This window comes from Hermetia illucens, chromosome 1, assembly GCF_905115235.1.
Source record: "Hermetia illucens chromosome 1, iHerIll2.2.curated.20191125, whole genome shotgun sequence".
Taxonomy (NCBI): domain Eukaryota; kingdom Metazoa; phylum Arthropoda; class Insecta; order Diptera; family Stratiomyidae; genus Hermetia; species Hermetia illucens.
This window is the reverse complement of record NC_051849.1, coordinates 78149056-78211759: the sequence shown is the minus strand read 5'-3', so window position 1 is coordinate 78211759 and position 62704 is coordinate 78149056. Positions and strand designations below refer to the sequence as shown.

At 39.5% G+C, this 62704-nt stretch overlaps 3 protein-coding genes and 1 long non-coding RNA gene across 6 annotated transcripts; 2 read left to right on the top strand and 2 right to left on the bottom strand.

The window, feature by feature from the left end:
• Positions 1-8127: 8127 nt before the first annotated feature.
• Positions 8128-8870, bottom strand: LOC119660207 (28S ribosomal protein S28, mitochondrial). The gene is made up of 3 exons (XM_038068681.1): positions 8580-8870; positions 8393-8514; positions 8128-8331 (listed from the first exon to the last, which is right to left on the bottom strand). Exons 1-3 carry the CDS (start codon positions 8814-8816, stop codon positions 8184-8186), a joined length of 507 nt encoding a protein of 168 aa, XP_037924609.1. The 5' UTR covers positions 8817-8870; the 3' UTR covers positions 8128-8183.
• A 75-nt stretch (positions 8871-8945) lies between these two features.
• Positions 8946-16920, top strand: LOC119659748 (regulator of nonsense transcripts 3B). 2 transcript variants are annotated; one of them, XM_038068045.1, is made up of 6 exons: positions 8946-9183; positions 9272-9683; positions 14704-14882; positions 15294-15950; positions 16468-16473; positions 16548-16920. In XM_038068045.1, the coding sequence occupies exons 1-6, from the start codon at positions 9085-9087 to the stop codon at positions 16863-16865; spliced, it is 1671 nt and encodes a 556-aa protein (XP_037923973.1). In that variant the 5' UTR covers positions 8946-9084; the 3' UTR covers positions 16866-16920. The 2 variants fall into 2 exon arrangements, with proteins under 2 accessions (XP_037923973.1, XP_037924055.1); XM_038068127.1 differs by lacking the exon at positions 16468-16473.
• A 79-nt stretch (positions 16921-16999) lies between these two features.
• Positions 17000-57255, bottom strand: LOC119659887 (leucine-rich repeat and immunoglobulin-like domain-containing nogo receptor-interacting protein 1). Of its 2 annotated transcripts, none has more exons than XM_038068243.1 (9): positions 56813-57255; positions 56594-56749; positions 34497-34686; positions 24607-24750; positions 24410-24529; positions 17971-18061; positions 17722-17913; positions 17440-17583; positions 17000-17357 (listed from the first exon to the last, which is right to left on the bottom strand). In XM_038068243.1, exons 3-9 carry the CDS (start codon positions 34683-34685, stop codon positions 17254-17256), a joined length of 984 nt encoding a protein of 327 aa, XP_037924171.1. In that variant the 5' UTR covers position 34686; positions 56594-56749; positions 56813-57255; the 3' UTR covers positions 17000-17253. The 2 variants fall into 2 exon arrangements, with proteins under 2 accessions (XP_037924171.1, XP_037924252.1); XM_038068324.1 differs by having other exon boundaries at positions 57048-57255.
• Positions 23694-30191, top strand: LOC119660290. Its single transcript, XR_005250420.1, has 3 exons — positions 23694-24497; positions 29483-29584; positions 29653-30191. It is a non-coding gene; the product is annotated as an uncharacterized LOC119660290 (long non-coding RNA).
• Positions 57256-62704: the final 5449 nt, after the last annotated feature.

Here is a 62704-nt window from a genome sequence, read left to right as displayed (position 1 = left end):
CCTAGTTCCGAACGGCATTACCTCAGTAAAGCCTGGCAAGCCGCTTTCACTCCCAATTACTGAATTCATTCAATTTAACGAGTTTTGTACTCGACGAGTTATATGTTTTAGTAAAACAGAGGTTTTACGAAAAATATGAACAAATTAATTTAAAAAAACCTAAATATATTTTCTAGTTTTAGTTTTTTTTAATGGTTCATTTTTGCTCCACGTTGAAAAAAAATATAGGTATAAACCGACTTTGTCCAGAGTCCCTTGAATTTTTGATGGCGTTTATTCTTCCGGGAACACTTTCTGAAAGTGTGTGGCAGTAGCTTACTGGAATTCGTTGCGATTGTTCTTGTACTCTCTCGCAGAGAATGGCTAAAGAAGACGAAGATGAACTGTATTCTCTGTAAAGGGCTATTTTGAGGTAGTCCCAGAGATTTTCCATTGGGTGAAAGTCTGGGTTTTGAGCAGGCTTTTACAGCCACTCTTGCACTTTCTTGGCCATGTGTTTTGGGAGATATAGTGTTGAATCGTAACTCTCGCAAGAGACATTGGCATCAACTGCATGGAATTCAGCAATTCTTTTTACAGTATATTTTTATACTGATACTGGTCTATTTTGCCTTCTATAAGGCGTAATATTCCAACACCGAACGCAGAAATACATCATTATGACATTATTGAGTAACCTCCGTGCTTTATAGTTTGTTTGGCGCCGCATGACTTCAAGCACTCACCTTTCTGTTACCAAACCTTAGACCTTCGTCGGTGCAGTAAAAGTTGATTTTAGTTTCGTCAGACCACAAAACCGACTTCTTCTTCAGACCAGTTTGAGTACTAACTAGCGTAGCGCAACCTCGCTGTTATATTTTTCTTTGAAAGGGCCAGTTTTTAAGGTTTTATTTAAAACCGAACCTTATTAAAATCGGTTTGCTGTCTTTCTGTTTGTCTATCACACGCATTTTTCTCGGAAACGGTTACACCTTTTGACACCAAATTTGGTGGGAAGGTGGAAACTATGAACGTTCAACATGAAATTTAAAGAGGAGGTCTCCATGCATGTCAAATAGGGGGAAAGGATTAAATTTTTTTCCCCAAATATAAACATATAGTCAATTAGAAATTTTCAAAACTGGTCTCAATTTTGACATTGAATTTACAAGGAGAGGACGGTGGCTGGAAATGGAGCCTTTCTTTCCTCAGCTCACTCTCAGAAGCTACCCAACCGAAGAATCTCAAAATAATCAGCGAGCCTAGGCTCCGAAATACCCTTCATAGTGATATCTGTTCAAATAAAGTTAATAATAGGATATTACTATAATTTTTAGTAATTGACTGTAGAACCCCCTTAAGTCCATCCTAGAATCATAAAAGTTTGCAATAATATAGAGCATATTCTTACCAAGTTTGGTGGAAAACGTACTATTACTTACAAAGTTATAATAGGTCAAAGTTATCGCTTCAGTTCAAATCTAAGGCTTTGAGTGTCAATAGCACCCAATAGTGGATATTCTAACATAATACGTATATGCGTATACATTACGTACTAGGTACTAATGGGAAAAATGTTTTTATAAAAGAAATACAAAAAACCTTTCATACCTGCAGCATTTAGCTTCTGATTTCCCGACTTGTTCTTTTTTTCTATGCCTTCCATACTCATGCGCTTTAAGGAACGGCAAGCTTTGTAGTTGCTTATTGTTTTGCCCGTAAGTCTGCAAATATCCTCGACGGCTGCCTGAAATATTGAAAAGAGCATTCTTGGAATGCACACACATAGAAAACAGAAAATTGTCAAAAAGTTGCAACCACAGTTAGATACTAGACCGGTACCACACTCCCCCTTGCCCCTCAAGAGGGAAATCAATGCGAGTACGCACGATTTCAAATTGTTTTGCCCTTGAGCATGAGCGAGATGTAACGAAAATCGAATAAGCTGTGTTTGACATACCGCTCGGATTTGCCAATGTATTGGTGAGATCGGCAAGTTTTTGTTTATGTATAAGTGAATACACGAAACAACTTTATGCTATATGGGTGAGCACGGCATTAGTACCAGAATAGCAAAAGCTCACCGATCTCTCTCTTACCAATACGATTTGACGAAGGTTATGCCTTTTCCTTGTTTAGCGTCTCTGATGTGTACAGATAAGCTTCTGCAGCACATTCGCAAGTCGGGTCATTTCAGTGTGGGTACTGCCTATAGTAGAGCTACTGTGGTTGCAACTTTGTAAATATTGACTCAATTTTGCACTTAACTGTAGATTTACGCGCACTCCTCATCTACTGTTCTGGACCAAATGCCCTTGTGGCGACTCACTCAAAGGGCACTCACTGTCCATGATACAAAAGCACATTGCCATTAGTGGGAAAGAAGTACTCTACAAAGTCCCACCATCTTATTTCGCTTAAGTCCAGAATGTCCTATTTATATCATGGCAAAGAAATTTGTTGGGTGACTGGATGTCGGGTACCAATTGACTTGGTTGTGAATGAGTATTTGAGTCAGATTAGGGTAATAGTCATGCTGACCACATTGTCTCCTACAGTGGGCTGTATTCCTGTAGCGAAATGCTCTAACTCACTGCAAGGCCCTGATCCAATTGAATTGTCACGCCAACCATTATAATTATTAAACTGTCTTACTGAAATCAGTCAGCCAATCTGGAGGGCTTCCAGGTCATAACTACCCTGAGTCACCATTTCAGCACTTTCCATATAATGCCTAAAAGGTATATGACATAATAAGAAAACGGTTCGCTGGGAGGTGTATTTGCTTCCTCTACCGTATTATAAGGAAAGATCTCCTCTATATTGCATTTTTCCCACAACTCAGTCTGGTAATTACCGCGAGCTTGAAGATCCTATTAAATTCGACCCAGAAACTTACAGGTTTCCTCCAGACTCGTTCTGCAGCTAGAAGAAAATTAGTTATTGCTATGGGGATAATCCTCATTAAAGTGTTGAGTGAGTTATGGACCAGCGGAGTGCTAAAAAACGTCAACCCTAACCGATCCGGATATTTCTTTTCCGTACCTATTCGTACCTCCTTCGTGGTAGTACAGTGGTTTGAATTCGAGGAAATATTTGATAGTCTTGTTTTCAACTCAAGTGAACGGAGTGCTGGTAACTTTAACTCTTGGGCTCTCCAGCGCAGTAGACTATTAGAAGCTTTTGCACAGTTGGATATAGTTCTGGCCAACGAAGGTGTTGTTGGTTGTAGACCAGAACTTTGCTGGTCTTGCACTGACGTGTTGTATGACCTATCACCTCAGCGAGAGCTACACCCACAGTGATCACCAGGCAATCAATCTACTTGGAACTGTGGGGGAGTCACAGAGCAGGAAATTAGCATCCCCGAAACCGAGCTTAAAAAGGAAAGACCTAAACCAAACTACTAAATTAGGCGCTTCTACAAAAAGCTCTCCATATAGCACAATACATCGCTAAAGCATGTGAAGCGCATCCCCCAGTAGAAGACTCAACTATAGGTGGAATGTCGATCTGGCTTTCGATCAACCTGCCACCGAGCTACACAAATGGTTTAGAGGATGTTAGGTAAGATCGATTAGAGACAAAAAGGGTATGCATAAACGGTAGAGCGCCCATAAAATCTTTACGAGACAATCCAGAGTCCGTTCATCCCCATAAATCACGTGCCCTAACCGCTTGTTGAAAATCATCTACAGACTATTCCTCCAGCAAGAGAGGAGCATTGATAGATTCCAGCGATTTCTGGATGTGGCGACGCAGTTACCAGAAACGAGCTGTTGAAAATCTGCGGTAGAATAAGAGACACTGATATGCATTGCACATAAATATCGAATAAGTATCGAATTAACAGGATATTCTTCATTTTCATTACTCATTTACGTCGACAGAAAGCGTAATCGGCTTTGTGAGTTTAGGGATGAAAGGGAAACAAATAATAAAGCAAATAGACCAAAGTCTGCGAAAAATGTAAGACCTTTAAGGAAATTTTGTGTATAATCGACGAATCTCACTACAACCATGGGTTTAATAAGTCGAATCCGTAAAAATATGGACTATCTTCCAACCACAAATAAAGGAGGTTGGTTAAAAACTGTTTCTGAAGGCAATGAATCAATTCAGACTTAATTATGACCATATCAACTGAAAAAATCGTCGAACTTCACGAGGCCTTTTTTTCATCTGTTAACCTTGTCCCATGGGCGATCAATCAGTTAAAGAGCAAGCATCAGTAATGTTTTCGAGCAAAAAATCCTCGGGCGAAATCAGTTGAGAATGAGAGGAAACAATATTCATTTAATTTATACAGTTCAACTTTTGACATCATTTTAAGTGGGCAGAACCTATCTCGTTAACATTTTGGGCCCCCATGTACCATAGCAAAACCACAAATATACATACAAATAAATATTTATAAATATATTTACATTTGAAAAATAAATAAATTCGTAAATAAATAAATAAAATAGCTAGTAACTGGTTTAAAATGATTTAAAAGCAGCAGCAACAACATAGCCTGCAAAAACATTCATGAAATATATACAACTGCTAAAAAAATAATAGCAATCAGTGTTAGACGGCAATTCAAATGATTGTGAGTCTGACTAGGCATTCAACTTTTATTACTTTTTTTATTTTTAAATAAAACAATCCAGTAATTGTATTCAAAAGAAAAATAAACACAATTTCTTTTTTTGTTTTAAAAAAAATCGAACAAAGTGTCACCAGTAGGGAAAACGAGGGCTCCAAAAAAAATAGGAGTTCATACTTTTTTTTGAAAAAACTTAAACATTAATACATTTAAGTAAAAAAAAACATAAATTATGCTTAATACTTAGTTGCAAGACCTTTATTTTTAATAACGGCCTTATACCGATCAGCCATTGAGTTAACAGGTCATTGATAAGGGACTACGGGGAAAGCACACTACAATATTTGTATCGGGCGCCAAAACCTGTTGTCGTTGTAAGATTTTGCAATACTAACGGTATTCTTGACATCAGCACATAAATTCCCAATAGGATTGAGGTCTAGCGATTGCGTTGGCACTTCTTCAAAGACCCCTTCCTCAAAGACCCATTTTATCAGCCTTTCGTCATTGATGTAAGGCAGCATGATGTGTTCCAGTATATAGACATAAACATGTTGGTCAACGTTGATTTTATCCAATATATTGGGCGTACACCATAGAATGAAAAGCAAGTCCACACTATAATGCTTGAACCGCCGTGCTTAACTGTTTTTACAGTATATTTGGGGTCAAGACGGAAGGAGGTGGGCGTCTTACATAGCTACGAGACCTTTTGTGAGCATACAAAACTATTTTGGACCGATCTCCCAACTTAAGTGGGTTTTGGCGAACTGTAACCGTGCCATTACATGCCTTTTACTGAGCAGAGCAAATTTTCTAGTTCTTCGAGCTTTCAAATTATTCTCTCTTAATCCCCAGCGAACAATTAGAACTATAGCGGGCACATCACATTCGTCTTTTAGTTGGGTTGAATTCCTCTTGCTGCAACGGGATAACCGCCTGGTACTTTTTCCTTCCCTAATTATGTTTTTTTAGCATTCCTCTTTTTTTGGGCATGTAGTGATTTCCACGTCCCACTGTTGTAATAATAACAATATTTTTTGACTCAAAACTAATCAAAATCGTTTTATTGATTACTTTTTCTTTGAAAATATATTTTGTGGACGAAATATAAATTTAAACCGCATAAAACCCTTAGCACTCTATTATTTCCTTCGTCTGAGAAAACAAACTTAACCATTTAAATTACCATTTCCTAGAAACCGTTTGATTGATTGCTAACACTTTTCAGCTGTGTACAAAGTAGATAATCAATATACATTCCGTATAATTGGAAACAAAAATAAATACTTAGTAGTAAAACTATTGCAACTAAAATTATGGTCAAGTCCACACTGCTATTTCTTTGCGCAACTGTACATATATACTATATATTAATTCTTTATAATTGATGATCTGTAATGAGTATCGACCAAACCTTTGATTCTTGGACTTTTACCAAACTTAGACAAAGCGAATACCGATCCAAAATGTTCAGATATTTTTTCGCTGTGCCTTGTCATATGTTCGTTAAATCGCCGTATCTTTCTGTTCGACACACATTACTTTCGGAAGGAAATAGAAGAAATTCCCACAAATAAATTTGTTTTCAACGTCGCAATCGAAATCCCCAATATTATACAATTTACTAGAAAACTCAGGAACGTAAAACTTTCTCCGGCGTTTAATAATAGTTAATATCGGCATTTTTTTTCTTACTAAGAAAAGAACTCGATAACACATCATCAAACACACAAAAACGAATATCATCAGGTTTCATTAATTTAATAAATATAACAGTTTTAATTCGAAAACTACTCAAAACTATTCAACATTAATTCTAACTTTAAATCACATGCAACCACTTACATTGGCTTGCTACAACTTATGAATTCGAGATGAACCCTCGGCAACTAAATTAATTTTTCAGTGGAACACCATCAGGTAGATTTTAAAATGCCTTTTAAGGAATGTCTACCCTAAAGGGGTCATTTTCTGTTCCCGTTCTGCTGTTGCTCTGTCAAACTGCTGTTAAGAAGCAACATTTTGAGCTGTGTTGCGAATTATACAGTAATTTCCTCTGCAATTATTCTGTCAGGCTATTTTCTTTGATTAAGTAGGCGACGCAATGCTTCCTTTGCTCCCAATGACATCACGCCACTGGGCGAATCAGATACAATAGTCGCTGAACCCTTTATACAGAGAGTCGGAAACCCTAACTTACATTAGAAAGCTGATCTGATCTGATCTTTAATGGGCAGGTCAAGCGACCCAAATAGGTGGCAAGAGAATTTTTAGCAGGCCACTCACGATAGCACCCAAATTGAAAACAAGTCGGGAAACCGGAAGCTGGACGCTTCAGTTACGAAAGGTTTTGTGCATTTCTTAGTACGTAGCATGTAATATATGCATATACAATATTATGTGAGTATATCCACTTTCGGATGATATTGACATTTATAGCCTTGAATTTGCAAAGAAGCGACAACTTTGACGTATTATAACTTTGTTAGCAATAGTGCGATTTCCACCAAACTTGGTAACATCATGCTCTATGTTACACCCTATATTTTTGCGAAATTTCGTCGTCCTAGCATGAACTTAAGGGGGGTTTTGCAGCGAATTACTAAAAATTATAGTAATATACTATTATTAACTTTATTTGTGCAGATATCAGTGTGGAAGGTATTTCGGAGCCCAGGCACCATATAGTGGCAGCCCCTTGATTTTTTTCAGATTTTTCGGTTGGGTAGTTTCTGAGAATGGCCCCCGTAAAGGAATGGTCACTTTCAACCCCCCGCACTCCCCACCTTTCCAACAAATGTCAAAACTAAGCCTGTTTTCGAAAAGTACTAACCGAGACCTTTAATTTGATACCCCACATGACTATATTTGATGAAAAAAAAAATTACACCCCCCTTCTGCATGTATGGGGACCCCCCCTTAAATTCAACGTAAAAGGATGTAACTCACTGTATGCGTGAGCGTTCACAGTTCCCACCTTTCTACCAAATTTGGTGTCAATCGCTGTAACCGTTTCCGAGAAAAATGCGTGTGACGGACAGACAGAGAGACAGACAGACAGACGGACAGACAGACAGACAGACAGACAGACAGACGGTAAACCGATTTTAATAAGGTTTTGTGTTTACACAAAACCTTAAAAAAGCAAAGTTGTGCTATGGCCCAGAAAATCAAAAGGCCTTCCACGTTTTAGAATTTGTGATTTCGAACGAAGTATTAATAAAAATTACCCAATTTTCATTTACTTACATTGAACCCATATACTCTACTCTTTTTAAACTGTTATGCAAATACCATGAATCTTACTAGCCCCTTCAACATATCCAAAAATTAGAATTAGAACTTCAAAACTCTGTCACTGGTGTTTTGTATGTTTTTCTACATTTTTATTTTGTATTCCACCTACGTTCTGTCTCTACGTTATTATAAAAAAAGGAAGGAACTCTTTAACACATCACAATTTTTCCAGATTAAATTCTATTGCAATTGCTTGAAAATCACAGAACGGTCCAACCGTTTTGAAAATATTTGCTTTGACATTGAGAGACCAGATCCTATTCTTATAATTTTTTTATTAAAGAAAAACAAAATCTAACAAGCATCTTTGAAATTACACTTTCTTAGGACGACTTCCAATTAACCCCAATAACTGGCAATCAGCTTCTAATATTGTCAAGTCCTTTGATGAGCCCAAGAATTTTGTAGACAGCTCCAAATCTTTCACCCGCAGCCTCACTCTAGCACCTCGGACGTAATCACTATAAAATTCGATCAATATTAGGTATAATGTTGCCATTATATTTGAATAGAAAGAATTACCTTCCGTTCTTCGCAGGACGCGGGCACACGCAATGGAACTTCCAGCCAAAGTCAATGTAAAGATCGTCCTCCACAACATGGAATATCCTACCAGTCACCACCTTACCCTCAGGGTCTCCAAGCTAGGAAGTGGACATACGAATCAGCCAATATCCAATAATGGTAACCAGCCAATAACTCAACTTACATCAATAAACTTCGAGTTCCTCAGCAAGGAGGCGAATGTTTGTTCTTCTTTCGGTTCAGGCACTTCAGGTGCTGTGTATTTTTCGAATGCCTTCGCGAATCCTCCTTTGGGAGTCGCTTCATCGTTTTCTGTGGTCACATTCGCGCAATAAGTTCGCAGCGCCTGGTAACTGGGTGCAGTCAAATTTCTAATATTTTGTTTTAGAAAACTTTTACTCAAAATATTGCAGACACTCATTTTTACCACTATAACCTTAATTCGGCGGGCTAGAGTGACAGTTCAGCAAATCAATTCCCTTTCAATTGTTCAGTTGGGGAAATTAGTTGATTGCTGTTGAACGAGATTGTTTTCAATCAATATAAAAAACAAACAACAAATGAGACGTCAATAAACAGCTGCTTAGCAAAACTGTCATAAATGTCATTTGGGAAATAAGCGGAACCGCTTTGTAGCAAATTTTCACTTGATTTGCGTATTTTCTATAAACTTGCAATATCGAGCAACCATGACGGAGGAGACTAGTGAAAAGTTGAAGAATTCCGAAAAGTCCTCGAAATCACGCGATAAATCTCACAAATGGGACAAAGTGAAAGTCCTGAAAAAGGTTTGTATTTTGTGTCATTTTTCAGAAATGTTTTCACTCGGGGAAATCTAGGACACTGTTTTATTTAGGCTGAAAATGTTTATTTCAGGTGGTTATTCGACGTTTGCCGCCCAGTATGACAGAGGAAACCTTCTTGAAGCAGATCGAGCCGTTGCCCGATCACGAGAACTACTACTTCGTCCCGGCTGATTGGTCTCTGGGCCAGGATGCGACCGCCCGGGCTTACATTAACTTCCTAAATCAGGACGATATATTCCTTTTCAAAGACCGCTTCGACGGTTACGTGTTTGTTGACAATAAAGGCGCAGAATATCCTGCAATTGTAGAGTTTGCTCCATTCCAAGGACTGCCACGTAATAAAAGTCGGAAGAAGGATCCGAAAGTGAATTCAATTGAAACGGATCCGCATTACATCAGTTTCTTGGAAACTTTGAATAAGGAGGAAAGCGAAGGGTCCAAGGCAGAGTTCAAATTGGAGTATTCTTTCCAGCTTAAAGATGGTAAGCGCAATTTCAATGAATAACGACTATACATTTGCATTATGTGGTTATGTAGGAAGTTTCCTGTGGGGTTTTGCACCAGTGGAATATAGAATATATGTAATCTCTGCTCTTCCAATCTTCGTTATTGTTATCAATATGGAATTTCGCATATTAGGGTCAGCAGTAATATTCAATACAAGAACTTTGGTTATGTAAAAAAATGGTATTTGTGCATGGATATTCTCAAAAAATCGCAGTACGTCAACGGAGCCCAAATATTGATCTTTCACAATATTCATCGGGGATCATAATACAATCACTGCATCATCGATTTTCTTGAATTACATCCCATCTTCAGCTAAGCCAGTGACCATTGTGACGGCGTCGACGGTTGATCTAGCCACACCAATGCCGAATTGTCTGTTTGATAGGCATCCCAGTCTCCTTACATTATTCAGCAGGTGTAAGGAAGATGGTTCACCTGAGGGCTCACCAGGTTTAGGTAATAAAACTAGCCTTATCCGCTTCCATGTCTCAGCAAAGACCTCATCCCCAAGCATGCTTCAAACAATTATACAAAAATGTCGTCTCGACTTAACAGCCAGCTTAATGGCTCTGTTTAGTATACGGTTGTGGCTCGGTATTTTGTTGTCTCTCAGCCTATTGCAAATCTCCAGTACCTTAGGAACTAGACCTCTCAATTATTTTCTCAGACCGACCAATTGTTCTCCTCATTCGTAAACAACAAGCCTGCATCCGCTTGGCTTGTTGTTCAAATCAAGGACGATTGCCTGGTGATTAATACGGGTATAGTGTTCACTGATTTTCCAGGGCATATAGTGAGCAAGTGGAGGCTAACAAGTCAGATTGACAAATGAACCGGATCCCTCTTTCCGATGAGTATCAACCTGACCATTATTAGCCAATCGGATGTCTAACTGCGAGAACCTCCAAGAGACAACGCCCTCTTGCATTCGTCTTCACCATTCTGTGGCCCATGCATTGAAGTCACCGACGATGACTTTTGGTTTCCGTCCTTTTGCCTACAGGACCAATCTGTCAACGAACGTCAGGCTTGGAGGAGCGTAGTAACTATGGACGTATATGTCCTATATTTTTGACTTCTATAAACTTCGCTCATTATAGCCACTTGCACCTCCAATTTGTAGGTGGTTTGCGAGAGCAGGTCTTGAACGACACTACAGTAATTGAGGTCGGTTTGGATCAACCTCTCTTTCTCGCTGCATTTAGTGCCTTTTTTAACGAAATGCACTTAGCGCTTCCTGGAGGATCCCCGCGGTCAAGATCCTTCTTTTCATCGGACATCACCACACTTGAAGCATCTCTTCAAAGAGTATTGCTGTCTAAGGCGGCAAACTACCCATCCAATAAGGACCTTCCCGATATCGGTATTCCTAAAAGCTGTCTGGCTTCCTGACCTACGCCATCGCTCCATCTCAAGCAGGTTCGGTTTTGTCTTCTTTTTCAATCATAGATATTGCCCTTATAGACTTTCCAAGCTGGAGTATCCTCATCCATTAAGTAACCCGCCCATCGCAGCCTGTTGAGCCAGATTTTATCCACAACCAGAAGGTCGTGGTATCGCTCATAGATTTCGTGGTTATATAGGGTACAGAATGTAGGTGGCCACAAATTCTTCTCTCGAACACGGCCAAGGACCCAGGTCTCCGAGGAATACATGAGGACTGGCAAGATCATACTCTTGTACAGTAAGAGCTCTGATCCTATGGTGATACGTTTTGAGCGAAACAGTTTTTGTATGCCGAAATAGGCTTTGTTGGCTGCCAACAACCGTGCGCGAATTTCATCGTCGTAGCTGTTATCGGTTGTGATTTTCGATCCTAGATAGGAGAGATTATCAACGGTCTCAAAGTGGTAGTCTCCTATCTTTATTCTTCCCGTTTGACCAGTGCAGTTTGATGTTGTTGGTTAGTTGGTTTTCGGTGCTGGATCTGGATTAAGGCAGTTTGTACGTCTCGGGTCGTTCTTCCCATCATGATCGTCAGCATAGGTCAGTAGTTGGGTAGGCTTACAGAGGATAGTGCCTCTCGCATTTACCTCAGGATCACGGATCATTTTTTCCAGGGCCAGATTAAAAAGGATGCATGATAGGGCGTCCCCCTGTCTTAGACCGTTGTTGATGTTGCATGGTCTCGAGAGTGATTTTACTACTTTTATGTGCGAGCCTAGTCAGTTTTATCAATTTCGTCGGGATACAGAATTCTCTCATGACCGTGTACAGTATTACTCTGGCTATCCTATCATAGGCGGCCTTGATTCGTTGTCCCACATTTCGAGCATAAGTTGATGAAACGCTGTTTAATTGGTCGCCTCAACATTTAACCAATTCGGCTGTAATTCCATCGATTGCATGGACTGTTTCTTCTATATTTGGTGGTGGCATTATTTGTCCGTAATCTTCAGTTGGCGGGACCTTCAACTTGCCGATGTTTTGGTTGTTGAGCACACATCAAAATACTCAACCCATCGCTCCAATATGCCCATTCTGTCGGAAATCAGATTTCCATCTCTGTCTCGGCAAGATGAACATCGAAGTGGATAAGGCTTCATCCTGCTGACTTGTTGATAAAACTTCCACGCCTAGTGCGATTGTTCCCTGTACTTTTCGAGTTCACAGACCTGTTGATTCTTTCAGGCTTCCTTTTTCCGTCTGTGAAGTCACTTCTCCGTTCGACGGACTTCGTGATAATTCTTCGCGTGGCCCCGCGTTGTTTGAGAACGCAATATTACTCGTTTCATTGGTAGTTTGCACTCATCGCCAAACCAGCAGTTCCGACTTTTTTTGCGACTGGGACCAAGTATGTTTGTGGCCGTATCAATGATAACGATCTTCAGGTGGTTGTGACGATCATTCGTTGAGGCTTCATCTCCAGGACCTCTGCTGACTGCAGTTATTACAGCATCCATTTCCCTCTTATAGGTATCGCGGAGGGCTGTGCTATGGATGGTATCAGTGTTAACTCTCGCCTAATTGTCAGAAGGGATTCTAGGTAGTTTATATCGTGTTATCAGTCCACTCCGAGGCTCCTGTTGTGGCTTCGTAACTTCGGTTTTCCGTGTACGGTTGTCAGCCATACCTCCAACCTGGAGGACCAGTTGCCAATTTGTCCCGTTTTAAGCGCGGGAGACTCGCCTTCATCCTTTTCCGTCTGCAGCTTTCCATTAAGAAAGAACTCCTGGCGGTCACCACGTGGAGCTGAAGATAGTTTTTGGTCGTAGGACTTTTACTGTTGGTTCAGAAGGCATTTCCCAGGTTTTATGCTCCATCGTGGGTACCAATCCACGTTTCGCCCTGAGACGTATACTACGTAAACTATATACTACCCTTTGACCACCTTACCGCCTTGGATATTGGGGGAAATCTCATTACCGTTGAGCTTCTTCTAAACGGATCCGGCTTTCGATCCTAAAGAGCCTCTCCTAATCTCTTACGCTCGGATGCCGTTGGTGTCGCTACGGTTTTTAACTTTTAAGATTTTTCCATCCGCATATTGTTACAATCCGATATTCCTTCATATTCTTCCAAACAGAATAGATATTATCCTCACCCTAAACAAACGAACTGCCTATTACCGAATACTGTAGATACACATGAACGTACATAAATTGGTCGTACCCATATTTCCGATTTACTTCATGCACAAAAGCATACATATGGACATATATAGTTCGTATATTGAATACCGCTAATTTAATGTTCAAATATATCTATCTGGATTAGACACAACCCGCAAACTTCATTAACATGTAATGTAATGTAACTAGAGTAATTGATATTGATATACAAATAACTAAAAAACTAAAACAAAATATTTCTTTGCGACCCCCTCCTTCCTATCAGCTCACTTTGTTGTGGTATTGACGAATTGTAATGTAATGATGACGTCATGCACGTTGTAGAAAGCATGAAATTCACAAAAAAATTGCAAAGTTTCATCCTTTATAACTTTGTTTTTTTTTTTTTTTTCAAAAAATACTAATTAAGCCTTTTTATCTGATATCCCACATGGCAATATTTGGTGAAAAAATGTTACACCGCCCTTTCACAAGTATGGGGAGCTCCCTCAAACTCAATAGAAAATGGTGCCACTGGCTATATGTAACGGGACTCACGGACCACACCTTACCAAATTTCTTGACAATTGATTCAGCTGTTTTCGAGTAAATTGGGTGTGACAGATAGACAGGCATTGAATCGATTTTAATAAGGTTTTGTGTTTCCACAAAACATTAAAAATGATTTCGTTGCGTTCTAGCGAAAAATCCCAGACATCAATTCCGTCCAAAAGATTGTTTTACGTCAATTCGTGTATTACTCATACATGGACCTTCTCCTTGATTACAAAATGTTCCTGTTGGGTAATGGAATAAGTTCTTGCATGTCAGCTAGACACAAGGATTTCCATGATTTCACCGACATTTGTAGCAATTGAGCTGCCAGAAAATCCCCATCTTTTACGCCCATATTACCAGAAGGGAAGCGTTGTATCGCTTTGCTGTTGCATTTAATACAGTATCGGTTCGATAATCTGCACATCTTATTTTGCTTCGTATTTTGAATCATGCCCGTAGTTCTAGTGGTATTCAAGAATGTGTCGATTTTTTTTCTTTCTTCACCTCCAATTTGGAACGCTGCAACAATCAATTGGTTTCACCAAACACAAACTGACAAAGAAGTTTTATTGAAGCTTAATCTCGTCTGTCAATTACCATCAATTATGGCCTGAAGCAAATACAATGGACCACTAGAGTCTGAGTGCGTAGTGCTGAAGCGAAAACATCTAGCGTTCAAGACATCTAACCTCATTCGATATTTGAAAAATATAGCGCTCTCTATGAAAAGACCGTTTAGTAGAAAATAGCTCTTTTATCAATGTTCATACCAAAAAAATCTGCGCCCAAAAGTCTTGTTTATTTGAGAGGCATTGTCAAAGTCTTATTGTAATAATATCCTTGCTTCTATACCCCTTGTTTAAATAGTTTTCCTTTTCTTCAGATAAAAAAATTACGTCTACTCCGCTCCTTCAGTACTTGGCTAACAAGAAGCAAGAACGTCGGGATGAACGTAAACGCAAATTGGAGGAAAAACGCCGCCTACGTGAAGAAGAACGTCAACGCAAGAAAAACTTAGTTTCGAAAAATATTCCACAAGCAATTACAGAAGAGGAGGCTAAGGTTAGTTTCTAATTTAAATTTAATCATTTCATTAAGAAGAATCATCCCTTGTTTTCATTACCCATTACATTTTGAATAATTTGAAAACCTGAATACATTGTCAGCAAATTGTGGGAGGATCTCCACAGTCAAGACGTACATTCAAAAAGTATTCCTGGAAAAATAGAAATTATCAAAACATTCCAAGAAATGTATAAAATCGACACCTTAATTAATTATGAAACTTGAAGAATTGCCTTCGTTTTCATTGTATTTAAGTTGTTAATACGGTTTACTATATTAAATAAATTGATGAATTTATTTAAACGGCTCCTTATCATTTTTTCTATATGCGCGAAAAAGCAGCTTGAAACTAATCACATTTTATCAAATTGTGGGCCTTATTTCCAATGTTTGCTTCTTCATTTGCAGGAAGAAGAAAAACCTAAAGAAAAATCGACTGAAAAAAAACGCGATCGCGAAAGGACAGAAGAACGCAAAGAAGCCCGCAATCGTCGTCGAGACCAAAAGCGTAAAGAAGAACGAGAAAAAAATCGTAATAAGAGTCAAGACAATCGATCTGAAAATAATCCAAACAAGTCAGAAAAGGCACGAGACGAAGATGACAAAAAGAAAAAAGATATCAAGAAGTACAGTCTTTCACGACGTGAAAAGCAGCGTTCTCGCGATGGCTCAAACACCGACCGCAAACCAAAAGATTCTAGTGCCTCGCAGCCTGGTACACCCAGCATCCAAAATGTTACTCCAAGTACAGACAAGCTCAGTACCAATGATGGGATAAGCGAAAGCGTTAAGGAATTCATCAAGAGTGTGGCATCTTGTAAGGAGTTCATACCTCGTAATCGTGAAATTCCGATAAACTCAACCTTGGAGGGGAATAAAAGTGTTGATACTGAAGACGGCTTGGCTGAAGTTCGGAGCAAATTAGAGCAGTTAAGGACATCAAGTCAAAGTGAAGTTGGCGAAACGAAGGAATCACTGGAAAAGGTTAACGACAAGAACGATGGAAATTCTGGAAGCGCCGAAAAAGAAAAAGAAGAAAAAAATCCACGGAGAATTCGTAACAAGGTAAATATAACAGACTTTCTTTGAATGATTAACTCATTATTACTCAACAAGTCGACCAAAGACAAGTTTCAAATGTTGTTTGGAAAGACCATGAATCAAAAACCGACGAACGGAGAATAACGTTAGGAATTGACTTTCTACTAATATCATTCTGAAGAATTTATCTAAAAGAAAATTTTAGTAACATTTTGTAATTATGTATATATTTCAAGAAATATCAAATGCGTGAGAAATAATGGGACTTCCGGCGTTCTCCTCATTTTCAATATTTATTAACGGAAAATTTAAGAAAAAAATAGAAATTCTGAAGAAGAATAAATTCAATTGCTAATCACTTTTCTAACTTCTTTTGCGGATATGGGGAAAAATTAAACAAAGTGTAACTTTACATTTGGCCCATTTTTCTTTGATTTTTGGAGGTGGGAATTTTTTTAAGTTGACAGCAAATTGAAATACTTACATATTTTCGTTATTTCATTTTCGGTTTCGATGGTTGTTCATTCATTATTTTACAAAGAAAATTGTGAGTACTTAATCACGTTTATTAGTAATTCGCTAATAATTGCCCCATTATTCTCTTCTACTTTGCGATTACAGGATCGTCCATCGATTGAAATCTACCAGCCGAGAAAGATGCGCATACCATCTCTGACGGGCAAAGATACAAGTGGGCGTTCCAGCACTGAGTTAAAAGATTACAGAAGTAACCCAACTTCGGATTGTGAGAGCATTAAAATGGAAAGGGATGAAAAAGCCAATGCCAAAAGAAAAGTTAGTCGATACTCGGAACGTCGTTCCGATCGTGCAAAGGGCAGAATGTCGAAAGACAGAGAAAGTAAAGATGTTGATGTCCCTCAAACAAAACAGGCAGAGCCTGCCGAGGAAAAAGGGGTTGATGTAAAAAGTGAATCGTAATTTTTCTTGATTTTGATTTGCATTTACGTTGTTAATAAAATCGTTTATATTTTACCGTACGTCTTATTTTTTATGGAACTCTTAACTTTGTAATCACTATGGTGTCCTAAGCTGGAGCAAAAGAAAATATGCAATAACAATAACACAAAATTATTTATTCATTCATGCACAATTCATTGATTCATTAAAATTCAAATGCTTCTTTTTGAATCAACCAAACAGAATCCAATTCACAATGTTCTAATAAAAAACGCAACCACATTCAACCTTTCTTATCCTGACCTACATTACTATTAATGCGTATCTATATACACACATTTACAAGGTATATCGAACAATAAATACTACATATGTATTTTTGGCAGAAGAGTTTAAGGCACTTTTTGTTTCAGTTGGCATTTCGTAGTAACTCTCGATTCGGCCCCTCCTGGTTTACACGTCGTTGAGCACGTCTAGCGTTCGACCTTCTCTTCTGATACCAGCATAATCCACCTGAGAAAATCGGAAGTACTTGGTTACTTAATGGACAATTTGAAGTAAAAGCGATGGGAAAAAATAAAATTCGGATACATACATATTAACAACACTAATGAAGCTCCTATACAAGCGAAAATAATAATCCAGCTATTCTGGGACTCTTTATTCAGAGTTACAGATTTGCAGTCATCGTAATCTTTGGTGTCTATGGCAAATGCAACCGGATCGCAGGCTTTTCTGTCTATAATGGAAAAGATCATCTAATAATTTTACAGGAAGACAGTGTTGACTATTTATTCATATGCTGGCTTTATTTTTCCTCCAATTGCGAATAATCTTCAGAAGAAAATATCACAGGAATTTTAACTAAATTACTTACCCACAATATCACAGTCTATTCTGTCAGTAACAATAACTTTTAAACTCTCTAAATACTCAACAATGGCCAAACAATTACAAGGATCCATGGTGGTTTTGCGCAAATCAAGACTTTTTATATGGCACATTGGAACGAAATCCTGCGCTACAGCAGCTTGCAGTGGATTCATGGAAGCATTCAAATGTAGGATATCTTAAATAGAAGAAAGTTAGATTACTGTAAATTTGAAAGTGACATTGCAATACATACAAGGCAATATTCCGAGCCGAGGTATTTTTTGAAGGCCACAGTTTGCAACATTCAAATACTCCAGTGGAGCCCGGATGGGCTTTTCCAAGGTCTGAAATCATGAAAATCAAAATATAAAAATTAATAAATAAGTTTAAGGTTCTTTGGATTCCTAAAAATGAGGTAAAATGGAGTTAAAGATTGCCGCTTAAGATATCAATAAAAACCACCCATAATATCGGGAGTTACAATGTTTGTCGGGATAAAATTTGGTTGAATTTGTTCGAGACACCATACATTTGTGATAAGATTAGAGAACTCTGTAAGGGAACTGAAAATTTGAAACAAGTTTTATGAAGAGAATTAAGCCAATACATCAGTTTGGTGCCGGAGTATTTTATATTTCGTTGAACAAGAATTCCTCACCTGCAACACGCAAAAAGTAGTCGGACCGTAAGGTTGTTATCAAGTACTGAAACGGATCGCTTGTTTGAACTCCATAGGGGATCAACTTGTAGGAAAATTAACAAAATCATCAGAGTGCTCGTGCTGCGAAACCTTGATGGTAAAAAAAAGTAGAAGTATATGTATCTGTGCCATTGTTACTGTCATGGCACGATGACCGCTGCACAGCCTGAACCTAATAATGTGAATAGCGCATTGAATTGAAGTGTATGAAGCCCTATGAGGGCCTATGAAAACTAGAGCTAGCAGGGAAGACTTTGGTTTTGCCATTCAAGCGTGTCCTTAGACATTTGAAGCAGCTAGGATGTTTTACGTCCATACATATATGTAAAAAATTTCACATCTTCTGGGTCTTATTTAAAGAAAAATGATGAACTTCGACAAAAATTAATTTTGGGTATGTGAAATGTGGACAAAATAAAGTCTTTCTTTTTCTATTTTATTTAAAGAAAAGATTCCGTTGTTCTATAGTTCTCATCGCCCATCTCAACGCACCATGTATAACCCATGTAAAGTTTTATGTACAATGCGAGAAGCACTGAAGTACCGAAAGGACCTCCCCACACAGTCCCGAACTTAGCTAGCACAGAGACGCGTATCCATGGGACCCTTCAGTGAAACACGTAAGTGCTGGCGGCCCTGCATGGTTCATCTAAAATGCAAAATGCATTATTGTAGCAGTACTTTATATTAGCTTTCAAATGGCATGTAAAAATGATGGGCTTAATTATGGAAAATTTAGGAATATTAAGCATTAAACGAGAGGAAAAATTCACTTAAATATGATAGTTCTAATGTTTTGGTTCATTAATTTTCCATTGTTCGCAATTAAACTACCATATTTATATCAAGAATCATATTAGTATGTGCTATTCCAAAGAATAGTACATTTTACATGAGCAGCACCTTTCAGCAAAAGTAACGCAAAGGTGGCATTGAAACTGCATCTACCCTTATTTCAAACTATACGTTTCCATTATTTTAATCTGGGACACCCCCGATCGACTTCTTGTTCTCACTGGTTGTTTTACACCTTTTTGTTTAAATCAATTTTTTTTCTTAATAAAAGCTTAAGGTATCTATTGAGAAAATATAGGTAGTCTTTACCTTTTCGGCCGAAGCCTTCTGGCACCCCCGAATAAAATGGTTTCTCATTGGCTATCTTATTCTGTGGAATATATTAATTTTTTCTCTAATAGTATATCAAGCACATTGAAAATTCCTTTTTAAATGAAAGCTTGAATTACCGACTGTTGAGAAAACATAGGCTGACCTACCTCCGATTGAACTTTTTTCACTGGTTATATTTCTCTACTGTATTGAATTATTTTCTCAGTGGACTATGTCAGTGCAGTTTTTTTATATAAAAGCTTGAGGAATGTACCACTGTGGAAAAAAGGCTGCCTCTACTTTTTCGCCTATAACACACCCTATTGAAATTTTTTGTACTACTTATCTTCGTCGTCATCGAGGCTCTACAATCCATTTTGGGCCTTAGCCTTCAGAATATCCTTCCTCCAAATATCTTGATCTATCCATCGCATCCTCCAATTTCGAAATCTGAGTAGTGATGCTGTGTATTCGTCAATAGAATCCGCCCAGCGCTTCTGGGGGTTCCTCACTGGCCTTGGTTCTTTTGTTGTCCCATCGAATACCATTGCAGTTTCCGAAGTTTCATTATTTTAGAGACTTCAAATTTTTGATACAAATCATGATTGCATCTGATTCGCCAGTGATCGTCCTCCCGTCTAGCTCCAATTATTCTCCTCAAGACCCTCTTCCCAAAAGTATTGACCAATGTTTCGGAAATTTGTGTTAAGGTCCATGTTTCACATCCGTAGGATAGGACAGGTCTTGTTATCATTTTTATATGCTAACAGCTCTACTTTCCTGTGTATGTCGCTGGCTTTTAAAATCGGCAGGATCGAGTAGAAGAGTCTTTTTGCGATCTGAATTCGGCGTTTCATTTTGTCCACTTCATTTCCATCTTTTTTCAGTTGTGCACTTAAGTATATAGAGTTGTCTAAATTTTCCTTGTACTCGTCAATCGTTATATTTTGTCTCGTGGGAATTATTTTTCTCCTTTGTGTTATAATTTTCGTCTTCCTTAATTTGTAGACCAACTACATTTGCTGTTTTTTTAGGTTAATAAAAATGTCCTTTGCTGATATGAAAAACAGCGTCATGGTGTTTATATCGTCCGCATCTGCGATAATTTGGCAAGACTTATAGAGCAGTTTGTCTTTTGTGTCGACAGGCCACTTTCGTATAACCTGCTCCGATTGAACAGTATAGCTCATGTCCTTGCTTTAACTCGACGTTTGTCTCAAACGCATCTGTCAAGCTATTATTGATTCTGACCGCGCTGTTAAGTAAGACATGTCATCCTGGTAAGGCTTACCAGTTTTGCCGGAATTCCCAAATCAACCATTACTTTACAAGCAGTAGATTTCGGTCAATACTGTTGCTTGGAGTCCACAAATATTTGATGTTGAATTCCTAGCATTTTTCTAGAACCCGTGAATAGCTGCTCAATTGTCGATCTTTCAGTCTGAAAACCTCCTTGGCATTTATCAATCATCTTGTCGGTATACAATCTAATTCTTTTCTCCAATATTTTTTGTGAAGATTTAATAATATTTAATAATAATACAAAGTAATGAGATGCCTCTCTAATTATCGAATGTCAATTTGTCACCTTTATTTTGGATAGGGCTTATCACACTTTTTGACCGCTCTTGCGAAATCAATTTTTGGTTTCACATGGAGAGAACTAAATTATGAATAGCATTCATGGTCCATGGACCGCCTGATTTGATGAGTTCAACGGGGATGTTATTTATAGCCGGCACCTTGTTTATTTTTGCTGTCTGTCACACGCGCTTTTCTTAGAAATCGTTACACCTATTGACATGAAATTTGATCGAAAGATGGTAACTGTGAAAGCCCACGCATGCAGTGATCACTTACATCATTCAAGGTCGACTTTAAAAGGTGGGGTTGAACTTTTCCGGCATTGAATATTCTTTTAATTTTCAGTTTTTTAGTTCTTTAAGATTTAGTAGCTGTAAATGCTTTTTACTATGTCGGAGTCGCAGTTTGCCCCTCGCTGTGATTGATATTATGTCATTGATGCTGGATAACCATCCATTGCTGATGAGAGTGAGATCAGTTTGAAGGTAACGGCATCTGGAGACGTTCATGTTCTTTTGTGAAGTGAGTATGGGAAACATGCCTATTTTATAATTAAATTTCTGCGTTGGCCATGGTGACTTGATATATCATGGAAACTGTACCCCTTCCGTCATCCGTCATCTTTTTCTTCAGTTGGGGCGTTTATTAGACAAGCCATATATTTAACTTTACTTTGGTGCGACGTACACACTATTTTTCATTATATAGGTTTGAATTCGATAATTTTTTTTTAATGAATGATGACAGCGATACCACTCTCACGTTCCCTGATAGCTGCCCCAGTTTTTAAGACTGCGTGCGACCTCATGTCGGCAATCTCGCAATCACTCCAATTCGTACTTGCTAGCCAGTTGGAGTCGGTCTTTAACAGTACCAGACTTATTTATTAATCTAACGTAGTCAAGTATTCGTTTGCGCAATTGTTTCTGTGGTATCGATCCTGTTCGAGGCAATTCATTGTCTCTGCACTTGCTATTTGGTTTTTTAGTAGATGACATGCCTATCGCTCTTGACCCTCAACTAGGAGAATCCGGTCCATTCCTTGGATGATGTGAAACAAAAAATTCAAAACGTTTTAACAGGTGACTATCGTAGCCTCCTTACCTCAATTATTTTTTTATGTAAACAAAACAACATTATGGACAGTTGAAGAAAAAATCAGCAAAACGTAATGACAAAATGAATTGGCGGTGGTCAAAAGACCCTTCCTAAGTGACCACAGACGATCAAGAGGGTAGAGATATTCTAAAAACCTAAAAATATTGCAAAATTGGCCGCTCCATCGAAGTGGGCCGTCCTTTAAAGAAGGGGCATCCTCCAATATAATGGCCTGAGGATGTCAGAGCAGGAAGGGAACCTCGAAGGCACCTCACCATACATCTGAGGCAGGAGAAATATCGATCCACAGTGGACCCTTCTTTTCAATAGCGGCACTCGGGTCCGGAGTTTTACGCCTTCACGTGTGTAGTCGAGCCGTTACTTTTTCTTTTATTTTCATTTTCAGGTTTACATCGCGTGATGATATTTCGACAGATCGTGTCTGCGGCCACTTAGGAAGGTTCTTTGACCACAGCCAATAAATTTTTGTCATTACATAGATCTGTGTGTTTTGCTTCATTTGAGGTGTCAAGGCGGAAGGAGAGCGGAAGATGTTATTCGGCAAATACCATCGATCGCGCGACAACTCGCAAAAATCATTATAAATTATGAAAGTAAATTGGGAACTTCATGAAATTTTAACAAAGTACTTATAAATGTCAACAATTTCGAAAAATATATAGTAAACAAGTCGGGAAACCGGAAGCTGGACGCTTCAGGTATGAAAGGTTTTGTGCATTTCTTAGTACGTAGCACGTAATATATGCATATACAATATTATGTGAGAATATCCACTTTCGGATGATATTGACATTTATAGCCTTGAATTTACAAAGAAGCGACAACTTTGACGTATTATAACTTTGTTAGTAATAGTGCGATTTCCACCAAACTTGGTAACATCATGCTCTATGTTACACCCTATATTGTTGCGAAATTTCGTGGTCCTAGCATGAACTTAAGGGGGGTTTTGCAGCGAATTACTAAAAATTATAGTAATATACTATTATTAACTTTATTTGTGCAGATATCAGTGTGGAAGGTATTTCGGAGCCCAGGCATCATATAGTGGCAGCCCACTGATTTTTTTCAGATTTTTCGGTTGGGTAGTTTCTGAGAATGGCCCCCGTAAAGGAATGGTCACTTTCAACCCCCCGCACTCCCCACCTTTCCAACAAATGTCAAAACTAAGACCGTTTTCGAAAAGTACTAACTGAGACCTTTAATTTGATACCCCATATGACTATATTTGATGAAAAAAAAAATTACACCCCTCTTTTGCATGTATGGGGACCCCCCCCCCCTTAAATTCGACGTAAGAGGATGTAACTCACTGTATGCGTGAGCGTTCACAGTTCCCACCTTTTTACCAAATTTGGTGTCAATTGCTGTAACCGTTTCCGAGAAAAATGCGTGTGACGGACAGACAGACAGACAGACGGTAAACCGATTTTAATAAGGTTTTGTGTTTACACAAAACCTTAAAAAGACGATTATTTAAAAGTGCTAGGGTGGGAAAGCTCCTCAATGATCTATTCGATAAAGTAAGGTAACCAGTGAAAAAAGAACCTAAATCGAGAGGGCTACAGGGTTGTCGGTGACCACGTACAATCTTGTTTTATGCGACGAAATGTATGTAATTTGACATAAGACCAATCTATATATTCGATGACTCAAGATCATACCCAGATTATAACCAGCGGTGACATTATGTAAATATATGACATATGGCCGAAATTAACTTAAATAAATGGTGATTGGCTTAAGATCTTTGATATTACTATTCATACACAAAATTTTATCTATGTATTTTATCCATCAGATCTCTAAACAAACAGCCAGCACTCGGAATATAACATTCCGAGGGCCCAGAACCCACATGCCTTTACACTGAATTTCAGCAAGCGACGGCCAATATCACAGCCAGTTTAGCCCCTCGACAGAAATGAGTACAACAAAAAATATTTGTATTAAAAAAAGTCTTTGAAGTTTTATGGTTCATCTCAAAGCCTCACTAAATCTAAAGGAAATGAAGATAACATAAAGTAGTTTGCACCTCTAGCACCGTTGATCCGGATAATCGTTAGTCTCTCAGTTTACTTGGGGCATGTGTAATAAAAGAGTTTTATTTTAGAAAAATTTGAAAAATGAAAATTTAAAAATAAATCTAAATATTTTTATAAATTGAAAAAGCAATTGTTACCTCAAGTGTTTCATCCAAATCGTACAAATCATTACTATCCACATATAAGTTCCGAAGCGACGGCAGCTGGAATAGCTCACTTGGAATTGTAAGTAATGCATTGTTGGCCAAATCAATTTCCTAGAGACAACAAAGAAACAAATACTAAATTATTTTATAACTCAAACCGACTTAATTGAACTTATTGTAATCAATACCTCCAATGCTGTTAAGTGTGAAAATGTTCCCGGCTGAATGAATTGTATCATGTTATCGTATAGCAAAAGATACCGAATACTCGCATACCTTTGAAACGACGTAACATTCAGTTTCTTTATTCGATTGAAACTTAGATCCAGAATCTGTAGATTAAAATTACATATGTCAGCTGTTAGTGTTATAAAGCAAATTGTGCATGGACGACTAACATAATATTTATCTTAAAACACTAGAAATTATGCACAAGGTGAGCTCCACCATTTTAGTCGTTCGGGGGTGTCATAGGAAATGAAACCCTATATGTTGAAAACTCTGTGCGGGCATCTACATATATATGTATGTATCTATTTGTAACGCTGGATTTCCTCACCACAAATCGTTGAACTTGTCACTTAGTTTGGCATGAGTATGGAGACTGTGACCATGTACTCATTAGAAAGACGGTATTCGATTGTTTACAATATATTATACTTATACATGTTTTGTAGTGTATCATCCTGGCATTATTATGATAGAACACATGAAGCCGGTGATGAAAACGAAATAGGGTTCCTCAGAAATGATCTAGCCCAAAAATCTGGAAAACTACGATTATAAATAATTTTCAATGAAGTGATCGCCCAAATGGGTCTTAACCTACATCTATTGCCTTAATTAGCTCGGTCTAGCGATCACACCATCCCTCAATGGATTAATATTATTGGTTCGTCACAGAAGATATATAACTTAATATACCAACTACTCTGCTAGTCTGATCCTTCACTGGTTGATTTCAACACCGGCCGGTCAAACCTGTTTTACAGCCGCATAGTAGCGAAGCTTGTACGATGGTTTAGTAAATGTGAATTTTTTTTAACCTGAGGAACCTGTTAGTCCGATTTTTTTCTCACTGTAAATCGTCGCTGGATTTCATCCTTTTTGTTCCAACTCTTTATAAAGAGTTCAAGGTATAGGAAAGTATCCGCATTTACGAGATTCCACTGTCTCATATCATACTTTCTTTGTTTGGCTTCTTTTACCTAGTCCCGATCATAAGTTTCGTTTTTGTTCTCATAAAAGATGAGTAGCTACAGATAGAAAGCGTTAACAGTCCAGGAAAAAGAATGAATCGACCGCAAGATAACTAATATGAAGACGCATATAATTTTCAAAACTGGAAAGCTATCAAGAAAACGGAATTTTGAAATCGCCTCCATAATGGAGAAGGAATTCAGACCAAATATCACCAACTTCAACCCAACAAATGAACGAATGTGTGGGGTTCTCATCAAAGCCAAATTTCTTAACTGGTAAATGCCCATAACCCAACTGAAGAGAAAAACAGCTTAAAAATAGTCTGGAAAGGATTTGCCACCAAATTGGATCAGCATCCCCAGTTACTAAGCTTCGACTGACTACTGGACTTAGGCTCCTTTGTTGTCCAGTTGAATGGTGACCCCACACTGAACCCAAATTAATACTTCGTGAATTTTTGTTTATCTATTTGCAAGGGCATCTCGATTATTTTTAATTTTTTTTCGGTATGACTGATGATGTGCTTAGCAACATGAGTGAGAACCATATCAAGTACTCTTTCTTGTCTCCGGGGTGCCAATAAAATTATTAGATTACCATGCAGTCCCCCGTGATTGTCTTCAAAGATAGTGAAAGTATCTGCAGGGGAGGCATTGATGATTTCATCATCTGTAACCACTTTTTTTTTTTTATGGATGGAGGTGGAAATCTTAGAAAGACGCGCCCACTAAAACCACCCCCACTCTTCCACCCCTCCCCGCGGGACCACCGTGAAATATTACTTCGCGGGGGAGGCTCTGGTTCGCTATACCAGCTCGTCCATGTCACGTCTCCGTCGCGCCGCCTTCCGAGCTCGATCCAACTCCAGGAGTTTTGTCTGCACCACGGCTACTGCCTCATCTACCGCCATCCAGTTTTCCTCCGACTTCAGCATCTTTTTCACCAGGTTCGAGGGCTCGATGTCCGTCCCTAAGATGCTGTTCAACCTCCTTTTCTGCTGAAGAAATCTGGGACAATGAAACATAACGTGCTCCGGGTCCTCGGGTGTAGCACCGCATTCAGGACAGTTGGGAGACTTGTCCAACTCGAAGCGATGCAAGTACTTCCTATAGCCACCGTGTCCCGTAAGGAACTGTGTCAGGTGGTAATTCAATTCTCCGTGCTTTCGGTTGACCCATTTCTCGATACACGGGATCAATGTATGGGTCCACCGGCCCTTGTCGGAGTTATCCCATCGTTGTTGCCACTTGCCACACAACTCCCTCCTGATGGTTTTCCGGGAATCCGCATTTACCTCGGCTGGATTTGCCTTCCGTTTCTCGTAGAGCCAGTGTGCCTCGCTCGCTAGAAGATCTATAGGGATCATTCCTGCGATGACACACACTGCCTCCGTCGACGCCGTCCTAAATGCGCTGCACACCCTTAGCGCGATTGGCCGGTATGCCGAACTTATGTTCCTCCGGTTGACAGCGTGGTTCAACGCTCCCGCCCAGACAGGGGCCGCGTATAGCAGGATCGACCTCACCACTCCCGCGATGAGTAGCCTGCGACTATACTTCGGCCCTCCCACGTTAGGCATCATCCTTGCAAGGGATGAGCTGGCATTTGCTGCCTTCTCTCGCGCATAATCCAAGTGTCCCTTGAAACTCAGCTTGGCATCGATCATCACCCCCAGGTATTTGACAACCGATTTTGAGACGACCTCACAATTACCAACCCGGATGGTAACCGTGTTGTTCTTCCTACGGTTGGTAATGAGGACCGCCTACGTCTTTTCGTCCGCCAGGTCCAGCTTGGCCATTCGTAACCACGACTTGATGATATGAATGGCTTCATTTGCATAAAGCTCCACGTCCTCGGGATGCTTTGCAATTGCAACTACCGCCAAGTCGTCCGCAAAACCAATCAGCGTTGTCTCCTGCGGCACGCGAAGGCCAAGCACTCCGTCGTACATTATGTTCCACAGCAGTGGTCCCAATACAAAACCTTGAGGCACACCTGCTGTCACAATGTACTCCTTCGGCCCGTCGTCCGTCTCGTACCAGAGAAGTCTGTCCGAAAAGTAAATCTCGATGAGCCGAGCCAAGTAGCTAGGAACACCCAGTTTGGCCAAAGCGCCCTTAATCCAGCCCCAGTTGGCTGAGTTAAAAGCATTTTTGACGTCCGGGGTCACCAGAGCATAGCATTTGCCCATGGCCATTGCATTTCGAGCCAATTCCACGACCTTTGCTACTGCATCGACCGTAGAACGGGCTCGCCGAAACCCATATTGCCACTCCGAAAGACCACTCGCAAGCTCGATGAACGGGAGCAGCCTGTTGTATATCACCCTCTCCAACATCTTCCCCATGGTGTCTAAGAGACAAATAGGGCGATATGAAGAGGGCACGCCGGGTGGTTTTCGGGGCTTCGGTAGCAAGACCAGCTTCTGCCTCTTCCACTGGGCGGGAAACACTCCTTCCGCCATGCACGATTCGAATGTGCTTGCGAACCACCTTGGTCTGGCCTTGACCGCCACCTTCAGAGCCCTGTTCGGAATTCCGTCCAATCCCGGAGCCTTGCTGTCCCCAATACGTCTGCAGATTTCCCAAAGTTCCTCTTCGGTAACATTAGGGATCGAGAAGACGTCCTGCTGAGCTGCCAGTTGGGGTTCTCTTTCGTCCTGCTCCTGCTGCGGGAAAAGAGTTGTAATTATTTGCAACAAGAGCCGTGGGCATGTCACTTTGAGGTGATTTTTGCCCGCGGATCTACTTCATTACAACTTGGTACGCTGTACCCCACGGATTCGTATTAGCCTCTATGCAGAGCTTCCGGTAGCATTCCCGCTTGCTTCTCCGAATGGCCTTCTTAAGGTTGCTTCGCAGATCCCTGTATTCCTCCTCACGCTCCTGGTGCTCCGGCCTTCCCCTTGTCCTGTGGGAAAGTCTCCTCGCTCGGAGACAAGAGGGTCTCAAGGCAGCGATCTTCTTGTTCCACCAGTAGTTTGGTCTTTTGCCGTGGTGCAAACGTCGTCGTGGCATCGTAGCGTCGCATGCTTCGGTTACACGCTGAGACAGCTGTGTGACCCTTTCCACCGCTGTTCCATCCGGATCATGGGCTCCTTCCAATGCGCCCAGGAATGTCTCCTCGTCGAAAGCTCCGATAGACCAGCCAACCGCCTTAGCCTTTCCACATCCAGAGCGTCGTTGACTGCTTCCCCGGTTCCCAATGCGGAGGAAGATGGCCTGGTGGTCACTGTGGGTATAGTGACCACTCACTTGCCAAGCCATCTCCCTCACCAGTGAAGTGGTAACAAATGTCAGGCCAACGATCGAACCCAACCCTCTTCCTCGAAAGGTGGGCACGCATCCAACGTTGGCCAGCACGATGTCCAGCCCTATTTTCTACTACATAGCATACACCGTGTATCTCCGGTGCAATCTTTGATGAGGTGGCCCTCTTCCCCACACTTCCTGCAACTCCTCGACCTATCATGCTGGCTAGTGCATTTTGCGGCGGCATCTGTAACCATTAATATACGCCATGCAACTATATGCCGGCTAACTCATACATACATACATACATATATACAGTATACATATACATACATATATACAGTAGTAGATGCAACTATCTCCTACATTAGACTCGCACAAGTGTTTTTATTGGGGGGAAAGATGATGATGATGTATAAAACTTAGCGTCCACCTAGCCACATAATTCTTACCTTATAACTGGAATAAATATCCTTTTGCACAGCGTAAGTAAGACACCCGTTCCACCACAAGAATCTTTGTTTTGACCGAAACAATCTAAATCCGTTTTATTTTCTTTACCAGCAAATGTTGTTGCTGACGACTAAATTCATAAAATTCTCCGCAGGGAAAACGATGACTAATGATTTTTTGATTGCGTTACGAATGATATTTTGCCAACTTGGAGGAATAAGAGGAACGAACGGATTTTTTTTAACCAGACATGCAGGTAGGTTGGAAAGTTCGTAGGCTAATACAAAAATGGCGCTACTAGTATTACATCCATATGATTTTTAGTTAACCCTAACTTCCAAAACCAAGTGTACAAATTTGTCAGCTGTCGGACTATAAGTTTGTAAGATAGAGCATTTTGAGGGAAGCAACTTTTGTTACCTTGGAGAACATAGATAAAAAGGAATTTCGTGTGTTAATAAAGCATTGCTTTTTGGAGAAAAAAATACCGTTGAAGCCAAAGCTTGGCTTGATAAACATTATTCGGACTTTGCACCAGCAAAATCAACCGTTGAGAAGTGGTTTGCTAAGTTTAGACGAAGTGAAATGAGCACGGAGAGTGACGCATGCAATGGACGCCCCAAAAAGGCTCTCATCGGCAAAAACATCAAAAACGTCTACAAAATAATTTTGGATGATCGCAAATTGAAGTTGATCGAGATAGCTAAGGCTCTAAAGATATTATATCAAAGGAACGTCTTGGATATATGATGATACATGAATGTGTGGGTATGCGAAAGCGCTGTTCAAAGTGGGTACCACGCGAGCTCACAAACTACCAAAAACAATGAGTTGACGATTCTGAGCAGTATTTGAAGCTATCCCTCTAAAAAAACCCGAATTTATGCGTCAATATGTAACAAGGGACGAAACATGGCTCCATTATTTCACACCAGAATCAAAATGATAGTCATCTGAGTGGACTGCACCAACCAACTCCAAAGCGTGCAAAGACGCAACAGTCGGCTGGCAAAGCTATGGTATCAGTATTTTGGGATCCGCATCGTATAATATGCATCGATTATCTTGAGAAGGGAAAACCATCAACAACGACTGTTACACAGTGTTATTTGAGCGGTTGAAGGATGAAATCGCGGAAAAACTACAATAATCCAATTGGATCAGAGCCTTGAAGTGTGTTACAGCACTTCATTTAAGGCCGTAACGATACACAGGATTACAATACCCAATAGGAGGCATTGTGGTCAGCATCGCGCTCGCCTGAAATTATTACCCTGATTCAGGTATTCATTCACAGTCATCTAGTATCCGACGCCAAATCACGATACAAATCCCACTGCCACCAGTGAGATTTGAACCGTGACCTTCCGTATGACAGCCTGAGTGTTAGAGACCACTCAGCTATCCGGATAAATTAATGAAAACGATGACAAATTTGCATGAATTGGGCTCAGCATGCACCGTATTTTCCAGATTTGACCGCCAGAAATTTTTTCTTGTTCTCAGACCTCAAGAGAATGCTCACTGGAAAGAAATTTAGCGCAGATGAATAGGTAACCGCCGACACTCAGGTGTATTTTGATGCTAAAGACAAATCGTACTATAAAAGTGGTATGGAAAAATTGTATGACTGCTATAATCGTGATATCGCCCTCCAAGGTAACTACATTGAATAATAAAATCAAATTTTATCTAAAAAATTTGTTTCTAGGTTAGCCTATGAACTATCTATTACCATTTGTTTATACTAAATTTGTAAAAACCGTTGCTCAATCATGTTTCGAATTACTGTGCCTTTTACTTTTAATAGGAATTATCATCTCTTCTTGGAAGGACATGCCAATGGGTGCTAATTACTATCTAGGTTCCGCTTTTCTTTATTTACCCCTTTCATACATAAACTAATCATTGAAAGTTGTGCTGCCAACAGTGAAACGACGCTAATGGTGTATACCTGCCCTGAAAAGACTGCATTTAAAATTATCTTCTGAAACTTTCAAATTTGTCATTTTTCTCAGGAACTGCTAGATCGATTTTATCAAAATAATCGCAATACTTGGCATTATGACTCAAACTAGAATTTCGAAGATTCGTTGATATTAAGTTCATTTTTCGATGTTTTAGGGGGGCAAGGGCAATTTTGAAAATTTTTTAAAAGCTGTTAAAATATTATTTTTCAACCGAATCTGTTAGTTCTAGTTGGGGCTACAACTACATGTGCTCTAAACAAAACTACATTTGCATTTTCTTCTTCGAGTTTACGGTTTGGTCAAAGACGCAGGAAAGATTGTATCAAGTCTCAAAAAAGGGCAATTTCAACATGAAATATAACCCTGCGTATAACAACAACAACCGCCCGATACATTTTTTATTTTAATTTCATTATTTATGTTTCAAATAAAAAAAACAGTAAATAAATATGCGATTCGATTTCGGAGAAATTACAATTTTAAAAACAATACTAATTGTGTTTTGAGTGTGAGAAGTGCCCTTAAGGGAGCCATCCTTTGTAGACCCTTTTCGCTTTTTTAGGAAGAACTGGATAAAGATACAAATCCGAATTTTTTACCATATATTTATTAACATCTTGGGCATACGTAATAATTTTCCCAGCCCGATATCCTAGTTCATTATTGAAATACAGAGCAACATATGCACCCATCTCCAAAAAAGGGTTTTCCGGGTGTCGCGCAGAAGGGTACTGTGCTGTGTTTACAAAAACATTTGAATGGACATTTGTCCCATTAGTACCTAGCACGAAATGCATGCATATATTATATGAGAATATCACTTTCGCATGATACTGACATCCAAAGTCTTGAATTTGAACAGAAGCTAGCAATTTGACATATTATACCTTTGTTAGCAATTGTGCGATTTTCTCCATTGCTGCAAAATTTCAATTACTCAAAATTATAGTAATATAACTGTCCGGATAGCTGAGTGGTAAGAGCAAAAGGCTTGTACGGAAGGTCGCGGTTCAAATCTCGGTGGTGGCAGTGGGATTTGTATCGTGATTTCACGTCGGATACCAGTCGACTCAGCTGTGAATGAGTACCTAAGTCAAATCAGGGTAATAATGTCGGGCGAGCGTAATGCTGACCACATTGCCTCCTACAGTCTACTGTAGTGTACCGTTCGGTCTTGAATTAAGTGCTCTAACACACTTCAAGGCCCTGATCCAATATGGATTGTTGCGCCAACGATTATTATTATTATTATATAGTAATATAACTATTAACTTTATTTAAATAAATATCGATATTGAAGGTATTTCGGGGCCTAGGCACCGTATAGTAGCAGCTTTTCGATTTTTTTCAAATTTTTCGATTGGGTATTTTCTATGAATGGGTCTATGAAACAAATGATCGTTTCCGACCCGCCGTACTCCCCACCATCCCAACAAATGTCAAAACTAAGATCGCCATTGAAATGTACTAATCGAGACTTTTCCTTGAGTACCCCACATGATTATATTTGATAAAACAATGTACAGCCCCTTTTGCATGTATGTGGACGCCCCTTTAATTCGACACTGTAGGCCAATTTGCACATTTCTTCAAATTTGGTGTCAACCGCTGTAACCTTTTCCGTAAAATGCGAGTGACAGACAATAAACCAATTTTAACAAGGTTTTGTTTTATACGCAACCTTAAAAAATAAACGGTATTTTAACGTGTGGACTATAGCAAGGTTCGCAAACTAGAATTATTAAAAAATATTGAAAATAAACTCTTTTTGTAAAATTTGCTGTTTTTTCACGCCTTTTTTAATGTATAAAAAAATCGCTCAACCAATCACAATTATCATAGTTTGCCGTAACCGTAAAAATATGTTCTGAATAAGTCGTGAAAATTTCAAATAATTTCCTTGGATAGATTTTGGGCTACGGTGGCAACCGATTTCCAACATACAGTTTCATGAAAAACGCATTTAAAAATTAGGATACCAACCAACCACAAAATCTTAACTGACGATTAGTCTGCTATACCTGCCCCATAAACTTTCAGTTTCTTTAAAAGAACACATTTAAGGCCTTCGCTTCAATTTTCCCTCTTTTAGCGAACACTTTGCCCAAATATTCTTCTACATCTAGATACACTTGATGCCAGAAAAAAAATCGTTTCCTCAGAACCGACACAAGGGGTGGCCCCCTTAAGCGTACACTTCGATCTCTTTTACAATGATCATCAAAGGAACCATTTCTAAACTGTTTCAATAATCTATGGATAAATGCACTCCCAGTTCCAATTCACAAAGTGAAAAAAGTATAATTTTTAACACCATCACGAAGCTCTAAAATCTATGACGGATATCAATAACGATTGGTCTGGATAAATAATATCAGTTGTTCTTTCAAGTTTGTCGTTTGACCTTTTTTTCAATTCAATTCTTTCGATCCTTTAATCATCCTACCCAACGCATCTTCGAAAGGGGGCTACGCTTTTCATAATTGTGGTTGTCTAGTATGTCAATTCATAAGCGTAACTACACTCACCCCCTCACTTTAGAAGAACAAGTAGGTTACTACGATGCAGATAATGTAGACTTCCCGAAAATCTCCCTGGAAGATGAGGCATACACAAAGCGTCACTGACAGTTCCTCTTATGCTACAAATCCCCGTTTTCTAAAACTCATTGAAGACGTGGAACCATCAATAACTTCTATTCGCCATCTTGTTCTTAATGGATTCTTCCGGTACATACATATCCAGTTCAAACGAGTGAACAGAAAAGATAAGAACTCATGTTCAAATATACATACAGCTGCCCTTTTCAGCCTCCACATTCGTTAAAAACTTTAATAAAATTCTTAGTCATCAATTTGAGACAGTGGACTCCATCATTTCAAAGAAAATTAACAACAAGACAATGAACAGAATATACAACATGAACCAAGAATGTTTCAATATTTTTCTTAGTTCACAGAATTTAAGCCAGCACTGCATAACGCAGTAAATTACTTTCAATTGGTTTGTATTTCGCGCTGAGTAGACTGATCAATTGACCTTCCAATTAAGGCGAGTACAATAGCCCAAGAGAGCATAGCGTCAAGAAGAATGGAAGATGATGAATCGTCAATTTAAGAATGCTAATTCCACGCCGAACGAAATCTAGAACAAACTTACTCGTGCTTAGATTGTGAAGTAAATTAAAGTGCATCTTACCTCTACTCCTGTTTTGAGAAACTGTGGGACTTCCCGCAGATCCATGTGGTAGCAGCGGGCTTTCAGCATCCTGTCCGGTCGTAAATATTGGCATTTCTTCTCGTCTGTTGGAAGAAAACCTGTAATTTGGATCTGAGGGAATGCAAGGACAATGCAGATCATAAGGCATGCGTTCCTCCATGGCAGCATCCTGAAAATAAATAGGAAAACATAGCTCTAATCAAAAGTTTATCATATCTTAATCTGAGCATCCATTGTGCATATGTACAATCAAATTTATTTGGATGTTGGCAATTTACTCTCAGTCATAATGCACTTAATGGATATTAATTGGATTTACGAGGTACTATAAGGTCTTGGGAACGTGATTTTTATCATACTATTTTCATTTACTCAAGCAATTGGTCATTTGCAAATGCAATTGACGATAATTACAGTGAGAATTATATTCGACATGACATGGACGTAGAGTTCAAAAAGTCCACTTAATTCGAATTATCAATCGACTCCACTCTAAGGTCTAAATTTAGAAAAAATGAGTCTATGTAAATTGTGGGCGGCGATGTTGGAACCTGGAGCCTTTATTGCATATTTTTGTCAAAGAACAATATAGTTCTAATCGGAAAAGGGTGTGCAGATCCGGAGAAGCTTAGAATTAGAGGGCGAACAATTATTTGCCCTGGTCACTCCTTTGTGAAGTATCAGAACATCCGCTGTTTACATTGGTGGTAAGCTTAAGGTAGGTTCTATTGGAACTCAAATTAGAGTAAACGTGGATATACGAACTACTTATGAATGGACGAAATTCAAATTTGCCATCGAAAAAGGAACTTATTTTTCTCATACCCAAGGGAAGAGAAATGATTTTTAAATTTTGTGTGTTAAACAATGAAATGATGTCCACTGTTTAGAATAGCATTTCATTGCATTCGTAAGAACATTTTTGTTTGTTTTCCCTCCTAACGATATACTTGAGGAGAACTCCCTTTAAGGGCAACATACATAAAGGATGAAAAGCTTATTGCGAAAGTGATATTATCAAAAGATAATAAGAGTGCCAATATGAAAGTTTGTAGTAATCTGCGACGTCCTGAAAGCTGAGTATGTTTTGCGGTTATAGCTCCCATAAACCATAAGGTCGAGAAATTGGCGATATCTCAGCGGATCATTTGAAAACACTTCCTGAAAACGAAATTCTGAAAAAAGTTCGAAATTAATACACTTTTTGTTCAGCTCATTCAAGGAAGTCGATAACCCCAAACATCACCAACGGCGCAACAACCGGTATCCGGTCTAGGCCTGCCTTAATAAGGAACTCCAGACACCCCAGTTTTGCACCCAGCCCCACCAATTCGATATCTCTAAAAGCTGTCTGGCGTTCTGATCCACGCCATCACTCCATCTCAGGCAGGATCTGCCTCGTCTTCTTTTTCTGCCATAAATATTGCCCTTATAGACTTTCCGGGTGGGATCATCTTCATCTATACGGATTAAGAGACCCGCCCACCGTAACCTATTGAGCCGGATTTTATCCACAACCTGACGGTCATGGTATCGCTCATAGATTTCGTCGTTATGTAGGCTGCGGAATCGTCCATCCTCATGTAGGGGGCCAAAAATTCGTCGGAGGATTCTTCTCTCGAACGCGGCCAAGAGTTCGCAATTTTTCTTGCTAAGAACCCAAGTTTCCGAGGAATACATGAGGACTGGCAAGATCATTGTCTTTACAGTAAGAGCTTTGATCCTACGGTGAGACGTTTCGAGTGGAACAGTTTTTGTAAGCTGAAATAGGCTCTATTGGCTGACAACAACCGTGCGCGGATTTCATCATCGTAGCTGTTATCGGTTGTGATTTTCGACCCTAGATAGGAGAAATTATCAACGGTCTCAAAGTTGTTTACTCCTATCTTTATTCTTCCTATTTGATCAGTGCGGTTTGATATTGTTGTTGGTTGGTTGGTTTTCGGTGCTGACGGTGCCACCATATATTTTGTCTTACCTTCATTGATGTGCAGCCAAAGATCTCGCGCCGCCTGCTCGATCTGAATGGAGGCCATTTGTACGTCTCGGGTGGTTCTTCCCATGATGTCGATATCGTCAGCATAAGCCAGTAGTTGGGTGGACTTAAGGAGGATCGTACCTCTTGCATTTACCTCAGCATCACGGATCACTTTCTCGAGGGCCAGGCTAAAGAGGACGCATGATAGGGCATCCCCTTGTCGTAGACCGTTGTTGATGTTGAATGGGCTTGAGAAAGATCCCGCTGCTTTTATCTGGCCTCGCACATTGGTCAGGGTCAGCCTGGCCTTTTAGCATTAAAAGATAAAAAAAATTATTTACTACACTTCGAAGTTCCACAAATCGATTAATTTGATCTTTCATGGTCTTCAAACTTCCACTTGAGACACAACATCAGCTTGCTCTGAGGCAAGCTAACTTCTCCGAGGCCACTGATGTCCGACAGTACATAACCAAAAAGAAAAAACCCCTTTTTTGGTTGATATCATTCCTTCCCCATGTAACGAGCATCTTCAACACAACATCCTACTGAACTTATGACTTATTATGTAATAACTTTGCTAGTAACAACGCCACCACGAAACTTGGCAGTATTATGCTGTATAAAATAGCCTTTATTACCGCAATATATGCCAGTTATAGGATAAACTCAAAGTGGTTTCCAATCAGTTTCTAAAAAATATGGTAATAATAAATATAGTCATATACTACTATTAAGTCTATTTAAAAAGATATTGTATGAAGGGTGTTTTGAGCCTAGACGTAAACATGTAGTGACAGTTTCTTGTTTTTCTTTTAGATTTTTTGGTTAAGTAGTTTCTGAGAACAGGTCTGTGAAAGAAATTATCATTTGCCAAGCTCTGTATTCCCCCCTTTCACAACTAATGTCAAAATTGTGGAAAGTACTAATCGCAACTTATCATTTAATACCCCACATGGCCATATTCGGTGGGGAAAATTGTACACCAACCTACTTTATCCCCTTTTCAACCTATACGTCCGCGGTATTACAGTCCAAATCTACCCGCAAACCGGGAAGAGCGGAAGAAAGGTAAGCTGGTGAGGTGGACGCTACTGGTTTAACGCTGGTATGTGGAAATGGATCCAAGCGGCCCGGGTACCGTGAACCTGGAAAGGCCCCAAGCTGGCGGCAGAAGAGAGCACTGCGAAGGAAGATGAAGCACCTTGGGAATCAGGACATGGACATGGCTGTACCACTAGGAGCGGAAACGTCCAGAGAAATCGGACGCAAGGAAGTGGAATTTCCGGCGGAAGGTGGAGATAAACTGGAAACCCCGTGAAATCCACACTGGACGCATCAGACTCTTCTGTCAGCGGTAATGTGTGCTAGAAGCGTAAGACCAACACATCTGCTGTGGCCAACGTTTTATTGTGTTCCGCACCATGGCTTACATCTACGCATCGCGCGGGTGTGCCGGGAGGTGATCAAATCAGCGAGAGAGATCTCAATGAAGCTGGTCCCTCACATAGGAATACGGACATGAAAGCGGCAAGGTAGAGGACGTGTATGCGCAAGCTGCAGCCTCTCTTCTCACTGCTGCCGTGGGAATTTCATCCAAGGATGGCAAAATGTCAGAGAGACAATTTACAATCTTCTGGGAATGCCTGTGGAAAAAAATGCTGGAGCCTGGAATAAAGCCACGATTTAACAATCAAGGTTTTCGCGATGGGCTTTTCCATTTCGAGTGCATTGACGAGGCTGCCTTAAAGTGACTCCAGCAAGCTACCCCGGCTTTGAGTTCCGGTGGTCGGCCTAAGTTCACTATTGTGAACACTGAACTACGCAGGAGAGAACATGTCGGATATTGGTTACCGGGCCCTCGAAGGAAGGCAGAGGACATCATCCGCATGCTGGGTGAACAGAACCCGGGCATGGACTTTGGACACTGGAGGGTAAAGTTCATGAATGCCAGGAAGGACAAATCTACAAACGTGGAAGGTTTCAACTTGGTATTCGAATTGGACAATAAGAGTCTGAATGTGCTCAGGGGAAGTCATCATATAATGCTTCACTTTTTCCTAGATAGACTGAAACTCAGTCATATCAGGAAACTGTAGAGCATCATCTCCATTTTGAGAGCGAAGAACAATGATGGTCTTCGACTAACATAATATGGAGCAAATTGCAGCATTTTCGGTGCGCTCTCCCACAATGAAGCTGCGCGCGGAGGATAGTACCTACAGAAGCGGAACCCACGTATGGGGTTCGCACTGGTGAAGGGACTACAGAGTGAATCCTACCTGCTAGTAATTTCTCCTCCACCTTCCAAGGAACAGGCGAAAGAACGTGAATTCCGAGACGTGAACGGAACTGACTTGATGCCAGTTCGAGTGATCGAATCTATGCAAACCGGACACCGCAAACCAATCAAGGTGCTAAGTGGAGAACAGACGAATGCTCTGCGGAATGAGATGAGATTTTTCATGGATGAGGACATGAGAACTGCGGTACCTCCAATTGCGGCTTTTCTCAGAGATATCAAACACGAGGAGATCGAGTCTCTGGCGGCACGGTGTGGGGGGAACACCGTCATACGCGGACTGCCGCATACGTTTCTAATTGTTTTCCATGACAAAATAGGCTAAGTTTATGTCGAAAAAATGAAAATTGGTCAAATCCGCCAAAGCCTCCTCCTATCTGTTGGTAGCGAGAATGACAAAACTGCAGGAATTCCCCTCCATCTTTCTGGTGCAAGAGCCATGGGTTCGATTTAACAGAATCTTTGGCATTGGATCAGTAAAGGGAGCTATGATCTTCTATGATGAAAGATCCATAAGACCGAGAGCTTGGGTCCTGATGTCAAGACGGTGCTAAGACAGTTCTGTTCACAGGACTTAGCTACGGTCATCATACAATATCAGATAAATGGCGAGTGGAAAAACATCACAGTTGCCTCTGCTCATTTACCCTATGATACTTTGTATCCTCCACCGATGCAAGAGCTTAGGGATCTGGTGGCGTATGCAGAATCAAGTGGTCTCGAATTCTTAATAGGTTGCGATGCGAATGCTCAACATATTTGTTGGGGCAGTAGCAAATGCAATCCTAGAGGAGAGAAGCTATTTGATTTCATCACTTCAGCTGGTCTTATGACTGCAAACGTAGGGTGCGCCCCTACGTTCGTGGGATCGCGAAGACCTAACAATCTGCACCTCAAAAGTGTTAGAGTTGATTACACATTGGCGAGTGCTAGACGAGGTCTAGAATTCAATTTGACTATTGCGGGCGAACAGTCGGCAGTACAAAGACGGAACCCTAGGAAAACGGATTGGACAAAGTTCAATGAACTTCTGGCAATAAAGTACAGTTCCCTAGGCGACCGAGGATTCCTTTGCCACTGGAAGATGAATTGAAAATCCTAAGCTCCTCATTTTAGAGTGCTATGAAGAGGCTTGTCCTATTTCCCGAGGCCAAAGGTGTCAAACGATTCCTTGGTGGATCTGGGAACTGAAAACTCAGGAAATCAACCAGGCAACTTCTGAACCGTTCTTGCAAAAGTAATAAGAATGAAGACTGGTTAAATTTCAGAAACTCACAGCGCGAATATAAGGTGCTTGTTAGGCATTCGAAACGAGACTCCTTTAGAGCGTACTGTGAGAAAGGGCTTTTGACTGTGCGCCTTTTCAAAAACTTTTTGATGCCGCCAGAGTGCATGGTATTAATGATGCTTTAAGTAAGTGGATCCATGCTATGTTAACGCAGAGATTGCTGCTTGCTGAGGTAGGGGTCGATCGCTACCTGACTGCAGAAGCAACGAAGGGCTGCCCCCAAGGAGGTGTGCTTTCGCCACTTCTGTGGAGTATGTTGATCGACTCTATACTATGCGAACTGCAAAATTTCCCAACACACTCAAGCTTAAGCTGATGACGTGGCTGTGCTTGATGTTGATCGGGATCTTGGAACGGGGTGTAGGAATACACAACGTGCCGTTGATTTGATAGACAGTTGGTGCTTCAGACATGGTCTTTCAGTTAACCCAAATAAAACCAAAATGGTATTATTTACAAAAAGGAGGTAACTGGATAGATTTTGCCTCCCTGAGATGAGGGGTACTACCCTTCAACTCTCCGAAGAAGTGAAACGTCTGGGAGTCACTCTAGATTAAAAACTTCTTTGGAACAAACATGTAGAGGTAAAGATGAAACGAGTTCTCACAGCCTATGGGCTATGCAGACGGACCTTTGCCTCGACATGGGGACTCAGGCCTCATGTGGTAATGTGGATATATGTTGCTATCATTAGGCCGATGTTCGTTTATGTATCCGTAGTGTGTTGGGTTAAGGTGAGACAAAAAGGTTTTCACCGTAAACTAGACGCACTGCAAAGAACAGTGTGTCTGGGTATCACTGGTGCCATGAGCATGACATCCGGCGCAGCTCTAAATGCACTACTCAATTTGCAGCTCCTGGATATATTTATTCAAAGCACTGCGATGAGAGCAGCTTATGGACTAATTGGATTACATCTATGGGGAAACAACGGTTGTGGGGAGCATTGGAAGAGTTACTGGGTACTGACTCCAGTTCTTACAATGCCTTCCGATTCTCTTACAATACCTTCTCTCTCCCCATACATCTGTTTGGTAGAAGGTATGAAGTTGCCCTGAAGCGTAGAGAGAACTGGGAAGTCCCAGAGGTATGCGTGGCAGGATATACGGATATACTACACTGATGGCTCAAAAACAGAAGATGGCTCTGGAGCCGGAGTTTACCTCTCGAATAAAAACGACAAGTGAGCTTTTCCTTTGGGAAATATGCAAATCCTAAATCCTGGTCGGCTCACCAAATTTTTCTGCCAGAACCGAACATGCGTACTGTAAAGTTTATCCTGGTGAAAAGCGGAAGGGCTTGCAGGTGTACTGTGGGCATTTGTTAGCTGGACATATGTTCAGAATAGGAATTACTCAAGATGATACTTGTCCCTCCTATAATGAGGAAGCGGAGTCCACGGAGCATTTCCTAACTGAATGCCCCACCTATGAACACATCAGGCATCAGATCTTTGGTGCCGGTGTTTTCCAGTTGCGACGGGTAGTATCACATTGACTAATAGAAATCCTGCGATACGTTAACGAATCCGAAATATTCCAGTAGACGATTTCTAGAAATGTGATTTCAGTACCAGCTTCACACGCCCTTCAAATCACCAACTTGAGTATGAGTTCCTTGTAGAAACCCTGACAACAGAATTCGGTCTCGGTTTTAGCTTAGACGTGGAAGTTGCCTAAGCTATGTCCGGCATGTGCTTCATGATGACCTTTGCGGATGGCTTGTATTTGACACTTGTCTAGACCAAATTCTAAATTCTGAATATCACGGCTAAACATATCTGCTGTTCAGTAATAGCATACATCCTAATGTCATCTAATTACGTAGGTCGGATTTAATTTTTCATTATTTGGTAGCTATTCATTATTTAGTAGCAATATAAAACCAAGGAGGAGGACTTAACTAAAGAGTTTTTTGGCTTCTAATTGCTTGTCCTCCTTGTCGTTCCTCTGTTCAACCCCTTGATCCAATCCGACCGTCCGCCTGCTCCTCGGACAGAATGATGTTGGTATCAAGGCTGGCATTGATCGTTCCACTAATAATGTATGCAATGAATTTATAGAGAGTTGCGAAACAAGTAATCGGTCGGTGTTTACGCGATCGTACACCATGCCCCCATCTCCGCGGTGAGGAAGGGTGGAAATCTCTTCAGTCGACTAATTACCGATTGTGGACACTGGTACACTTTTTGCACCAGAAATTCTAAACCCGGTGCAGACCATTCTGCACCCCTCCAGTTCTTCGAGGTGTTAATGATTCGTTGTACAGCCTCTTCTAGACTAGTGCTTTCGGCGCGTATTCACTTAGCATGCTGGGCGGACCACCCTCAAACTCAACCCCAATATTCTTTTCATTCCATCGAAAATGCTCCGTTGATTCATCATGTACGTTGCCTTCTGAACACGTCTGGAGCACAAACACTTGAGTGTGTCCCCAAGTTCAACCAGAAACACTCGAAATGCATGGCAACAACCCCCACTCCCCTAAAATGATCACAGGCGCTGATGTGATCAGTGCAGGAGAATCTAGAGCGAAAATCACCCTGCTCTCTGTCGAACAATCTTTCGATGTATTATTGTATATTGTATAAGTTGAACGGCTAAGAACCTGGTGAAGTGCTCTTTATATCCCTTAGGCTGCTCATCATCGTGAATGCAATGAGAAATTAAAAAAACGCTTTGAGACGTCACAACTTTTTAAGAAGGCGAGTTTTAATCTGAGCTGAAGTGGGTGGACATCCCTCTTCCCCCTCCATAACCCAGCAAAATGTTCTTCATGTAGCAATATTGTTAACCCTTTTGCAAATAGAGAGTAACAATTTGTTCATAGGAATTCCACATTGATTTGATTGTTTTTTTAAATAATTATCATGAATACATAAATACATACATGTAACCCCGAGATTACTTTTCCGAGTCCAATCACTTTTTTTAAAATGAAGATGTTATCCGAAGTCGAGAAATTGAGTGATTCGATTTAATAGATTAAGTTATTATTCAATGATTATGAAGAGATTATGAGTGAGTTTACTGGAAATAAATGAACCATTTTATTTCCTCATTCATCGGAATTCGAAATATTTATCATTTTTGATGATTCAATCTTTATTATCTCCAAACTAATGGAGCGATCCAGAAGTTAATTAGAGCAAAGAAAACTTTTATAAGTGGCCGTGGTGGTTTATTAAAAGTACTTGCGACTATCAATTGCTGTTCTCCGTTGGTGTTAGATCGCTATTATAAATTTTCTAACCTTGAGTTAGGGAGAAGCTTATGGTCATTGGTCATTCACCAATTACCTAGTTACACATTTGGTGTTTACTCATCCGAAACCGATATCGTCGAACGCGTCGTCATGATCGATTGTGTTCTGCTTGTTGACATGGTGAAGCTAATGAACAGTTTCAACTCAATTCACATTTACTTGCTAAATTGTTAAAAATAGGTAATTTGTTGAAAAGTATCTATTATCATATATATAAGATATGATGTAGGGATCGGAGCTTTTGAAATTTGAAAACGCCTCTATTGATTTTCCTCAAAAATCTATTAAAATAACATTCAAGTCATAGGTTATCTAAGAACCACTGAGAACTGAGAGCACACGCTACTATGCGTGCAAAAACGGTGTATGCCTATGAATCCATAGACCATCATAATACGAAGAGTAACAGTTGTAAATTATTAAATTTTCCATATTATTCGAATAGAATTTTACACAGATTTGAAAAACACGAATATGCTTTATGGTATGAGCAAGCTGACATAGCAATCTTTGAAACGCATGCTTCATGTAACCGACTTATAAAATTCAACTCGTCGATTTCAGTTACACAAATTTGCAACGTTGTCCCATCTATAAAGCAGAAAGTTCCACGAATAAAGCATAAATTAAAAGAGATCAATGAACTACAGAATATAACACCTTTTTAACTGACCAAAATGGCTCGTAAGCGTTTTCTCAACGGAAGTGTAAAATAATTCTAATGGAATGACTATTCTTACAGTATTTAAAAAGGTAATGCAAATTGAGGAAAAATGAGGCACCATTTGGCCAGTTTAATGTATGGTTTGTGCTCTTTTTCTTAGTGCTAAAGATTGTATCAAAACTTCACGCCCCGCAAGCGTCCTAGTTTGATTATTGTGTTCACCAGTTCTACAGCAATGATAATAGTCCGCTAAAAATGTTCCCAAGCTAATTCCAGTAGCAACAATGGAGGAGCTATTATATTTAGCCCGAATGTCCGTGTAACATCTAGGCGCTTCAAGGAATAGGTGGAATAAATCTTTATTTTGCTAATAGTGCTAATAGTATTTAACATTGATCCAGAGTTCCAGCCATTCCATTGAAATACTGACTTTTTTGAGTAGTGAAAATTCACTGGTCACTTGGCTGTTTCCCGAAAAAAGCTGAATAAAAGGAATAGACATTTGTGGATTAGATGCCTGTAAATTTTGGAGCAAGGAAAGTTATTCACATTTCAAATGGATTTTAAAGTTGTCGAATAAGGTCGAAGATTGGTTTTTGGAATACGCACACACAGATCATTCTATTCGGCCATTAACATGGTGAAAAGGAATAAAGGGTTCCCTCAGGATGGTTCTTTATACTTCCCCTTTTTCAAAAATCCTGTGAATCTGAGATCTTTCCTAGGGGGTTTAAGAAGAGGATAATCGTTAAGATCTCACGGAATCATATTTACGGTATCCTTGCTATTACAAAGATAATGAAGAAAATAATTCTGGCGTGCATGAACGAACACATCAAAAGGCTGGTTTCCATTCGGGTTTCTTCACAAAAAGAAAAACATTTCACCTTTTAAGGCCTGTCTGTCTGTCTGACTGTCACAGCTGGTTTATTCGGGAAGGGCTGAACCTGTTGTTATAAAATTTGGTGGGAACATGTGATCTGTGAATCCCTTTATATATATGACAACTAGCACTATTTTGAAAGAGGGTGTAAATTTTTTTACAGGATATGGTCACGTGGGCTATCAAATCAAATTAGTACAAATCGAAGCTATTATTGATTAATTGATTTGATAAATAGGGCAAATTTTTGAAGTTTGAACGCAATTCAACTATTATTATTATTAACAAAACTATGGAAGGTCAAAATTTTGCATTTCAAATTTATTGAACTCTAAGACATGTATGGCGCCATCATAATCTAAAGTGAACTTATATGAACGGCGGGACCCATGAGGACATCTTAGTTTTCCTTTTGTAGCTTGTTTAGTTATTTGTATATCAGTGTCAATTATTCGAGGCAAACATGTTTATTTATATGTATGTTAAATGCTAATAAAACTCGCGGATAGTATCCAATGTAATAGACATGTGTGTATGTTGGTGACATTGGTTTTTCATTTGCGTACATACATATATGTATGGTTTTGTGCACGGAGTGGAAATGCGTGAAGATGCATCAGGTCAATTTGGACGCGTAGATATATACTTGTGTATGCATCGCATGCGATAATAGGCAATGTTTGTTTATTTTGGATAAATCCAAATATTTATGTCTTTGATAGGTGTCTACATATCTGTATCTACGAGTTCTGTAAAATAAGAAGGAATATTTAGCATTCTTAGTTATGTACAAATAGAAAAACTTACATAGGGAGTTTTTCATAGAAGATGAATACAAAACCTGTATGCCCACATTCCGATATGCCGATTGATTTTATATTGTTTAAAACGGTTATTGTTTTCAATATTTGATTGTCCGGTTAGTGGTTAGAGCACTACGCTGTCATACGAAAGGTCGCAGTTCAAATGCCACTGATGGCAGTGGGCTTTGTATCGTGATTTAAAGTCGAATACCAGTCAACTCGGCTGTGAATGAGTACCTGAGTGAAATCAGGATAATAATCACGAGCAAGCTTAATGGTGACCACGTAGCCTAATACAGGATACTGTAATCCTGTAGTGTACCGCTACAGTCTTGAATGAAGTGCTCTACCACACTTCAAGACCCTGATCCAATTGGGTTGTCGCGCCAACGGTTATTATTATTATGCGCAAAATAGTAGATCAATGTTTTTATCGCAGAAAATAATTTTGCAGTATAATACGTTGTTCTTCAACAAGAATCTTGCATTCAGAATATACTTCAAATTATTTAGTGCTTTATATAAAACAAAAACTTATTAAAATCGGTGCACTATCTACTTTTCGAAATTGTCAGTTTTTACAATCGTTATGGAAGTGCGAGGGCTACAAAATTGTTAATTATTTTACGGAATTTCCCCAGCCAACCGAAACATCTGAGAAAAAATTATGAAGCTACCCCTATACAGTGTCCAGGCCTGAAAATACCCCCATATCGATATATATTCAAATAGGTTTAATAATGATAATGATACTATCAAGGGAAGTTGCTTTACGTCCTAGAAGAACTATTGTGAGTCATCATTGGTTATAGTATACCTATTAACTATAGTATGTAGAACGTTTCGTTATAAAACAAGCCTATTAATGTATTAGTTAGAGGATTTGGTTAGAAAATATGCGATTAAAAACAAGCGGAGTTATCCAATGAAGCTTGAAATGTGAAATGGGAATAAACCAAGTGCAACCAAATATTGGGAAAAGTGAAGTGTAGAACAACTTTGATGAAAACAATGTGTGATTGCCAGAGAATACCTCACTCGTCGAGCATTCTAAGATAGCTTGACGCAATGATTGTCCCTTACTCCCCCTCCCTTACCCAATCCACAGCTTTTCTCAATGTGTAACCTATCGACAACGCTTTCGTTATGCTCACACATCGACTTGTATATGACCAGTATATCGACAAAATTCTTCATTTCGGGCTTCCGAGTAACAGTGGCAATTCTGCCCCCACATGGCAGAGCAGAGGGAACACTTGTGCGGAATAACTTCAAGATTTTCAACAAAACAACGAAAACAGGTCAAGCGATGTTAATGCATTAAAAGACACAAACTGTTCTACGTCCTATATACTCTGTCCGTTAATGCAAATAGGAAATGTGCGATGTCCAATTAGACCGAAAAACTTCCTCTCTAAATCCAGAGTTAGTTGGTCAATGTCTAGGACTCAGTTAGAGAGGTGGCAAATATAGGAACCTGAATTCTTCCGAAATTTTATCTTGATGCAGCATGTGAGATTTTGCGCCATCGTATGCCGGTCGTATAACAGCTATCAGTTTCTCCGGAACTATTATATTTCCTAGGTAAAACATACCAGATGCACTATTTGTTGAGGTTGTCGAAAGCCTTCTCAAAATCGATGAAGGAACGTGAATGCGAACTCCACACACTATACCACAGTGCTCCTAAGACCTTCAATGTGTACAGGGGGATCCAGAGCGGAAAACAGCCTGATATCTGTCCTAACCTTTTTTTCTAGTTCATATTACTAAAAACTGGTGCACACGGTTTAGCCAAAAACCTGTTTAAAACAATTTACTTATATACGAATATGTACCTCTCATCAAATAAGAAAGTACCAATGCCAGAGAATTCATCTTTAAAAATAGGGATGCCGTCGCATCATATTCTTCAAGCACGTCATCACTATAATCACAAGGTAATTTTCGCACGGAAGGCATAATTGTTATGTTCTGGTATTATTGAATTTTAAAACTTCCATTATTTAATCAACATCTTATCAACTGGGGACAACAATTACATTTATAGCTGATAGTCCACATTATCGTGTTATCTATCAAATCGAGTAACACTTAGGAAAATGAAAATATTAAAGCACTGATGACATTGGAAATGTGAACCAGATATTGTTTTTATCAGTATCAAGTGAACCCATCAATCAATTTTCTGATATGGGACGAAACTGCTCTAGCAAAGTTCACTGCTCACGAAAGCCACTGAAATAAAAAGAAATCAAATATTCAGGTAGTGATGCAACATAATAAATCTGACTCCAAATAAATCTGACTCCAAATTTCCAACCTTTTAAAGGAATAAAACCTATGCTTAGACGACAGCTCCCCAACCAGTTTTGAATTTCCGTATCAGGACAAAGCCTAATTACAGTCACTAAAGCTTTTCTTTTGTTAGTTTTGTTCTTGAAAGAAGTCTTGCACATCTATGAACAAGTCGGGAAACCGGAAGCTGGACGCTTCAGGTACGAAAGGTTTTGTGTATTTAGTACGTAGCACGTAATATATCCATATATTATGTGAGAGTATCCACTTTCGGGTGATATTGACATTCATAGTCTTCAATTTTCAAAGAAGCAACAAATTTGAGGTATTATAACTTAAGTAATAGTGCGATTTCCACCAAACTTGGTAAGATGATGCTCTATATCACTGCAAAATTTCATGCTACTAGGATGAACTTAAGGGGGGTTTCTAACCAATTACAAAAAATTGTAGTAATATACTATTATTAGCTTTATTTGAACAGATATCGTCATGGAGGCTATTTCAGAGCTTAGGCACCATATAGTGGCAGCATCTTGATTTTTTCAGATTTTTCGTAGTTTGGTAGTTTCTGAGAATGGGTCCATTAAACACATTATCAATTTCGACCCCCCGCACTGCGCACCTTTCCAACAAGTGTCAAAACACCGGCTTCGGAAAGTACTAACCTTTAATTTGATATCCCACATAACTATATTTGGTAAAAAAAATTGTACACTCTTTTGGATGTATCCCCTTAAATTCGTCCCCGAGCAAAATGCGACAGACAGACAGACAGATGGTAAACCGATTTTTTGTTTTACACAAAACCTGAAAAAGAGGTGGCCGTAAATAGATGACATATTGACAACACAGACAAATCCATGCGAACTTTGCTAGGCATACCAGGATTACCGACGAACCGAACGCACTGGAGCTACGTGGCGGAGAACAGTTAAGGGGAAGTACAAGCTGCTGGAAAGTCCTGGAGGAGTTGGAACAAATTGCTAGGAGCCGGTAACGATTGTACGAAGGAATGGTTGGTGCGTTACGCCCCACAGGAGTTATGGCATGTAAATACATATATGTATAAATTTCGATGGGAATAAGACATATATGTAAACATCATATCATATGTTTCATCAAATTGATTGTGATGAATACCAGGAAGAAACCATCCATTTTCAATATTACCTATAATAACACCTGACGCGCACAACAATAAATTTAAAGTACATCTTCCATAGGAGGAAGGAGGTGACCTCCACTTCACATCGCCATTGACATTTCTAGTAAAATTTGCTTTACAATGTGAAGCGAGAAATTTTTCCTAACATTTAACCGGAAATTCAATGTTTCCCCAACAATAGAGCGCGCGGAGCGTGTTCTCCCCAACAATTGAAATTGGAAGGAAATGTGTATGATGAACGGCAGGAGGCGCCAGATTCCCTACTTCATCTTCTCCCCATATATTTAAAGAAGTGCCTGAATTGATATTATAAATCGGCAACTTTACAACCTAATCGAAACCGTTTTTCTCTTTCAAAACTTAACTCATATATGTACATATATTAGCTGCTTTCAGAATCCATTGTTAATGATGGTTTGGGACTTGAGCGATTTTACCGCAGACATACCCTTAAAAGGTAGTAAATTTCGTTCTTATAGCATTAAAACTGATTACCTTAATTTTACCTGAAATTCACAGGTTTCGTCGCGAATCCACTTTCGCAAACACTTAACGATGATAGATTCCTTGCTAGTAAATCGTCCAGGGTATAGCGATTAGTGGCATCTAGGTTACTGTCGACAGAAACAACGCTACCTGGATAAACAAACTGCTTATCTATGATGATGATAATCTATCCATTAATGCAAATAGGGAAAGTAAAATAAAATAAACTGACGTCACTCAAATGTAAAGAATCCGCAGATACCTTGTAACAGACTTTCCGAGGTATCTTTGTCTGAGATCTAGAGAATGCGAGCAGCTACATAAGAAATACAGAGCGGTCTCCTCCTCTACCATCGGAATACTTCTTTAGCGTAGAGCACTCCAGAAATTATCTGCTTGTGCCATCGAAAGATTTTTCAATATAATTAAAACGCAGGTAATGCGGGGATCTAAACTCCCATCATTGTTTCCCTACCCAACAACCCAGGAGGATAAAAAACACAAACTAGCACGCTTCTGGTGAATCAAGCTTTCGAGATGTTTCTAGTTTGCTCGAGTGTTATACGGAGTAAACAGCACCCTTTTAATCATTCCACTAGATACGAATGTCCTCTCAGACCTCATTTCAATCAGCTAATTCTTAAAAAGGTTCTAGTTCCCATGATTTCATAGTGCACGGGTATAGCAGATTTACTGCGTTGCATGGAAATCCTATAAGTGAAAATCAGACCAGTCGGCCGTACGTCGTTTGAAGCTGTTAATAAGCGAAGTTATTTTATTTTTGCTGGAACATCCCAAGTGATGAGATATCTTAGAATCCCTCCCGCCGTTTATGTTCGGTAATAAATAGAATTTGTGTGCCCAATATTTTATTCTCATTTAAACTGTGATGAAATATAAAATATATATATTATATATAAAAGTTATTGAGGAACTGACGGGCAAAATCAGACAAGTCCAATTTTTCTGTCTGTTGTAGGTCTATTTATCGCAACCGCAAACTAGAACGAAATTTGGTGAAAGCATGTGGTCCGTGTAGTCATTTGTATACAATGAGTAGCATGACTTTTTATTGAGTTTAAGGATGAAGGAAAAGCAAGGTTGTAAATTTGTTTTCTCAACATATGATCATGTGAGGTGAGAAATGAAAGGACTTCATTAGTATTTTGCGGAACTGACCCAAGGCACTCGGACCCAAAATCGATATACCATAAACTGTAGGAGGTCTCGTTCTCCGAACTTACATATACCGGTTCTTGCGCCGGTGTCCTGTATAGGCCTGCCTGAATAGGTAACTTCCTTCCTCTCTAATTACCTTTCGGCCTGCTATACCATATTTCTAATTAAGCATGAAAGAACAATTTACTCCCTCAGTGTAAACGAAGTCGGCTAAATTTTCACCTAATATTCCAAACTTTGTACATCTAATGTGTTTTTCTGCAACTTCAAAAGTACTGTTTGATGATTTCGATGTTTCGCTCTTCTGAGTAAATATTATGTTTTAAACAAGGTAAAGAAAATTTTATTGAAATAAATCTTAGAAAAATTTAGGTTTACACAGTTCTTCTATACAGTCCTTCAATTAACCTTTGGCTGCACCTTTATGTCGACACGCACGAAGGATACATATTATCTAACGTAAAAAATTTCTTATTAAGTAATTGTACGCGCTCCATTTTCATCAGCTACACAATTTACTACCCAAACATTCTTAGAGAGCTATAAATTGGAAAAATTGGAACAAGTCAGGAAACCGAATTACATGATTATATATGGTGAAAAAAAATCTTCTCTTAAATTGATTAACTCACTATATACATAAGTGTTCACAGTTCCCATCTTTCCATCAAATTTGGTGTCAATGGCGTTTCCGAGAAAAATGCATGTGACAGACAGACAGACGGACAGAAGATAGATCGACAGTAAACCGATTTTAATGGGGTTTTGTTTTACACAAAACCTCAAAAGCCCCCTACAATACAAGCTAGTCGCGGCACGAAAACAATCAGATAATAATTCTCTATCAAAAAGTTAAAATTTTCTTCAGACCAATGTAATGAAAGTTATGGTGCAAGATTTATCAATGTCGAAATTCTATATAGTAAATGACCCTATCATCTACTGACACCCTAATATTATGTATGGGACAAAATGTTGACGAGGGCGGTGGCCGAGGTCGTTGAGCGCCAGCCTCTCGATCTCATTACCCCAGTTTTGAATCCCGGTCGTCTTTGATGTTTGTCCTCGTATTCGTTGTCTTGCTGCTGCAGGCTTATCACTTGGCCAGCATTAAGTGTGATGATAATGAAACTGAAGCATGGTCTCATTGAAACCTACAACCTCGTGGATGCTCTACACTCCACAAAGGAATGAACAGGAGAAATGTGTTGATCTAATATGTAACATCGAATGTTCTTAATAAACCAATTACAATTCCTTGACAATTTAGACCCATTTAGCTGCTTTCTTTTCAATAAAACTTAAGAGAACGTGCCACATACTATGTATGTTGGTACATGACTTACACACCTGATAATGATCAAATCAAAATAAAGTTCACACAATCAATGTTACCCTCAACTAATCAGGAAATTTCTAATTTAAATTGCATTACGGAGCCACATGAACAAAACATCAACAAAGTCTAGGCTACGCAACTTTTAGCGTGTGCCCCTTTGATGAATGTCGACTATGACGATGACAACAATTTGATATAGCGAAGTCTTTGAAAAAAATGTCCACAAACAAGTTGCTGTTAATTATTCATAATAATCGCATCCAGCATGAGATTGTGTCGTAATAGACTAATCAATGCAAAAAATCATCGAGTTCGGGATAACAATGCACATTCAGATTAGATTTCTGGTAGTTTGCCGCAAAACACTACAAGTAAACATATAAACATTAACTTACGTAAAGCTATTGTAGTCACCGTTGATAGTCACATTCATATATTTAAGACTGATTGCATATTATGCATATTAAATCGTAACCATTTAAAATGTCCTTATAAGAACTTTTGAGTGAAAAGATTCGAGTCTATTCAATAAAACACACAATGAATAAAAAAACAAAGCATCCTTTTCAGAAGCATGCACGATTTCAAGCTGTGACAATATGTGCCGCCAACGATTATTATTATTATTATTAATGAGAGCAGACCATAGAACGTTGAAAGAGTTATTGGAAGGGCTGAATCCAGTTTTTGTAACACCTTCTGATTCTTAGATTCCCATACATTTGTTTAGTAGAAAATAGGAAGTTATCCTCAATGATTAGACTCCATTTCTAGATTCAACACGCTGGAACCACTCTGGGTAGATACTACGTGTCCATCCTGTAATGAGAAAGCGGAACATTTTCTGTGTGAGTGCCGATGCGGCAGACATCAGATCTTTGAAGCTGATGTGCTCCAGCTGCACCGGGTAGCATCATATCCATCAACGAAAATCCAAACGACGATTTGTAGTAAAAACGATGGTTTTGACAGAAATGCTAAAATTTCATATAATTACTTATAAAAGGGAATTACTTATAAACTTATAAAAAGGACGATTGCTATACCCAATAGAATTAAGTTCAATGAATTATCAGCCGATTTCTGACAGACTTCTAACTGCCAGATTCCGATCCTGGCTAAGGAGCATCACAATTGTACAATGCTGCACACCATCGCAGACTTCCGATATAGTGGGAAAGTAAGATTTCTACGAGCAATTAAACACAGTTCAAGGGAGGCTTCCTAAAGGTGACATTGTGATCATGATGAATGATAAGAATGCCAAGTAGATTTTTGACAACACCTTTCTCGAACAAGAAATGGGGAAACACAGTCTTGACTACCGCAATGGTAATGGTGAGAGGTTCGTGGATTTTTGCAATGTCCGCCGCCTCACATGGTTCGAGCACAGAGGCTACCATAAGGTCAGTTGGGTTTCAACTGCCAAACACCGTACGAGCAATCAGATTGACCACTTTGCGATCAACAGTAGATTTAGGAGCTGTCTCCTAGATGTGATTAACAAGAGAGGCGCTGAAATCCGCTTCGAAAGGAATCACCATTTGATGGTTGCTTATCTTCGCCTGCGATTTGCGTCCGACACTTTTCAGAGGGTTGAGGAGCTGCGATCGCCTAAGTTCAACATCGACCGCTTGTATTATCCAATTTTCGCTCGACAGCGGGAGAGCTGTCTTGCTGATTGGACGACAGATGTACTGAAGAATATCAAGGAGCATTGGGCCGCCATCAAAAATTGTCTTTTTTCGGGTACTACACAGGTCGTCGGCCACGTCCCGGAAGAGCATCATAAGATCTGGCTAACTGCGGAATCATGGAAGTGGATCGATGAACGGAAGGGAAGGAGTTAAAGGCTCTATTGACCGCTAGAAGTGGTGACGGGCATGACGCGCTCAAATTCCGATACCGAGTGAAATTACGAGGAGTTCAACGTAGGGTACACCGTTGGAAGCGGAAAATGCCACAGATCGCAGTGACTTCAGAAATGTATACCGCTTCACGAAAGAGCTTCCATATGGTCGCAAATCTTTCGATGGTCCTGTGCAGGACGTCAACGGTCGGCTTCTCATCCACGATGATGAACAAACAAAACTTCACCACGGTTCTTAACCGTATCACATGCGGTGGAGTTCCCCTCTCTTGTCGATGAAATGGATAGTAACCGTAGCATGCGGGTATGGACTGTTCCTCCAAGCAGAAGGGAAATCATTTCTGCCATCAATGTACTCAACGGAGTAAAGCCGCTGGGCTTGACGGTCTCCCCGCAGAGTTATTTATCGATGCACCTGCAGTTTCTATAGATCTGTTGCTTCTACTCGTACACGGAAGTCTTGGGAATCCAAGACCTTTCCCAGAAAGTGGAAGAAAGGGTCGTTAGATCTCAAAGAAGGAGATTCGTTTTGAGTGTGAAAATTGGAGGGGTATCTGCATGCTCCCTGCTGTTGCAAAGATTTTAGTTCGAATAATCCTGGAACTCATCAAAGAACACCGTGAAAGCTTGATTGACAGAGAACTGGCTGTTTCCAGCTCCAGATGCTCCTGCATTGACCACATCAACACACTACCGATCATTTTGCAACAGTGCACTGCACCTGCACTACCGATCATTTTGGAACAGTTCGCGGAGTTTAGATCTTTGCCGCGCCTGCTCTTTTCCGATTTCAAGAAAGCTTTCGATAGCGTGAACAGGGAGTGTATCTAGAGTGCCCCACGTAAGAGGGGCTTTCCGAAGAAGTTTACGAACGAGATATGATGGCGCAAAATGTGACGTGCTACACCGAGGTAAAATCTCGGAGGATTTTGATGTGCAAAGCGAAGTCCGCCAGGGGTGCATCTTGTCACCGATATTACTTCTTCTTGTTATAAGTGACGTTCTTCAAGCTGCCTTGTTCAAAGGACGTGGAAAAATTCAATGGACGATGACATCTTTTCTCAAACACTTCGACTATTCTCATGATACCTGCTTGCTCTCTCAGCTCTGTCACCGGGTCATGGACCTTGGCCAAATCGCTTTGGGTTTGAAAAGAGGGGTAAGTAGTGTTGGAGTGAAGATAAACACCAACACCCCACACTTTCCTTATCTGCATTAATAGGCAGAACATCCATGGATGTTACCCGGTGCAATAACAGCCCTACATTCACTTTAGCACTTTCTAAAATCAGGATACGCTTTTATCTCAACACCAAGATGTTCTGTGCTGATGCTCTTTCTGTGCGAACATCAGGATACGCTTTTATCTCAACACCAAGATGTTCTGCGCTGGTACTCTTTCTGTGTTGCTATATGGGAGTAACACGTGGAAAGTGAACTCCACTGTTACCAAAAAGCTCCAAGCTTTCGGCAACACCTATCTGCGTTTATCATCGAATTGCGCTGGTCTGACACTATCTCAAACGGAAAACTTGGTCAGCACACAGGCCTGCTACTCGTACACACTGGTCTTACAGAAGTGGCAGTGGATAGGCCACACATAAGGAGGGGCGATGATTGCATTGCGGGTTACGACATGCAGTGGTATCCACTCTCTCAAGATTGCTAACGAGTGAATGATTTCTCAGGTAACCGCGAACGATGGCGTGCAGGTGTGGTTGTGTGGTACCAAGGAGTGAATGGCAACCATATTATTTGAGCAGATATTAGAATGCGACATATTGTAAGGCGTAGATTTCATATAAAGGCATAGCGCTGAATTTTTTCAAATTTTTGAATTAGGTAGTTTCCGAAAATGAGCCATGTCTCACTTTAAATTTGCACATGATGACCGCTTACTCGGCAATTTTCCAATTCACGTCGAAACTAAAGCCTGCTTGTGAAACCACTGGGACATTTTATTTGCAACTCCACACGGGTGCATTTAGTGGAAAAAAATGTTTACACCACGCTTTGCTTGTATAGGCCAAACCCTCTTGAAACTCCACGTAAATTTATGTCATGTGTAAGCATGCGATTTGATAGTTCAGATATGTTCCCTAAAGTTCGTTTGAGTCGGTGCAGCCGTTTTGGATAAAAGTGGGTGTAACAAACATGTAGTAATAATAATTTTAATAAGGTTTTGTTTTACACAAAGCCTTAAAAACGCAATAACTGATGAACAGTTTTTTAAATTCTCGGATAAAATCTGTCAATCTGGTCAGTAGTGATGTACTGACGCCATAGTGATTGTAACGCTAATAGACTGGTGACAAACTGATCGTATAGTAAATGTCTAAGATAACAATGCTATCCTTCACCGAATAATATCTTTCGTACATTTTATGGAATGATTAGCCCGTTCAAAAGAATATTCAGAATACATATAAGCAGTGAAGGCACGAATTTGTTTATCATTCAGCATGAAGAATCAAGAGTCGGGGGATGGAAGGATAAAAAAGACACCAGGCACATTCCACAAGCTATTTCTTCACCTACATAAGCAAATTCTTACCTCGTAAATTATTGTTTTGATAAAGCTGGAATACAACACAATCACAATTGATGATACGGAACGGATTTGATAACGTTTTTTAAACGGAAGTGCATTTTAATCACCTTCGCACCACGTTTTGGCTCAGGAAATTTGAATCAATGAAATACCGAATACCTGGAAAACGAGATATTTGAATGCAACGGGTACCCAATTCAAACAAATTCCGTCAGTTCGCACAACTTCGCAGGATGTTTTCACAAAACACTAAATACATGGCACACCACTAAGACCGTAGAATTTCATAATTAGAATACTTAATGCAGGGGCGAAATTAACACCCCCGACAACCACCCCAAGCTAGCCTGGATTTGATTTTCGTCTGCACTTCAAACTTCTCGAAAAAAACTGAGCTCATCTGAGATTGTGCTCCAAAACGCGACAATCTCCAGGCGAAGTACTTCACTAATTTTACCGTGTTGGGATAGTAGTTGCGCGCGCACTTGCTCCGAAACAATATTTCAATTTAGATCAATTGAATGAATCTCATCACACTGCCAACACCGGGTTCCAACTGAATTTGAAACTACACAATGATTGTCGTAGGGGACCAGATCGTCGATATTCTTCGGTTCACCAGCTTTCTGGCTCTGGAGCAGCCATGTCTAATATTCTCCGGGAAATAACGTTGCAATGTTTGGAAAGACGATACTGTTATTAACGTTCGAATAGTAACGCAACTGTTATTTCAAGATTCCCCGGACAGCGACTTTCGGAACGCGGCAGTCTGTTATCTGATATTTTAAAATATTTATTGTTCACTTCTTATCACTGCTGATATTACGAGAAGAGACTGTTCGTATATATTACAAAATTCGAAATTACAGTCCCATTGTTTTCTGCATTTCTAATACTCTGAACAAAACCCATTCACGACATATTGCACCCCTTATATCCTTCCTTGCACACATTCCACTTCAAGCATTTTCAAGGTAGACTGTAAACAGTTTGAGACCAGAGGATCCTTTGTAGTTACTTTATGACGAGTAACGTTCGAATAAATTTTCCATAGACCGCAGGATTCTTGGAAAAATTCTTAAGGGCTTAGCTAATAAGGTGATGGATAGAAATGAACAATAAAAAATGATAATAGAGTTTTATAAGACAACAACTAACCAACTCACTGAAAGAAATCTAAAATTGGTCAGAATAAATAGCAGAGCTTGATTTAAATTAGGGGTCCTCAGTTTGGTTAAATAGATGGAGAAGAATAATTATTATGATCTGATGAGGCCACCCCAACCTCGTTTGAGAAAGAAGGAGGAACGAACCACTATAGTCTGAATGGCTGTGTAATATCCAGGCACCTTAGGAAGCAGGTGGGGCCCTCAATACTATTCGTCATTAATTTATTGCGTCTTACTTCACTGACCCCATCTGGTATGCTCTATGACAACTCTTAATGCCAGAAGAACTCGTGCACTGGGTTCAATTGCTCTATCATGATCCGAAAAGTGAAGTTCGAAGTGTGCCGGGTGTATCAAAACCGCTTCTGTCGGTGTTCATAACTGAATTTTGGAGGCCGATCCCCATGAAACAGGTACACTCACTGTCAGGGGCAGTGACCTGCCCAGAACTAAGCGATTTAAATATCTCGGGTCAATGCTATCAGTCAATCGAGAACTGAGTTATGAAATTGGTTCACGCATTAACGCAACCTGAATGAAGTAGCGTTCCACAACTGGTGTTCTTTGTGATCGACGTATCAACGAACGTCTCAAATCTAAAATTTATCGCAATGTCTTCCGTCCTGTCGCCCTCTGTGGTTCTAAGTATTGGCCGATTATAAAAGACAATGAACGGCGTCTTGGGAACACGTTTTGATCACATCCGAAATGAAGATATCCGCAATCGATATGGGGTTGCACCGGTCGTGGAAAACTGCGATAGAGGCGTCTTCGACGGTATGGTGTGCGTAATTCGTGCTAACGAGAATTTACTTGCAAAGATTGGTGTGAACATTGAAGTAAGCGACTAAAAGGCAGGCCGAAACAACGATCGCTTGATAAGCTGGATGGAGATTTAAAAGCCTCGCGATTGCATCGATTACGATGAGTCGATCTCGCTTGTAAACGAGGCAAGGCTGAAGAAAAAGAAGAAGAACACATGCCAGAGAACAGTGAAGGAGGAGTGCGAGCGCCTAAGCGTATTTGAGCAAACCGTGAACGATGACCATAGGCGAAGGTGGCGCACTAAGCCTCCATTAAGGGGTAAATGGAATCATATACATCATCATCATCATCATCATCAACGGCGTAACAACCGGTATCCGGTCTAGGCCTGCCTTAATAAGGAACTCCAGACACCCCGGTTTTGCGCCGAGGTCCACCAATTCGATATCCCTAAAAGCTGTCTGGCGTCCTGACCTACACCATCGCTCCATCTTAGGCAGGGTCTGCCTCGTTTTCTTTTTCTACCATTGATATTGCCCTTATAGACTTTCCGGGCTGGATCATCCTCATCCATACGGATTAAGTGACCCGCCCACCGTAACCTATTGAGCCGGATTTTATCCACAACCGGACGGTCGTGGTATCGCTCATACATTTGGTCGTTATGTAGACTACGGAATCGTCCATCCTCATGTAGGGAGCCAAAAATTCTTCGGAGGATTCTTCTCTCGAACGCAGCCAAGAGCTCGCAAGTCTTTTTGCTAAGAACCCAAGTTTCTGAGGAATACATGAGGACTGGCAACATCATTGTCTTGTACAGTAAGAGCTTGACCCTATGGTGAGACGTTTCGAGCGGAACAGTTTTTGTAAGCTGAAATAGACTCTGTTGGCTGACAACAACCGTGCGCGGATTTCCTCATCGTAGCTGTTACCGGTTGTGATTTTCGAACCTAGATAGGAGAAATTATCAACGGAATCATATACATACATATATAAATTAAAATAGATAACTCTTTCCTTAAGGATTAATATTTTAAATGATCTGGAGAGCACTCCACCCTCTCCAATGTAAGGTACCATATATTATAGCAATTTGGCAAGCCTATCAGTAAAAAATTGCAATTGAATATTTTAAGCATTAGGTTTTTAAGTCTCAACAAATCCTTAAAATAAATTTAAATATACAGGTAAATATTAGTTTTTAGCTGATCTTAGCGTGTTAGTGACATTAAAGTGCTACGCATTCAAATATTGCATTTACCTTTGGTACGCTTAGTATTTTATAGAATGGCACAACACATTGTTTGAACAGATATTAGAACGGTTGATATTTTATTGAATTTATACCAAACTCGCCGATTCAGTAGCAAGGGAGCACTACCCCCACCACCAAGAAGGTGATCCAGCTTGAAGCTGAACTTAGCGATGTCGTTTCAAAATGATGGCTCGTGAAGTACACCATTATTTAGACCTAAGGCACCCCCAGAGATAGATTGGTCAAGTTCTTCCAATTTGGTGGCCTTCCAGGTCTCCAGACTTGATTTCGCCAATTTTCTTACATAATCAAAAACCAAAAAATAATGTCGGTCTATTAAGTCTGCAAATAACTAACGCGGCCCAAGAACTGAATGTCGCAAGATGGATAGAGAAGTTATTTTTAAGACCTGCCTGCATTTGCGTTGGTGGTAGGTAATTCGAACATGTTATTTAATTTTTGTTAAGTTAAATGAAAACTGTACTTAGACATGATACAATTTGTTTGATTTTTTAAAATGATCTCTTGAAATAGATTACGTTTACTTTTTACTGTAAGTCATTACCACCAAATTGTTTATTATAACAATGTATTCTTTGTTTAGTAAAATGGTGGTCTTTCGTTGATATTGCATGGTTTTGAAAACTATATTAAATGAGCAAACTTTTCGAGTCACTACCCAAGTTAGCTCAGTAATTTTTTTTACGGTATGAGGGTTCGAACTTTAGGGATCGAAAATAAAAAAATGTCAAATTTCAGTTTAAAACAGATTTGAATGATGACTTGAATGCTGCCATTTGATTAATGGAATGGCTAATCAGTATAGAGAAACTGAAATCAGAATCTAAGAATATGGACTTTTTTAAGAGTGACATTCGTAAATCAGGTTCAAGAGGAACATTTTAACAAATTCCATTAAATTGCCATTATCTCGAAAACTATCAACATTTTATCTGAGTGTAATTATGCGGTGTTTCCAGCGATTAATTATTTGAAATAATAAAAAACTTGTCTTTTCTTTTTCGCTGGTGTAGATATTTATTCTTGCAAATACCGATATTTCGACAACCACTTGTTCCCTTCATCAGTCTGTTGGATGCTTGTGAGTTGCTGTACCAGCCCTTAAAGTATTATATTTGACTTTTGAGACGCCCTACATGCACTTGATTGATGATTGATATATTGAAGGATCTCGTCAGGTAGGCAGTGTTATTGCACCATCTTAACCTGTGTTTGATTATTCAATATGAAGTCTTTTCAAGGTATTATGTAAAAGAAAACCTTATTAAAATCGGGTTATTGGCCGTCTGTCTGTCTGTTGGTCACACGAAATTTTGTTCAAAAACGGTTATACCGATAGACACCAAATTTGGAGGAAAGGTGAAAACTATGAACGCTCACGCATAGAGTGAGTTACATCGTTGAATTTTTTTCCCCAAATATAGTCTTGTGGGGTATCAAATGAAAGGTATCGGTCAGTATTTTTCAAAGCTGGTCTCAGTTTTGACATTTGATTCGCAAGGCGGAAGGCAGGCGCTGAAAAGTGGTAATTTCTTTCACGTACCCATTCTCAGAACCTACCGAACCGAAAAGGCTAAAAAAAATCACAAAACAGCCACTATACACTGCCTACTCTCCGATATATCCACCATATCAAATAAAGTTCATAATAGGATTAGCAATTGAAAACCGCCCTTAAATCCTAGGATGAAGTAAATAATATAGGCTATAACATAGAATATAGTCCTACTAAGTTTAGTAGAAATCGCACTGTTATTAACAAATCTATAATAGGTCAAAGTTGACGCTTCAGTGAAAATTCTAAGTGTTTGAATGTTAGTACCAAGCGAGAATGAATATTCCGACATAATATGACATTACGTGGTAGGTACTAATGTGACAGATATTAGCTCAAATATTTGTATATAAGAAATACACAAAACCTTTCATACCTTAAGCGGTTTCCCAACTTGTTCCTAGAAATATTTGTGTTCGATAGCTTGGTGGAGCTGGCTTTGCATCAAGATCGATACATCGAATCTTCATGTGTAAGGATGCTCTTTATGTAAAAACCTGTTGAAATATGCTTTCCTACCTACTTCTATTAGATAAAAAACTATTAATATTTTCCTCCATCGTTTTGCTTTTCGATGAGTCTCTGGGGTACACCCTTTTTTAAGTCGGAATTATATTGAGAACGATTTGTAGAAATTAACTTTTCTTATGTTGATGTATTAAATTTTTTCTAAAATTGGTGCTCTAGAGGAAGATCCTGGAAAAATTACCTAATTTCGTTAGTTATTCGGTTAGAAGGCAAGAGAAATTATGAATTTATACCCTCTGGGCAAAGTACACACCATGCATCAATCAATGTGAATACTATTTAAATTTAGCCAATGCAGCGGAGGACTCTTGTCTTCTTTTCTTGATAATGTAGGTCTAAACCTTTGGTTGTGGCAAAACAGAATGATTTGGAGATTTTTCATTTTAAAGTAGTTCAACTTTGAAATTACGTAAAATTTTCAATGCATTTTTGTCGTGTTTCGAGATTGATGCACATAATTCGGTCAAAACATTTCGATCTTTTTGATATTCTCTATGGGTTTTCGTAAGATATATGTCCGTGTATATAAGTATATGGTTTACATTTGATCTTATTAGTTACTTCGATATATCAATTCAATACTATTGAAGTATTGTAGTTTGGACGACAAGGACGCCTTTGTAGATTATAATTAGGTAATCCCAGCTTTATCTTCAACTTTCAATGGACGACTTGAAATTCTGTGTAAGATGTGGTTACATTACTATGACGGAAAATTCAATTTGTATTGTAATGTTATCAACAATTATTTCCATGTTAACCTTTAACACTATTACATAAACCCATATTCAAAACATAATATTTAAATCCCTCTGGATGAG

Coding starts and splice junctions, on each gene's coding strand:
- LOC119659887 (XM_038068243.1), bottom strand. CDS start 34,685: ATGCTGCCATGGAGGAACGCATGCCTTATGATCTGCATTGTCCTTGCA. Junction 18,062..24,409: donor ATTTGGATGAAACACTTGAG/GTAACAATTGCT, acceptor TCATGATTTCAG/ACCTTGGAAAAGCCCATCCG. Junction 17,358..17,439: donor TTCATTAGTGTTGTTAATAT/GTATGTATCCGA, acceptor CGATTTTCTCAG/GTGGATTATGCTGGTATCAG.
- LOC119660207 (XM_038068681.1), bottom strand. CDS start 8,816: ATGAGTGTCTGCAATATTTTGAGTAAAAGTTTTCTAAAACAAAATATT. Junction 8,515..8,579: donor GGAACTCGAAGTTTATTGAT/GTAAGTTGAGTT, acceptor TCCACTTCCTAG/CTTGGAGACCCTGAGGGTAA. Junction 8,332..8,392: donor CGTCCTGCGAAGAACGGAAG/GTAATTCTTTCT, acceptor CGAATTTTATAG/TGATTACGTCCGAGGTGCTA.
- LOC119659748 (XM_038068045.1), top strand. CDS start 9,085: ATGACGGAGGAGACTAGTGAAAAGTTGAAGAATTCCGAAAAGTCCTCG. Junction 9,684..14,703: donor TTCTTTCCAGCTTAAAGATG/GTAAGCGCAATT, acceptor CCTTTTCTTCAG/ATAAAAAAATTACGTCTACT. Junction 14,883..15,293: donor TTACAGAAGAGGAGGCTAAG/GTTAGTTTCTAA, acceptor CTTCATTTGCAG/GAAGAAGAAAAACCTAAAGA.